The sequence below is a fragment of the Phyllobates terribilis genome, unplaced genomic scaffold (genome assembly GCF_046119375.1).
Source record: "Phyllobates terribilis strain yellow unplaced genomic scaffold, ASM4611937v1 Scaffold_1__5_contigs__length_1240528914, whole genome shotgun sequence".
NCBI classification, from domain to species: Eukaryota; Metazoa; Chordata; class Amphibia; order Anura; family Dendrobatidae; genus Phyllobates; species Phyllobates terribilis.
In genome coordinates this window covers 304857198-304928488 of record NW_027362761.1, presented here as the reverse complement: position 1 = coordinate 304928488, position 71291 = coordinate 304857198, and the positions used below count along the sequence as shown (strand labels likewise).

General features: G+C 44.7%; 4 protein-coding genes across 5 annotated transcripts; 2 read left to right on the top strand and 2 right to left on the bottom strand.

Annotated features, from left to right (window-relative positions):
- Window positions 1-17182: 17182 nt before the first annotated feature.
- SRSF9 (serine and arginine rich splicing factor 9) lies at window positions 17183-29261 on the top strand. Its single transcript, XM_073673483.1, has 4 exons — window positions 17183-17467; window positions 17841-18007; window positions 28396-28568; window positions 28650-29261. The coding sequence occupies exons 1-4, from the start codon at window positions 17271-17273 to the stop codon at window positions 28785-28787; spliced, it is 675 nt and encodes a 224-aa protein (XP_073529584.1). The 5' UTR covers window positions 17183-17270; the 3' UTR covers window positions 28788-29261.
- Window positions 29183-34785, bottom strand: GATC (glutamyl-tRNA amidotransferase subunit C). 2 transcript variants are annotated; one of them, XM_073673490.1, is made up of 5 exons: window positions 34612-34772; window positions 34486-34533; window positions 30819-30988; window positions 29526-29629; window positions 29183-29365 (listed from the first exon to the last, which is right to left on the bottom strand). In XM_073673490.1, the coding sequence occupies exons 1-5, from the start codon at window positions 34684-34686 to the stop codon at window positions 29295-29297; spliced, it is 468 nt and encodes a 155-aa protein (XP_073529591.1). In that variant the 5' UTR covers window positions 34687-34772; the 3' UTR covers window positions 29183-29294. The 2 variants fall into 2 exon arrangements, with proteins under 2 accessions (XP_073529591.1, XP_073529597.1); XM_073673496.1 differs by lacking the exon at window positions 34486-34533 and having other exon boundaries at window positions 34597-34785.
- Window positions 34717-35932, top strand: TRIAP1 (TP53 regulated inhibitor of apoptosis 1). The gene is made up of 2 exons (XM_073673499.1): window positions 34717-35042; window positions 35118-35932. The coding sequence occupies exons 1-2, from the start codon at window positions 34896-34898 to the stop codon at window positions 35205-35207; spliced, it is 237 nt and encodes a 78-aa protein (XP_073529600.1). The 5' UTR covers window positions 34717-34895; the 3' UTR covers window positions 35208-35932.
- A 27301-nt stretch (window positions 35933-63233) lies between these two features.
- Window positions 63234-67135, bottom strand: COX6A1 (cytochrome c oxidase subunit 6A1). The gene is made up of 3 exons (XM_073673516.1): window positions 66949-67135; window positions 66694-66833; window positions 63234-63478 (listed from the first exon to the last, which is right to left on the bottom strand). Exons 1-3 carry the CDS (start codon window positions 67046-67048, stop codon window positions 63380-63382), a joined length of 339 nt encoding a protein of 112 aa, XP_073529617.1. The 5' UTR covers window positions 67049-67135; the 3' UTR covers window positions 63234-63379.
- Window positions 67136-71291: the final 4156 nt, after the last annotated feature.

The window sequence follows — 71291 nt, the reverse complement described above, 5'->3', positions numbered from 1 at the left end:
TCTTCTCGCCTGACCTTCCTGTCCCAATTTCTAGGGGACCGCAGCACACCACTATTGAACCCAGAGCAGTGTCAAAAGGTTGTTGGTTGAATAGCGGATAATGCTTCCAGTCACTTAGCCACCACCACCACCGCACTGTCTTCCACACGGTGAAGTCACAGTAGCCGTGAGTCTGGACCGCATATTCCTCACTCTGATCCTCCTTCCTCCCACCATGCCGAGTACCCAGAGACAACTGATCCCACACTTGGACACTCTGAAGAGCTGTTCACTTTTCCATTTATAGATTCAGGCCTTTCGCCCAGTCCACTTGAAGCGGGGCAAGAGGAGATCGCGTGTAGCGATGCCCAAATATTTGAGCAGCCATGGTCACACGAAGGCGACGGTGGGAAAGTGTCACAAGAGGTGAACGATGATGTGACACAATTGCCAGAAAGTCAAGAGGAGGACCAGGGTGCGGAAGTGGAAGACGAGGTGGTGGATGATATAGTAACTGACCCAACCTGGCAGGAGGACGTGCAGAGCGAGGACAGCAGCACACAGGGGGAGGGAGGCAGAGCACCCCAACAGGCAGGAAGAAGCAGTGTGGTGGCCACAGACAGAAGGCAGGCAACCGTTCCCTTAACACCAACACGAAGGAAGTTGCCAGTACAACTGTTAGGTCTTCCCGAGTCTGGTTGTTTTTTAAAGACTGCCGATAACCCCAAAAAGGCCATTTGCAACACCTGTCAGGCCAGCATCAGCAGGGGTGGCAAAACAACCAGCCTGACCACCACCAGCATGATCAGGCACATGGCAGCAAAGCACCCAACTTTGTGGGCCGAACCCCAGGGTCCAGGAACAGTGTCTGCGGGTGGCACCATTGCTTCTTCCGCTGTTGTGCATGCAAGCCAATCCCCTGTCCATGGTGCATGCGAAGATGCCTTCTGCCCTGCACCTGTCGTTGCACACTCTCATGTAGCAGCATCAGGAAGCACGTCCATGTCCTTGTCCCAGTGCAGCGTTCAGTTGTCCATACCCCAGTCCTTGGAACGCAAGCGCAAATATGCAGCCAACACCCCACAGGCCACACTACTAAATTCTCACATTTCACGACTGCTTGAGCTCGAAATGTTGCCTTTTAGGCTCGTGCAGACGGAATCATTCCGCAACCTGATGGCGGTGGCCGTCCCTCGGTACTCAGTCCCCAGCCGCCACTATTTCTCCCGGTGTGCCGTCCCCGTATTACACAAGCACGTCTCCCAAAACATTAGCCGTGCTCTCAACAACGCAGTTACCGGTAAAGTCCACCTAACCATGGACACATGGACAAGTGCTTGTGGACAGGGACGGTACATCTTGCTGACGGCACACTGGGTTAACATAGTGGAAGCCGGGACTCAGTCGGACCTTGGGACGGAACACGTCCTCCCGACGCCAAGGATTGCGGGCCCTAGGTCAATCGGGGTTGCCCCCACGGTCTACAGCTCCTGCACTTCATCCTCCTCAGCCTCCTCCTCTTCAGCCTCCATCTCCAAAATGACCACATCAGTCACCAGCTGGAACACTGCAGCACTGCCTCGGCCAAGCGGCAACAGGCTGTGCTGAAGCTAATATGCTTAGGTGAAAAACCACACAATGCTGAAGAGTTGTGGACAGCTCTGACAGAGCAGGCAGATCTGTGGCTCACACCGCTGAACCTACAGCCTGGCATGGTCGTGTGTGACAATGGCCGGAACCTGGTGGCGGCTCTGAGGCGAGCTCACACACGTACCATGCCTGGCCCATGTGCTTAACCTCGTGGTTCAGTTCTCAAATCCTACCCGGAGCTGCCAGATCTGCTTGTTAAAGTACACCGCCTGTGTGCCCATTTTAGAAAGTCAGCTACAGCTTCCGCCGCCCTTGCAGTGTTTCAGCAGCGTCTGCAGCTTCCGGCCCAGAGACTGGTGTGTGATGTCCCCACGCGTTGGAACTCTATACTGCAGATGTTGGTAAGGATTTGTGAGCAGAAGAGGGCAGTTGTTGAGTACCAGCATCAACAAGGCCATCGGTATTCAGTTCAGACTCCACACATAAGACCTCAGGAGTGGACATGGATGTCAGACATATGTACCATCCTCCAAAACTTTGAGGACTTCACTAAGATGGTGAGCGGCGATGACACCATAATTAGCGTCATCATCCCGCTTCTCTGTCTTCTGAAACGCTCTCTGCTGACAATCAAAGAGGATGCATTGCAGGCGGAGCACGATGAGATGGAGCAAGGAACCATACAGGGTGATTACACACAGCCAAGCCTCATCTCATCCCAACGTGGATTGGGTGACAATGAGGAGGAGGAGGAAGGACAGGAGCTAGTTTCATGCACTATAGACGGTACTACCTGCACAGCTGTCATACCGTCTGTTCAGCGTGGATGGCCAGAGGACAGAGATGAGGAGGAGTAGGAGTAGAGCATGGTCAGTCATCCTCTTGGTGAGGACACGGAAGTCTTGCCTGTTAGTAGTCTGGCACGCATGGCCGAGTTTATGTTACGGTGCCTTTCCTATGACCCTCGCGTTCTCAAAATTTTGGGTGACAGTCATTACTGGTTGGTGACACTTCTAGACTCACGCTACAAGGAGAACTTTATATCTCTTATTCCTGAGGCGGACAGGTCTACAAAAATGGGGCTGTACTAGAAGGCCCTTGTTGCGGAACTATTAAAAAAATTCCCATCTGAAAACGTTGGCGGCAGAGGGCACACTTCGTTGGACAACCGAGGAGTACAGGCGAGAGAGACACAACTTCAATCCAGCAGAGGCAGGGGAACACTGTCAAAGCTCTGGGAGAGTTTTCTCAGACCCTCCCACCGGACAGGCCCTGAGGCACGGGGTACTCTCACAAGGAGTGCAAAGTTTGGGAAGATGCTGAGGGAGTACCTTGCCGACCATACCAACGTCCTCCGTGATGCCGATGTGCCTTATAATTATTGGGTATCCAAGCTGGATACGTGAAATGAACTGGCTCTCTATGCCTTGGAGGTCCTGGCCTGCCCTGCCCAGCCGCCAGCGTTTTATCACAGCGGGTTTTTAGTGCCGCTGGTGGAATTATAACTGATAAGTGCATCCGCCTGTCAACTGAAAATGCTGACAGGCTGACTCTTATAAAAATGAACAAGGGCTGGATCGGGCCAGACTTCTCAACACCACCGAATGATAGCAACGTAACATAAACTCAAATCCAGTGTCTTTTCTTGGGAGGTGTATTCCCATGCACCTTTACACACCCACACATGAGTATATGCTTCCTGATTTTGGCTATTTGCTCTTGTCCGCCTCCTTCTCCTCATCCTCCACCACCATATCACCAGGGTGACCATGGTCTGTGATGCAACACCCACCTAATTTTTTTAAAGGGTGTTTATGATGCCGTAAAAAAATATAATTTTTTTATACAGTATGTTCATGTATACCCCCCAGGGGTAAATGTTTGTCAGCCCATACACTTAGTGCATGGGCATTACAATAGGAGGCCCGCTCCTTTCTAATGGGAACATTTTTTATGAGGCCCTCCTCCACGTCTCTTCCAAGGGGCATTGAAGTGCCTCCAGATTTCTGGCAGCCCTTGCATTCACAAAAATAGGCCAACACTATGGGATACTCTCTCCTTTCTAATGGGAATTTGTCGTTACTGTGGCCCTACTCTGTGTGTCTTTAAATTCTTAGTGGGGTTTTTCCTAAAATTGGTCAGCCGTTGGACTCACTGCATACCCTATAACTGTATAGCAGTCTCTCTCCTTTCTAATGGGAACATGTTGTACCTTGTTACTGTGGCCCTGCTCTGTGTGTCTTTAAATTCTTAGTGGGGGTTTTCCTAAAATTGGTCAGCCGTTGGACTCACTGCATACCCTATAACTGTATAGCAGACTCTCTCATTTCTAATGGGAAGATGTCGTACTTGTTACTCTGGCCCTGCTCCATGTGTCTTTAAATTCTTAGTGGGTTTTTTCCTAAAATTGGTCAGCCTTTGGACTCACTGCATACCCTATAACTGTATAGCAGACCCTCTCCTTTCTAATGGGAACATATAGTACCTTGTTACTGTGGCCCTGCTCTTAGTGTCTTTAAATTCTTAGTGGGGTTTTTCCCAAATTTTGGCAGCCCTTGCAGTCACAGCATGGGCATTACCACTATAGGAGACCCGCTTCTTTATAATGGGAACATTTTTTTTACTGAGACCCTCCTCTACGTCTCTTCAAAGGGGTTTTGAGTTGCGTCCAAATTTTTGGCAGCCATTGCAGTCACTGGATACACAATAACAGTATAGGAGACCCACTTGTTAATAATGGGAACAACAAAGCATAGCCGGCTGATGGCTCTTTAACAATAGCTAAGGCCGACTGCTGACTTTTTAAGAATAGTAAGGGCCGTCTGATGTCCCTATAAAAATAGGCTTTATGACTTTCAGAGTCCCTCCATCATAAATAAAACAGGATGGGTCTGATGATGAATCACACACTACATTGCCAGATAAGGTTGTAAAATGTTAAAATGACATTTCCCGGTGAATGCATTTGTCTTAAAAAAAAACGTAAAAAAAACAAAACAATAGGATCTTTCTTTAGTATAAAAAACAGCGTCACCAATTTAACAACAATGTAATCACATTGTTCAGCTCATGCACCTCCTCCTCCATCTCCGAAATGACCACATCAATCACAAGCTGACAGCACTGCAGCACTGCCTTGGCCAAGCGGCAACAGGCTGTGCTGAAGATAACATGCTTAATTCTTAATTGACAAACCGCCCAGCGCTGCAGAGTTGTTGAAAGCTGTAACACAGCAGCCTGATCTGTGGCTCTCACCGCTGAACATACAGCCAGGCATGGTCGTGTGTGACAATGGGCGGAACCTGGTGACGGAGAAATGACAGCCGGGGTAGATACGGTTTCACTCTATGCCAGTCCTTTCACAGAGCTAAAGAATATGGCTGTGGTGAAATACAACTCCCACTGAGAAGCTGTTTCAGATTGAAAAACAATGTGCCCACCAGAGGATTTAATTCTGAGGGCTAACCTTTCTCCCCTGCTCAAGAGCCCCATAGCAGCTGCAAAGTCTAATATCTAACAGGCTGGAGAAACTTGCACCTACTGCCACTCTATCTTCAGCTCCTTTGTGAGAAAATGTATTTGGGCAGCCACTCAGTCTACCAAATAAAACTCCTGAGAAGGAAATTGGGAATGGCTTCGCTACTGGTACTGGGGGCAGTGCTAATACCATGGCGTCGTACCATAGTTTGCTGGAAATATTCCAGGCTGGTAGGAGGCAAGCAAATTCCCACAGAAAAGTACCAGCAGTAAAGTTCAGGGGCCCGCGCTTGTAGAAGACAGAGACAACACCGGGAGAAATAGTGACGGCTGGGGACCGAGTATGGATACGAGGCATGAGGCATGTGGTTGTGAAAAGCTTCCGCCTCCACGAGCCTAAAAGGCCACATTTCAAGTGAAAGCAGCTTTACAGGACTTCCTGTGAGAAATGACACGCAGGGTAGATAGGGTTTCCCTCTATGCCAGTCCTTTCACCGAGCTAAATACAACTGTCAGCAAAAAAAGTTGTGGACTGGCTCCGTACCGTCCCTGGCCACATTCACCTGTCCACGTGTTTGTGGTTAGGTGGTCCTTCCCAGTAAGTGCACTGGGGAGGGCACGGGTAATGTTGTGGGACCCATGCTTGTGGAAGGCGGAGGCGACATCGGGAAATATAGTGGCGGCTGGGGACCGAGTATGGACACCCGGCTGCCGCCGGAATAAGGTTGTGAAAAGCTTCCGCCTCCACAAGCTTAAAAGGCCATATTTCAAGTGCAAAAAGCTGCCCAGAAATCTGGCAGTTTAGTGGTGCGGCCTGTGGGTGGGTGGGTTTTTGGCTGCATACTTGCACTTGCATTTTAAGTAACAGAAAACTAAGCAGATGGTGGCCTCTATCATCATCATGGCCTCACCTCGGCACTATGAACTCTCCTGAAGGAGATGCCAGGGCGCGCCGGAGGAGTCTCTGGTTCTCTGATGGGCCCGTCCAACCCTGCCGAAAAGCAGCCCTGGCTAAGAAAAGTGTGGGGGAAGGTTCCCGGACACTCTATGGCTGTTTTTTTAATGTGGATCGGCCATGCTTATGCATGTTATTTCTCAAACCGCATTACAGATCAGGCCATTGTCCAACTCTGTATTCAAGAAATTAAATGCGCAAAGAAAGATGTGTGTATGTGAAAGCACTACCGACAAGGGCGAGTTGATGTTGGACGGGCTGCCATTGCTTCTGCAACAAGCTCAATTACAGGACTTCCGGTGAGAAATGACATGCAGGGTAGATAGGATTTCCCTCTATGCCAGTCTTTTCACCGAGCTAACTACAACTGTCAGCAAAAAAAGTTGTGGACTGGCTCCGTACCGTCCCTGGCCACATTCACCTGTCCACGTGTTTGTGGTTAGGCGGTCCTTCCCAGTAAGTGCACTGGGGAGGGCACGGGTAATATTGTGGGACCCGTGCTTGTGGAAGGCGGAGGCAATACCAAGAAATATAGTGGCAGCTGGGGACCGAGTATGGACACCCGGCGGCCGCCGGCATGAGTTTATGAAAAGCTTCCGCCTCCACGAGCCTAAAAGGCTACATTTCAAGTGCAAGCAGCTGTCAAAAATTTGGCAGTATAGTATTGCAGCCTGTGGGTGGGTGGCTGGCTGCCTGCATACTTGTGCTTGCATTCCAAGGAATGGGGTAGGGACAACTAAACACTGCAGTGGCACAAGGACGTGGACGGTGATTGTTGCAAGTCTGCAACAACAGGTTAATGGCGGGAGGCATCTTCGCATGTGCCAAGGATCACTTATGATGGGCACACTTTTAGGCAGTGACCTGGGAGTCAGAGATGCTTCCAGGGGTCTTCCCCATGCTCTTCCCATGACTCATGACTTTTCAGCACTGTATGCATGTGTCTGATGATGTGTCACACACCACATGGCCAGATAAGGTTGTAAAATGTTAAAATGAAATTTCCTGGTGAATGCATTTGTCTTGGTTGAAAGCAATGCAAAAGTGCAAAAACGCATCAAAAACGCTACGTGTGAACATAGCCCAAGGTGTGGAGTATTTTTGTTTTTGACTATTTATTTTGCTTTATATACATTGTACATGTCATGGAAAGGATGTTCCTTAACATATTTCCCAGGAAAATCCATTTTGGTTTCGTTTTGGTATGTTTTATTGTGAGTCTGTAAAAGTGGCGCAATACCTCTGACAACGTTGTTGACAGCAGTAACCTGGGAGTCAGAAATGCCTCCAGGGGTCTTCTCCATGCTGTTCCCATGTCATTTGAGCACTGTTCCCATCAATTTGGGCAATTTTTAGGCCCTCTGCAGACCGCCGGGGGGAGCCACCTGAAAAATGCTCGAGTTTCCCATAGACTTACATTGGGCTCGTTGCTCGGGTCAAGCACCCGAGTATTCCAATTTGCTCGACCCGAGCAACGAGTACCCGAGCATATTAGTGCTCGCTCATCACTAGTACTTATATTAAAATAAGACAAAAAGTACACCATGGGTTCTATACTTAATTGTGACACTAGGTGGCGCTATTGATATTGAAGGAACAGCATGGAATATGTATGAAAGTGAAACCAGAAGGTACAAAAGTTTTAAAGGGATTTTCCCGCCAATAGACGTTAAACAGGTTTTTTTTTTTTTCATTATTATATTTTCTAAACAGACACCGAATTTGTTAAGGATAAAGAGAAATGTTACCCCTTAGACTCTTCATCTAAGGCCAGGGTCACATGAGTGTAAACACGGCCCAGTGCTATGCGATGTTTTATCACATAGCACTCGGACCAGTGTTAATCTATGGGGCAACTCAGATCTGCGATTATTTTCTCATGCCGATTCGAAATGAGAGAACAATTGCAGCATGCTGCGATTGTATCTGCGAATCGGATCACACTTACCCATTCAAGTCTATGGGTGCGTGTGAAACATCGTTCTGCACTCGCATGTCATCTGAGTGCAGTCCGATATATGCCGAGACAGGCAATGGAGAAGATGGAGAGATTAATCTCTCCTTCTTCTCACCTGTGTTACGATGCTTTCATGCGTGAGGATCAGATCACCGCAACATGACACTTGGCTTGCGCTCGCAGCAGAGCAGGAGCCAAGTGTCATTAGCATATCGCATCCTATGCTCCCGCTTTGGATGCTATATGATAGTGTGACCCTGGCCTAAGGGCTCTCACCCCGCCAACTGTCTCTTGTTTTGCACTGACGATGGGCAAGAACCCCCCAAAACAGTTGTCTGCAAATGAAGGTCTTTTTCCTTTTTGGAGAAGATTCTGATTTGGATTTCTATCCTAAGTTATATTGCAGAGCTCTTTAAAGGAACAATAATGATTGCTACCTCTGTGAAGAGGCTATTTGTGTACCTATTACCCAGGAGACTTGCAGGCCAAAACGGAGGATGGCATATTATAAAATGCTACTGATTGCTCAGCACAGAAAGGGTTAAGTAGGGGAACTGTGGTTTTCAGTAAGTGTGCCATCGGTTTATACTTTTACATATATACATACACTATAGAACGGCATATGAGGTTATAATTTGTGCATTATAAGCACAAATACTATGCTTTCATATCTGCTGCGTGGGCACAGATTGTGTGTGGACATAGCTGTAATATGGGCACATTTGCTGTGTGGGAGTTTTGGCAACCTGAAATGGCCATATGGTTGTATGTGTCTGCAAATTAGCTACCAGGTGCATGCTATAGACATATACTTCAGGGTATATAGTATATTCTGTCTTACTGTGCATGTGGAATGAATACCTTCTACTGTAAGGCAGCAATGTTTGCAGCACTAAAGCCAACAGTTTAAAGGGGTTGTCTGGGACTTTAATCTTGATGGCCTATCCTTAGGATTGGTGTTCAATGCCTGATCGTTAGGGGTGCGACACCCGGCAACCCCACTGATCAGTTGTTCCCGGTGTTTGTGGCCGGAACTGCTCAGTCACGAAGCTGCACAGCTCCATCGACAGAATAATGGCTGCGGCTGGGTACTGCACATCTACCCCCTATTGATTTGAATAGGGGGCAGATGGGCAGTTCCCGGCCGCAGCCACTATACAGTTGATGGAGCAGTGCTGTGCAGCTCCGTAACTGAGCAGTTCCAGCTACCAACACCGGGAACAGCTGATCGGTGGGGGTGCCGTGTGTCGCACCCCTAACGATCAGACATTGATGACCTATCCTAAGGATAGGCCTTCAAGATTAAAGTTCCAGACAACCCCTTTAAGGAAAAATCTAATTTAAAGTTTTGCAGAAACATGAAAGCTATGTTCATATGCAGCAATTTTTTTTCTGCTGCCAAAACCTGCTTTCTTGGCAATAAAAACTCTTGAGTTCAAAACACAGGTTTTGCAGTGTTTTTTTGGCACTGATTACATGTATGATTCGTCTACAGTACATGTTTAATAAAGTTAGATTTATTAACAAAACCTTTTTTTGTTTTTGCTGCATTTTTGCACTTCCTCATTGCATTCTATGGGTAAAAAAGGCAGCGAAAACACTGAAAGAATCGACCGTGCTGCGGATTTAAAAAATGCTGCAGTTCTTTAATTCAGTCAGGAAAAAAAACAAAAGTTTCCATGAGATTTCCAAATCTCTTAGACCTTCCATGGCAGTGTGCTGTACATGTGCCTGATGTGCAGAGGTTAGAAGGCAGACCTTCCAAGGCAATGTGCTGTACATGTGCCTGATGTGCAGAGGTTAGGAGGCAGACCTTCCATGGCAATGTGCTGTACATGTGCCTGATGTGCAGAGGTTAGGAGGCAGACCTTCCATGGCAATGTGCTGTACATGTGCCTGATGTGCAGAGGTTAGGAGGCAGACCTTCCATGGCAATGTGCTGTACATGTGCCTGATGTGCAGAGGTTAGAAGGCAGACCTTCCAAGGCAATGTGCTGTACATGTGCCTGATGTGCAGAGGTTAGGAGGCAGACCTTCCATGGCAATGTGCTGTACATGTGCCTGATGTGCAGAGGTTAGGAGGCGGACCTTCCATGGCAATGTGCTGTACCTGTGCCTGATGTGCAGAGGTTAGGAGGCAGACCTTCCATGGCAATGTGCTGTACCTGTGCCTGATGTGCAGAGGTTAGGAGGCAGACCTTCCATGGCAATGTGCTGTACGTGTGCCTGATGTGCAGAGGTTAGAAGGCAGACCTTCCATGGCAATGTGCTGTACGTGTGCCTGATGTGCAGAGGTTAGGAGGCAGACCTTCCATGGCAGTGTGCTGTACATGTGCCTGATGTGCAGAGGTTAGGAGGCAGACCTTCCATGGCAATGTGCTGTACGTGTGCCTGATGTGCAGAGGTTAGGAGGCAGACCTTCCATGGGAATGTGCTGTACATGTGCCTGATGTGCAGAGGTTAGGAGGCAGACCTTCCATGGGAATGTGCTGTACATGTGCCTGATGTGCAGAGGTTAGGAGGCAGACCTTCCATGGCAATGTGCTGTACGTGTGCCTGATGTGCAGAGGTTAGAAGGCAGACCTTCCAAGGCAATGTGCTGTACGTGTGCCTGATGTGCAGAGGCTAGAAGGCAGACCTTCCATGGCAATGTGCTGTACATGTGCCTGATGTGCAGAGGTTAGGAGGCAGACCTTCCATGGCAATGTGCTGTACTTGTGCCTGATGTGCAGAGGTTAGGAGGCAGACCTTCCATGGCAATGTGCTGTACCTGTGCCTGATGTGCAGAGGTTAGGAGGCAGACCTTCCATGGCAATGTGCTGTACATGTGCCTGATGTGCAGAGGTTAGGAGGCAGACCTTCCATGGCAATGTGCTGTACATGTGCCTGATGTGCAGAGGTTAGGAGGCAGACCTTCCATGGCAATGTGCTGTACCTGTGCCTGATGTGCAGAGGTTAGGAGGCAGACCTTCCATGGCAATGTGCTGTACATGTGCCTGATGTGCAGAGGTTAGGAGGCAGACCTTCCATGGCAATGTGCTGTACATGTGCCTGATGTGCAGAGGTTAGGAGGCAGACCTTCCATGGCAATGTGCTGTACATGTGCCTGATGTGCAGAGGTTAGGAGGCAGACCTTCCATGGCAATGTGCTGTACATGTGCCTGATGTGCAGAGGTTAGGAGGCAGACCTTCCATGGCAATGTGCTGTACATGTGCCTGATGTGCAGAGGTTAGGAGGCAGACCTTCCATGCCTACTGGCTCTAGTGAAACTAGTAAACCTTACTGTACAGAGGTCAGTGCTGTTATGGGGTACTAAGGCTGCAACTATGGGGAACTGGCTTGGAATTATAGAGGTGTGGTCTCTGGATTTAAAGGGACCATGTCACCATGAAAATGCAGGCACCATGTAAGGCTAAGAGCACACGTTGAATATTTGGTGATTTTTTTTACCTCAGTATTTGTAAGCCAAAATCAGGAGTGAAACAGTCAGAGGAAAAGTATAATAGAAACACATCACCACTTCTGTATTTATCACCCACTCCTGGTTTTGGCTTACAAATACTGAGGTAAAATACTGACCAAATACTGAACGTGTGCACATGGCCTTAGAGTGCATAGAGAGGTAGCCATCAATCACTGATAGGGACCGAAAATCAGGGAAAGAGCAGAGGATTAAATGATTAAAACATGAGTTACACTGAATATTTTCGCACGTAAATATATATCAACATGTTCAGTATTTGGTCAGTATTTGTAAGCCAAACCAGGAGTGGAACAATCAGAGGAAAAGTATAATAGAAACACGTCACCACTTCTGTATTTATCACCCATTCCTGGTTTTGGCTTACAAATACTGATGTGAAAAACTGACCAAATACTGAATGTGTGACCGTGGCCTTATAGAGCAGGGAGAACGGATCAGATTGGTATATAGTTACATGAGAAAATATTCACGATAACCTGTGGTTTAATCATTTAATTCTCTGCTCTTTCTGGGAGTTTCGGTCCAGTTTGCGGCCCTATCAGTGACTGATGGCCAAAACCAGGAGTGGGTGATAAATACAGAAGTGGTGACGTGTTTCTATTATACTTTTCCTCTGATTGTTCCTCTCCTAGTTTGGCTTACAAATACTGATGTAAAATAATGACCAAATACTGAATGTGTGAACATGGTCTTATACAAAGAAAGCTGTGAGAATGAGCAGAGGGTTCAGTGATTAAACACAGATTATACTGTATCTTTTCTGACAATCTACTCCATGCTCTCTGCTCTATAACATGGTGCCTGCAGATTGGGCTGCATTTTCATGGCAACAGTTTCTCTTTATGAGCTAGTCAGCCAATGGCAAAGCACTTTCAGGCTGGGTGAGTGAGTTTTTGTTTGCATCAGCAGCCGTATTGTGTAATTTTACCCATAGTGAGAGCCATTCAGAAACTGCAGGTGGCTCTCACCTTACTGGGGTGCCAGGTCCCATCATTCACAGAAGGGAGCCAGCTCTTTGTTTCGGATCAGTTGCCACCGATCCATCACTAGTGGTCAGGGTGTTTAGGGCTAGTAACCAGTCACTTTTTTTAAGTTGATGTGTTAGAAGCAGAAAAATAGGCAAGCATGATCTGCGAGATGTTGACAATGGTCATAATATAATGGCTAGGGCCTCAGCATCATCAAATCAGGCCTTGTGGGGTGTTCTTGGTAAGAAGCGATTAGCACCTGCCAAATATGGTCATGGCCATACAAGGCTGCACACACATTGGGATCAAGGACTCGTCATCTTACCCCAACCCACAGAAGAGTTATGTTAGAGCTGCCTATGATATACACGTGTCAAAACATAGTGCATGGCAGCTTGCTGCACACGGGACGTATAGGCACACACCAGTCAGGCTGCCCACCAGCAAAAGCACCTAAAATGGGTGCATGAGAAAAGGAAGAAGGTAGCTTGGTCTGTTGAATCACGATTTCTTTTACATTAGGTGGATGGCTGAGTATGTCTGCATCACTTATTGGATGCACCATAAGAAGATAAGTTGGTGCAGGCAGTGTGCTGCTCTGGGCAATGATCGGTGGGGAAACCTTTGGTCCTGGCATTCAAGTGAATATTAGGATAGGGGGCTACACAGCAACTTTGGCTGTGACACAAGTCACGCAACAAAAGATTGCTATGTGTTGCAGTGCAATACAAATGGATGGAGTACGGCGACAAGAAAGTCGCCAAAAATCGGACCCGGTTGGATTTTTTGCATCCTGTTTGTCGAAGTACTCACAGGGTCACAATGCAACCCCATTCACTTGTATTGCACTATGCCATAGCGATGAAAAGTAGCAAACATTGAACCTGCAAAGTGTCACGACCAAAGTTGCCTTGTAGCCCTAGCCTTACTTTGAGACATACCACCTATCTAAAGATTGTTGCATACCAAGTACTCCCCTTCATAGCATGGGTATTTCCTATTGTCAGTGGCCTCCTTAAAGGGGTTTTCCCACAAACAAAATGTTCATATTAATCAATGGCTGTGTCTGACTGTGTACAGAACATGGTCTGATCATACCACATCTCCTGGGCAGGGGAGGAAACAAATGAGTATACAGACAGGGCAGCAGAGGATCATAGAGGACTAATTTTGTGAGGTAAAACATTGTATAAAAACAGGCGGTGAAATGTTTTACCTCACAAAAAGAATCAGCTGTGATCCCCTTCTGTAATGTCTGTATTGTATTTTCCTTCCTCCCCTACCTAGGAGCTGTGGTATGAGCAGACCATGTTCTGTACACGGTCAGACAAAGCCGTTGATTAAAATGAACTTTTGTCCTTGGGAAAACCCCTTTAAGCATAATACATGCTGCAGTCACAATATAATGGTTCTAGTATAGAAGTGATGGCAAAACAAGTTGGATCCATGGAGGTCCAACCTCACGACTTACAGATGGGGCCAGATACCACAGGACACCTTCAGAGATCCCGTGGAGTCTCTGCATCATCAGAACTGTTCTTCATTGTAATGTTATGTCCTATTGGTGTCTATGTGTATGAGAAAATAGACTCCTGCAAAAAGATTAACAGGACCCTGATCCAGCTGCAACACTGGAAGCCATGGCCATCGTAACAGAGCCCTGTGAACCACCTACTACAACCCCTTGGCAAAAATTATGGGCTCACCGGGGTCGGAGGATGTTCATTCAGTTGTTTAATGTTGTTGAAAAAAAGCAGATCACAGACATGGCACAAAACTAAAGTCATTTCAAATGGCAACTTTAGGGCTATAAGAAACACTAAAAGAAATCAAGATTAAAAATGTGGTAATCAGTAAGGGTCCGTGCCCACGATGCGTTTTTCAAGCGTTTATGCTGCGGAAGTTTTGCAGTGTAAACGCTAGGTAATCCTTCCCCCATGGTCCCCAATGGAATTCCGCACTTTCAATGCCCATGCTGCGGATTTTTCCGCAGCGTTTTTGATGCGCTCAAAAATCTGCAGCATGTCCATTATTTGTGCGTTTACGCATGCGGAATTGCCATCTACAATGCATTAGAAAACACATGGCAATTCCGCATGTGCAAAACGCGCGAAAAACGCGTGTCAAATTCCGCACGCGTTTTTCCAGGCAAGGAGATGCAGAAATGAAGCAGAAATTTTCTGCTTCATTTCTGCGTCGTGGGCACATAGCCTAAGGGTAATTTTTTTCAGACCAAGCAGAGGGAAAAAATTATGGAATCACTCAATTCTGAGGAAAAAAATATGGAATCATGAAAAACAAACACAAGAACAATCCAATACATCACTAGTATTTTGTTGCACCACCTCTGGCTTTAATAACAGCTTGCAGTCTCTGAGGCATGGGAGTGACAAACAGTACTCTTCATCAATCTGGCTCCAACTTTCTCTGATTGCTGTTGCCAGATCAGCTTTGCAGGTTGGAGCCTTGTCATGGACCATTTTCTTCAACTTCCACCAAAGATTTTCAATTGGATTGAGATCCGGACTATTTGCAGGCCATGACATTGACCTTATGTGTCTTCTTTCAAGGAATGTTTTCACAGTTTTTGCTCTATGGCAGGATGCATTATCATCTTGAAAAATGATGTCATCATCCCCAAACATCCTTTCAATTGATGGGATAAGAAAACTGTCCAAAATATCAATGTAAACTTGGGCATCTATTGAAGATGTAATGACAGCGCCAGTGCCTTTACCTGACATGTAGCCCCATATCATCAATGACTGTGGAAATTTGCATGTTCTCTTCATGCATCTTTATAAATCTCATTGGAACGGCACCAAACAAAAGTTCCAGCATCATCACCTTGCCCAATGCAGATTCGCGATTCATCACTGAATATGACTTTCATCCAGTCATCCACAGTCTACGATTGCTTTTCCTTAGCCCATTGTAACCTTGTTTTTTTCTGTTTAGGTGTTAATGATGGCTTATGTTTAGCTTTTCTGTATGTAAATCCCATTTCCTTTAAGCGGTTTCTTACAGTTCGGTCATAGACATTGACTCCAGTTTCCTCCCATTCGTTCCTCATTTGTTTTGTTGTGCATTTCCTGTTTTGGAGACATATTGCTTTAAGTTTCCGGTCTTGACGCTTTGATGTCTTCCTTGGTCTACCAGTATGTTTGCCTTTAACAACCTTCCCATGTTGTTTGTATTTGGTCCAGATTTTAGACACAGCTGACTGTGTACAACCAACATCGTTTGCAACATTGCCTGATGATTTACCTTCTTTTAAGAGTTTGATAATCCTCTCCTTTGTTTCAATTGACATCTCTCGTGTTGGAGCCATGATTCATGTCAGTCCATTTGGTACAACAGCTCTCCAAGGTGTGATCACTCCTTTTTAGATGCAGACTAACGAGCAGATCTAATTTGATGCAGGTGTTAGTTTTGGAAATGAAAATTTACAGGGTGATTCCATATTTTTTTCCTCAGAATTGAGTGATTCCATAATTTTTTCCCTCTGCTTGGTCTGAAAAAAAATTACCCTTACTGAGTACCACATTTTTAATCTTGATTTCTTTTAGTGTTTCTTAAAGCCCTAAAGTTGCCATTTGAAATGACTTTAGTTTTGTGCCATGTCTGTGATGTTTTTTTTCAGCAACATTAAACCACTGAATGAACATCCTCCGAGCCCGGTGATTCCATAATTTTTGCCAGGGGTTGTACCTGCAACATCACTGGCACTTCTGGTTAGTGGGCTGCTACAATGTCATACATGTGTTGTGCTGCAATGTAATGATGCAGTGCTGGGATCTAGCAGCCACGTATTACTGACTTTTAGCTCAATTCTAACACACATCATGGAAAAATGTTGTTTTTGTCACTTTTGAAAGAAAAATTCTTGAAGTAGGTTAGCAACTTTTTAGCATTCTATGTCAAATATTAAATTTTAAATAGAACCTTAGTTTCATTTGGCCTCATTTACAAAAACTGGTAAGAGAAAAATGACCCATAGCAACCAGAGCTCAGCATTTATTTTCCTGCTTGTGAAGAATGAAATCTGCATTGTGATTAGAGGGGATAAGGGTCTGAGGGTTGATGATGGCACATATAAGACAGCATGGATGAGAAGACGATGTGGATGAGAAGGGGTGTATGAGACATGTATGAGTATAGATGAGAAGACATGGATGAGAAGGCATGTATAAGACATGTATGAGACAACATGGATAAGAAGGCATGTATGAGACCGCATGGATGAGAAGGCATGTATAAGACATGGATGAGTATAGATGAGAAGACATGGATGAGAAGGCAGGACACAGACAACTCTGGGAGTAGTCCTTCCCTGGCAGAGCTGGGCTCGGCCCCCGTGCACATGGCGGGCGGCTTGTGACAGATTATAGACGCGGTCGTGGTCAGTGACGCGGTAAATACACGTGTGGGCCTCTGCTGCTGGAGCTGAAGGCCAGGTCTGTGGTCCTAAAAGGGCCGAGCTTCCGGAGCAGATGTGAGCGGCTCTTCTCCATCAGTATCAGGGCGGCACTGTTCGCCCTCCAAGGCCGCCTAGCCTGTACATGGCACTAATATAGAGGGCACACAGGCAGATGTCACATGATTTACATTACATGGAGTAGACTCCAGCCATCACTCCGCCATTTTGCTCCATGGCTGTAAGCTTTAGTAAAGCTCGGGTAAAGGAGGCCTAAGGTACTGCATCGGGCACACTACAGCTTCCGTCGCGACCATTTCTGCACTGCGCGCTCCCGCTATGACGTTCCCTTTAAGGCGCGACCTCGCGGACACTTCCGCTTCTAGATACTTCCGGTGCTCTCCCGCCGTGCTCCGCGCGGCCGGTCACAGGAAGCGACAGGATGTCTAGCTGGGAGCGGGAGAGCGCACGGGGCTCTGGGGATGGGCGCATCTATGTGGGAAACTTACCTGCCGATGTGCGGGAGAAGGAGCTGGAGGAGCTCTTTCACCGGTACGGGCGGATCCGCACCGTCGAGCTGAAGAATCGCGGGGGGAGCGGTGCCGCACCGTTCGCGTTCATCAGCTTCCAGGATCCGCGGTGAGTGGCGCCCCCATACTTTGCGGCGTGTCTCCGTCTTGCAGGCGTTTACCGCGTGTCTCGGGAGGGGGCGGAGGCTTCCGGGTCCTAGGCCCGACTGCGGCTTTGTTAGGCCACGTGCTTCCATGTTCAGTATTCGGTCAGTATTTTACCTCAGTATTTGTAATCCAAAACCAGGAGTGGGTGATAAATACAGAAGTGGTGACGTGTTTCTATTATACTTTTCCTCTGATTGTTCCACTCCTGGTTTTGGCTTATAAATACTGATGTAAAATACTGAATGTGTGAACGAGGCCTTCGGGGCCAGCGCCGTGTGTGCCGCTCGTGGATGGTGCGTGGAAAACCTGGCCTCATTGTTCTGTTCTTCTCTCAGGGATGCGGAGGACGCAGTGTTTGGACGCAACGGATATGAATTCGGGTCATGTCGGTTACGTGTGGAGTTTCCCAGGTCAAACCGGGGATCAGGGGGAGGATATGGAGGACCCCGCGGGAGGAACGGGCCCCCGTCCCGACGATCTGAATACAGAGTCCTCGTCTCAGGTAAGGCGCTGGAAATCTCCCTATCACGTGGTGTCTTCTGCTGCCCCTCACCAGCCCAAGAGGGAGAGGGAGGCGCCAATATGTCTGACCAGTGCTCATGTGCTGGTCTGGTGGGAGCCATGGTGTGGTCACTGGGCCAGATGAGGCGACCACCCACTATGAAGACCCCCGAGCTAATGGCAATAAGATTGTACAAGTGTATGATTGTGTCATGAGAAGAGGGGTCTATTTACAATATATATGATGTGTTTAGAATGGGGTGCATTTATGTATATGTATGGATGTATATTGAGGCAGGGTCCCCTCTTCCCCCTTCCTTTCTTCAAACGTTTTTTTTTTTTTTTTTTAATTTTTCAGCATTTCATGAATAGTTTTCTAGGCCACCAATCTGATTAGCACATAAGCCCCTCAATCCAGCAGCATTTGGCATTAAATTCTGGCTCTGCCCACTTGTGCGCAGCGTGCTGTAAAGTCTTGACCTTGCTTTTCCGCAGGCTCCCTACATTGCGTTGCTATTTGAAGTATTTTTTATTTTTTTATTGCAATTGGAAAAACATTGAATGGGCGGCATGGTGGCTCAGTGGTTAGCACTGCAGCCTTGCAGCGCTGGGGTCCTGGGTTCAAATCCCACCAAGGACAACATCTGCAAAGAGTTTGTATATTCTCCCCGTGTTTACGTGGGTTTCCTCCAGGTTCTCCGGTTTCCTCCCACACTCCAAAGACCTACTGATAGGGAATCTAGATTGAGAGCCCCGATGGGGACAGCGACGATAATGTATGTAAAGCGCTGCGGAATATGTTAGCGCTATATAAAAATAAAGATTATTATTATTATAATGGATATGATGGCGTAACATAATACAACCTCTAATCCACGGAAATTGTCTGTAGCTCCAGTGCTTCATTCTGATTAGTTTGCCTTATCGCAGTGCTAATCTACTGGTCTATCCACGTGCAGTCACTGGCCCGAATTTATTGGCTGCAGTGGTCTTGTGTAGACAAAGACTTAGTAATTGCAGCATGTGTAAAATTAGACCCACCAGGGCCTTCGGAGCTGTGGCAGATTTATAAGATGAGTACAGGTTTAATTTCTTAGTAAGCTTGTGGATAGCATATAACGTTGACAGATCCATACTCCCCCCCCATAGTCAAAATAACGCAAAAAAATTAATAGTTTGGCCACTAGGAGCACTGAAACAGCACACTGTCATAGGTCTGGTGTGTTTATTGAGGAGTGCTCCGCAGTGAGGTGATTGTAAGGCTATAGTGCGCTATTTCAGGGTCCTATTGGCCAAAAACTGTTTTGCGTCGTCTTTGCTACAAAAGACACAACCCTTTTTCCTGTAATATGATGCCCTTAAAAAGAGCGGTGTATTAAAGAAACACCTAACCTGAAAATGGATGTTCAAATTAGACAAATATAGTTGTCTGCAGTCAGTCTAGTAGAAATCCTGCAGAAAACAAATAGAGTATCTGCTGATTGTGTCCATTACTTGCTGGTGGCCCACTGAAGATCTACCCTCCTAGCTAATGGCTGTAGACATGGCACAGCAGGGAGACTTCTGCTGCAGACACACAGGGAGGAGGGGGACATGGCTGATCTTTGGGTACACTGAGAGGATTTCACTATAATTAAATATGAAGTAGATGTTAAATGAAAAGAAAAGTGAGATTAAAGGAGGGGATTGAACATTTTTATTTTTTCTGCTTTGTGTTTAGTCTTATTAAAGATAACCTTTCGGCTAAAATAATAATAAAAAAAAAAAACTTGCAGAGATAATGATAATCTGCAGGTAAATAGCATTTTAAAGGGAGTCTGCCACTAGGTTTTTACCACTTCATCCTAAAGCAGCATGATGTAGAGACAGACCATGATTTCAGTTGTATCACTTACTGGGCTGCTTGCAATCATTGTATAAAATCTGTTTTCTTTACTGTAGATCTGCCAGTTCTCTGTACACTGAGCTCTTTAAAACCCCGTCCTCACCACTGACATCTTTGCGTACACACTGCATAGGCAGAAAGTTGCCAATCAGTGGTAGGGATGGGTGTATACAGAGCTCATGAATATGGAGGACTACATGGCAACAGATTATGACTATAGAACTGGTAAACTTACTGCCAAGTGATTTTATCAAAACACTAAGCAGCCCAGAAAGTGACACATCACTGGAATCAGAGACTTTCTCTACATTATGCTGCTCTCAGATTAGGTGGCAAAAATCGGATGATAGATTTCCTTTACCTGTTCAGCTGTCTAACTAGAAGAGTTGCAACTTAATTTTCTCCCTGTAAACGTATTTTGCTTACTATAAAACGCACTTTTCCTCCCCAAAATTTGGGAAGAAATGGGGGTGCGTCTTATAGTTCGAATGTAGCTTACCGTGGGTCGGGGGGCAGCGCTGGTGTGGGGTCGCTTGTGCAGGAGGCCTGTGGTGGTAGGAGTGGGGCAATGCTGCGGGCCCTGGGCTGGGAGTCAGGGCTATCCCGGCAGTGGGCTTCATGAAAATTTCAGCGGTACAGGCAGGAGCGGAGTCCCTGCTCTACACATTGCTCTCCCAGTGGTGGGCTTCAGTAAAGAGGAGGCATGCGCAGATTGAGATCTCGACTCAATGACTAGCCAAGACCTCAACCTGTGCAAGTGCCGCATCCCACGGCCATTTTCCTGTAGTCAACCCCCTCCTACCAGGCCCATTCCTGCTACTGCTGGCTTTCTGCAGTGTCAACCCTGCCTCCTGTGACCTTGCTTCACCGTCGCCCTCTAAGTAAGCCAAATTTGGACTATAAGACAGACCTCCATTTGACACAGTAAAAAAAAATGTCCTAAAATTTTGGGTGCATCTTACGGTCTGCAAAATAGGGTATATTATCTGTGCAGCCGCTGCTCACTACACTGCACCTTGACAGACATCCTGTTCTGCAGCTTATGTGCAGAGCTGGCTGCCAGCAGCGGCAGTGATGATAACCTCGCTGACTTACCGCGCTGCCTGCTCTGCACTGGGTGAGTGAAAATGAGTGACTGCAGGGAGAATTTAAACTTAATTTTCTCCCTGTAGTTGCTCTACCAGTAAGCCAGCCGAACAGGTTTAAAACACTATTTGGGCTAAATGTACACTGCATCTATGCACCTAGCATACAGTATATGTTGTGAGCTTTTCCTGATGAATAAAGTAACATTGCCATAGGCAATTATTCACCAAACGGAGTCCAAAAGTGTGTTCTTTTGGCCTCCACCTGGCCTTTATACAACTTCATACCATTTAATTGTGTAGGAAATTACAGCAGACTGTGCTTTTTTATAGTTATATAGGTTGAAGAGACACAAATCCATCAAGTTCAACCTTTCTCCACTAGTTCTACATTCTGTATCGCTAGATCTATAACCCACAGTGCCATTTGTTGCGAGAAAAGCATCCAGCCCTTATAGGTTTCTTTGCAGTAGCCCTTCCTATAACATGTAGTATACGTTTCTTTACAATGGGTTCCCATGGTGGACGGATGCTTTGGGACCCATCCCAAGAGAACCCCCCCCCCATTCAGGCGCATACCTCCTGAACGTATTGCCTGGCATTGAGCACTAACACTGTCTGGATGTAGGCTAATCTGCAGATTACCACTTTGTCTACAGGTAAATAGCTTTATTTTTATAGTATACAGGTTTAGTTTAAAGCAAATCTGCCCTCAAATTTGCTATTTTTTAAATTGAGTTGTTGATTAAACTGTACAATTGACAAGCATTGCTTAAAGGGGTATTCCCATCTCCAATATCCTATCCCCATAAGTAGTACGTGTAATAATAGCAAATACCTTCAATTAGAAATGTAGTTCTTCTGATTCGTTATGTCGCTTACCCCATGTAGAGCACTGCAGGACCTTAGGTAGCCATGGTTACAACCATTCATATAGTGACAGACAGCTCTGAGTGGTCGCAACCATGGATACCTAAGCTGCTGCAATGTCTGCACGAGGTAAGCGACATAACGAATCAGAACTATACTACGTTTCTAATTGGAGACATTTGCTAATATTACACCTACTACATATTAGGATAGGAACTTTTCATGTATGGGAGTTTTCTGTGTTTGGCTGACTTTGTTATATACTCCCATGAACTTACTAGAGCTTTTTAGGCTACTATATTAGGATAGGATCTTGAAGATGGGAATACCTTTTTAAGTCAATTAAGCAAGCGAATATAAGAAACTTGGCGTATTTTTTCCGCTGAGGTGAATTACAATTTTTCTCCACATTTTAGCCACTTGTTACCCTCCCCCCCCTACCTCCTGAGTTCACCATACAAACTGAAAAACAGCATAAATCTGACTTATTCAAGACCAGGTAAACTACCAGCACAATCAGTTGTTGGGGTACACCTCCTATGTAGAGGGAAGGAGGAGTAAGGGACCTACAGAAACACGGAGAGTTCATATTGGGCTTCCTAACAAGTCTCTACCTCACACCAGAGCTCAGTGCTGCTGTATAATGTTCTCTGCGCTGCTGCTTCTTCCGGTCTGTGCTACCTAAGGAATTAAGGGTAGGAATTAATCTGTTCTGTGCTGTGTATGGGAGATGACATAGCAACTAGTCTCCTCCAACCAGCTTGCAATTTGGAGGTTTTACAGCGTTTTCTTTTTTTTTTCTTTGTTCTTTTTTAGGAACCAAGTAAATAACAAACAGGCAGGTAGTTGCTTACAAAGGCAACTACCTGCCTGTTGTACCTCTGCCAGCTCAAAGCGATCACCAACCACTCCTGCCACAGATTCAGCTGCGTTTCTTCAAGATTGCTCTCGACGGGGTGTGATTGCCCATATCTTACTGATTGACAGCCGGCTTCCTGCAGTTAGGCAGCTTCGCCACATCAGAGCGGAAGAAAAGCCGCTTCTGTCGACGTGACATCAGCAGAAGCCAAAAAGTTGTCCACTACTTTTTTATTGATGACCTGTCCTTAGGATAGGTTATCAATGTCTGATCAGTCAGGGTCCAACACCTGGCACTCTCGCCGATCAGCTGTTATCGGTGTCTGCGGCCGGAAGTGCTCGCTTGCGGAGCTGGCCGTCTTCTGATAGTGGCCGCCGCAGGGTACTACACATCCGCCTTCTATTGATTTAAATAGGAGGTGGATGTGTAGTACCCTTCTACGTAGGTCCTCAAACAGGAGTGGACAACCTCTTTAAGAGATGGGGCAGAGGGAACAACTGGTGGGGGGGAAAAAAGTATAATGGCCAGAAATGGTGTTATACTCCTCATGTACACACACTATGCAACTCCATTTGATAAACCGCATGAAATAGTTTCCTCTTTAAAAAAAACAAACAAACAAAAAAAAAAAGTTTCTTTGTGACACTGCCCTCTCGTATGTGTTTTTTTTTTTTTTTTTTTCTAAATCATGCAGTCTTCACTCTGGTTGTTAAAAAATAAAAGTTACTCTTTATTTCATAAATCAATTGTACACATGAAAATAAGCAAATATGCAATATGTAGATGGGATTTATTACAGTGGTGATTGTAGCTGCATTGGACAAGCCTGCTTGACTGAAAGCCAGCAACTCTCGGGTGAAATAGGTAATTTTCTCCAGGGTGCCACATTTTTAGTCCTGCGGCTAGGCAACTTCTTAACTCTGTTAACCTGCAGATTAACACTATATCTGCAGGTTAATGGCGTTATCAGATCTGACAGGTTCCCTTTAAATGGAGTCATTGAGCTGCTGAGAACGATGACTGCCAAGGCACACAGAACGGTTGTCTTAAAGAGGTTGTCCACTACTTTATAATTGATGACCTATCCTATCCTGAGCAGCTCTGCAAATGAACTGTTTCAGCCGGCGACATCGGGATCGGCTGGGGTGTTGGCTTCTGACCGGTCAGACATTGATGACCTATCCTTAGGATAAGTCATCAGTGATATAGTGGACAACCTCTTTGATGATCCTTCTGTATGAATGGAAGGGCCGTCAGACTTTCGAAACGGGCTAAGAGAACGACCACCGCTCAGATTGCATGTAGCTGGTGGACAGTAAACCTAAGTTTACAATGGTGACCACTTGTATCTTCAGAGAAAATGCAATGATTAAGTTTTGACAGTAACCCCCCCCCAAATGATTCCTAGGTGATTGGCTAGGTTTAGTTAACTTTATTGTAATGTTTATGGCCAGCTTTACATTAATCCTTTCATTGTCTAAGAATTTGCTGAAAGGTTAATGGGGCGAGTATGGTATATTGCCAAGTGTCTTGGTATGAGCATGACACAATTTATATGTGAAAAGAGCCATTTATTTATTTTTATTGATCCTGTTTATTAAAGGGATTGTCCAGGCCTGGTGGCATTTTTAACAAGCATTGCAGCTTGCCGAGTCCTAATAAAGTGTAGTGCACACACGATTCGGTTTCGCTGATTCCAGCGGTTATCACGTGGCTGCATCTCTGCGATGTGCACACTTGCGGTAAAGTGCCGACTAGATTCTCACCCACATCGCAATGCTTGCTGAAAATTCCACCAGGGCTCAATTACCCTTTAATTTACCAAAACAAGTATATGAATTGCTAAAGTTTGGAGGCAGCACAAAGACTGTAATACAGGTCCATATTATACAGGCGTATTTCATACTTTGCTGAGAGTACGAAGCCAGCATGCAATACTGCATCTTCCCTTCTGCTCCAGGCAAAAGTATTGTTGCAGCTTCCCCTGGTAAAACCTGTTGGGTGATTGAGGCCTGACAAGCAAACTTGCCAAACAAAGGGTGTTGTGGACATTTTTTTGTAAATGCATGCAATTGGGTTGCATTACAAAAAAAATGTGCGCAGTTTGCCTTGAATAGCCTCTGTATTTGGCTACGGTCCTATTATCAGTATTCAGTCAGTACTTTTCCTCAGTATTTGCAAGCCAAAACCAGGAGTGGGTGATAAATACAGAATTGGTGACTTGTTTCTATTATACCTTTTCTCTGATTGTTCCTCGCCTGGTTTTGGCTCCCACTCCTGAGAAAAAAGTACTGACTGAATACTGACCAAATACTGATAGTGGGACCGTGGCCTTACACTGACTATTGCTGGCTGCTGAATGAGGTAACTGGGATGGCCACATTATTTATTTCACTCGCTTATATAGCGCCATTAATTTCACAGCGCTTTGCAGACCTCACAATCTAGATTCCCTATCGGTATGTTTTTGGCGTGTAGGAGGAAACCGGAGCAAGCTCATGCAAACATGGGGAGTGCATACAAACTCCTTGGTGGAATTTGAACCCAGGACCCCAGTGCTGCAAAGCTACAGTTCTGACCACTGAGCCACCGTGCTTTATTTTAAGGTGTTGGGGACATGATTCTGTGGCACTTACAGGTATGACAGCCTCTCCTCCCATTCTTGTTAGTGATGCCTTTATCACAGACTGCACAGCTGTCCTGTCCACACAATGGCTGCTGGTGGAGGAGCAGGGACCAGACCTGTCCATCAGACTTGGCCAATTGAAAACCTCTCGAGAAAACGGCTTTTCTTTTGGAGGAGAGTGATGGACAGGTCTGGTCACATGTTCTTACACCGGTAGCCATATTATAGACAGTCTGTGAGGAAAGCTGCACTAACGAGCAGTAGGAGAACCTGTCATACCTGCATAATAGTAAGAGCCACAAAATCATGTCCCCAACACATCTGATAAAATATAATAATGTACCAACCCCATTAACTCATTCTTCAGCCAGCAATACAGTGTAAATGTGCAGTCAGACAGCCATATAAATTGTGCTGAGATCGGAATGCTGTGCACAGACTGGCCAGTGGCTCTCCTTACTCGAGCATGACAGCTTAATGCGTTTCTATGCAACTGTTAAGCTAGGGTCGGGGAAGCCGCCAGCCAGTCTGTGCCCTGCTTTCTGATCTCGGTCCAATTTATACAGCACCTGACTGCACCCCTATACAGGGGCTATAGAGGGCAAGCTGCACCATTTTCAATGAAACCCAATTTGAGACTTAAGTATGGGGAAAAAAATGGTCCAAAAAGTTGGACTACCCCTTTAATTATAAAACATATGTACATGAGCATTTATTTTCACTTAATGGGTAACTATATACTTTCAAGTAGCTTTTCAGCATAAGCTGTCCTGTGTGTACACAAGGAATAACTTTGTGGCGTCTTTTTGTGACTGCAGCTTCTGAGCGGTGGGAAGTCAGAAATTGCATCACAATCTCTCAATGCAAGTCTGAAAGCCAGAGCGAGGTTCTTATAGAATTGCATTGCAGAGTGACCTCAGATCGCTCCATGAAATACTGGAGCGATCCGGCAGGCCACAAACTGCCAGGTAAAATAAAGAACGTGTGCGGAAGTGGTGCTTTAAAGCGACATCATAAAGGGAAGCAATCATCAGAAATGGACCCATAGTTTAAATTAGGGGTTTGTGGGATTTAAATTTTCCCCATATCACAATCTGTGTGAAAAAAAAAAAAATAAACATTAGAAATCTTGCAATTTTCACACTGGCCACTGGGGCTTTTTTATACTGATACTTCCTGTTTCAGGAGACAACACATGTACATTGGCACAATGGACAGATCCAGACCCTAGCTTTTGTATTAAAGCATCTAATGAGCCCGTGCAAAGGTCACTGAAAGCAGGGTCAGCTGTGCCATGGCCTATTGTGATTGGTGGATCCTGTGTTATCAGCTGTGTAGGCGTTACTTTGCATTGTAATCCTGCCTCTGCTTATAAGGAGCCTGCTGAAAACTTTCTGAAAGAACAAAGTATGAATCTAAAAAACACCAGCAGCCAGTGTGAAAATTGCAAAACAAGCTTTTTTTTTTTTTTTTTTTTTTTTAATAAAGATCGCAATATGAAAAAAATATATTTTTTTTATTACATGCAACCCAAAAACCTAATTTAATCACTAGGTCATTTTCTAATTATGGCTTCCCTTTAAGATGCCAGGTTGAAGATCTCTAGATTAAGGTAGCTGTACTGATTGACACCGCTACCTAAAATAGCAGGCACATTTGTCCTGCCATCTTGCATAAGTCACCCGGTATTTGCATGTAAATTCCTTGCAGACTCCTGCTATAAAGCTTTGTTGCCAAGTGTTCACTTCTGATTAGAGGCTTTGTTGGTAGGAGGGTTTCCCCAGGGTTCTTCTTTCTTTAGCTCACTGCGCATGGTGGTAATGTGTCAAAGCAAGCAGATGTACTGTTTGTGGTGTTTCTGTTTTAGGAGTAAATCTACTGCATCTTAGCCCCTAGAGTTTCCCAGAACTCTAGGCATTATAATAGAGGAGAGAGCCATGTAAACATTTGAATGAAAAGTTAATTTTAGAATAAATTCAGCAATGAGATCACATAGGTGAGAACAGAGCACGACAAGATGCCCATTGAATCCCCGATAAGACTTTAAATGTGTTATAACAACCTGAATATCAGGTTTTTGTTTTTGAAAAAAATTGACATTCTGAATGCTCCTTTCTAAAGAGGTCCTACAAAGTTTGGAAGTCAAATGATAACTACCCAATCGCTGGGACCACCAATGAGCTGCTGAGCCTCTTCTGAATGAAGCAATACTATTCCAGAGTCATCCATAACATAGCCGCACAGCTTTATTAGATCTTAAACCTAATAAGGTTGGTGTACTTTCTGTGAAAATCCGTTTCAGAATCGCTCTACAATCTTTTAAGTAAACTTTTGTTTCAAAATCTCCATGCATCTGGTCTGTCTCTCCAGATGCTCAATACAATCTGCTGTCAGGCTGGGTAGATACTTAATACACTTGGAATCATGAGATCTCTTTGTATCTGGACATTCCAATATTCACAGCAAGTTCGGACGCAAGCCCTGACGGGACCCATGAACATGAGCGCAATGTGAAAGCACCCTTAGGGCTCTCCTACTTCCTGTCTGTGACTGACAGGTCACTGAAACATGAGTGACAAAACTGAGGTGTGATTGTGTTGGCAAGTCCCATGTGATGTGTAATAGGTTTAAAGGGAGTCTGAGTACAGAGTGACTGTTGAAAGTACAGGCGCTCAGTGCTTCACAGCGAGGCCAATCATTTATATACACCTTCCCACCTGCCTGTTTTCCCTCTATCTCTGCCCTTCTCACCAGAGCTCTCAATCAAATAAGGGGGTGGTGGAGGAGAGAAGGGAGAACAAGCATGTGGGAATGTATATAAATGATTGGCCCCGCCGTGAAGCAATGGGACTTAGTTTAAACAGTCATTCTGTGCTGACAAAGTCCCTTTAAGTGCAAATTACTTAATTATTGTAGCATACAAGTGAATGTGAGTGCATCTGGTTGCCATGTAGATAGTCATCTTTTTCTCCCTCCTCTTATTTGGCATCTACCTATATTCCCATTGTAGCAACCCTCTGTTCCTTTCTACACCTATAAAAGCAATCTAATTCTATTGTTTCAGGGCTTCCCCCATCGGGGAGTTGGCAGGATCTGAAGGATCACATGAGAGAAGCTGGAGATGTCTGTTATGCTGATGTACACAAGGATGGAATGGGCATTGTGGAGTTTATTCGCAAGGAAGACATGGAATATGCTTTGAGGAAGCTGGATGATACAAAGTTTCGTTCTCATGAAGTAAGACTGCTTAGATGTAATTGCTTATATTGTAAATCATTGTACAGAAAGAGTAAGTTAATGATTGATATTCCTTTCTAGGGTGAAACATCTTACATCCGTGTCTGTGCTGAAAGAAATGCCAGCTATTCCCGATCCAGATCCCGCTCTAGAGGCCGTGATTCTCCCTATCAAAGTCGTCGTTCCCCCCGTTATGCCTCCCCCTTCCGACAGTACTGAGCTGCCACGCAGGGACACTTTCTATGCGTTTAATTCTGAAGACCATCTGCTCTTACATTCCACAAATGATGGATTTCATCAACTGTCTTTTATACCATTATTTTCTGCCCGTATTACGTTTTGTTTTTATTTTTTTAGGAGACCTGTGCTCTGTACATCAGATGTTTGTGGTTTCTTTCAATTTCTGTCATCTTTTAAGAAGGCAACAGACAGTATTGTGCCTGATCTGATGTTTGAGTAAGTGTGCAGTGAGTGATAGGTATACGGGATATAACAAGGTGGAATGCTGTGGCACGGAGACAAACATAAGGGAATGTCAATGTTTGTCTTCTATATAGATCTACTCCCACAAATTTGTTAGAACAATATTATTTGAAATAACTTTTAATCCCCGATCAAGTTTGTATGTGTTTCCTTTTATTATGAAAGTGTTTCAGTTGAATAAAATAAACATCTGTAGCTGTCCTAATAAAACAGTGAGATTTCTTAGTGCGGCATTCTTTGTTTTCACACGAGTCCCTGATCATCACTGCTGGAAGAGAGGTATACGTGGTCCTGGGGTGGCAAAGGAATGTTTCCTGTTGGTACATAAGAATATAATCAGCTTCCTCTACACAATTATACGATGTGTGTGTGTATATATATATATATATATATATATATAGATATAGATATAGATATAGATGTATTATATATAGATGTATTATATATAGATATAGATGTATTATATATGCATACCGGGAGGTGCTACAAAATAATCTTCAACAACAGTCTTCGCATTTTCTAGTAGTAGTTCTGTACAGTTCCCAGCTGTGACTGCATCATTTCTCATATAAAGTGTCCTAGAATAGAAGCAGGATTTTTAGTTAACTCTTCTGGTAGGTTGGAGGACACACTACTTAGGCTGCGTGCCCACAAAGCATTTTTCAAGCGTTTATGCTGCGGAATTTACACAGTGTAAACGCTTGGGAAACGCTTGGTAATCCATCCCCCATGGTCCCCAATGACAAGCTGCAATGTCAATGCCCATGCTGCGCTCAAAAATCCGCAGCATGTCCATTAATTTTGCGGACACGCAGCGTAATCGCTGCCATTGACTTGCATTGGACCGCGTGACATCCGCATCACTGCATCTGCACAAGCGGATATCACACGGTTCAATGTGCAGATGGTACCCAGGTCTGGAGAAGGAGACTCTCATCCAGACCTGGGTACCATAGAAACTCTAAAAAAAATAAAGATTATACTTGCCTTCCGATGTCCTCCCGGTATTTTCTCCGCTCCGTCTGGTCTGCTCTATAGGTCGTGGTGTTGTGAAGGACCTTCCATGACGTCATTGAGTTTTGTGACCTATCACATGACTCAGTGACTTCACCGCAGGTCCTTCACACCAGAGTGAGCAGTGCAAGAGACCAGACGCAGCAGAGAAAACACCGGGAGGACATTGGAAGGTAAGCATAATCTTTATTTTTTAACCATTCTTATTCATTTTTTTTTTTTTTTAAACTAACTTGGTCACACTACTATAATAAATCCATGCCGGTTTCATGGATTTATATAGGGCGACCAAGCTGTCAAGCACTTTTCCAAGTGATGCTAAAATCGCTTGGAAAAGTGTTTGTCAAGCATTTCTGCATGCGGGTTATCAAACGCTTCTACCTGGCGGGAAAAACACATGTAGAAACCGCATGCGTTTTTCCTGCCAGGGAGAAGCGGAAAAAATATGCAGCATTTCAGCATCGTGGGCACATAGTATAAGGCTATCAGGGCTGTGGAGTCTGTAAGCCAAACCTCCAACTCCACAGCACAGCGTCACTACTGAGCATGTACATAAAGTGCAGCACAGCTTCATCTCCACTAAAAGCCGAGATCCTTGGATAAGGAGCAGAACAGACATTTATAGGACATTTCATAACTTCCCCAAATTATGAAAACATTTACAGCACATCCTGCATTGTACTAATGGGCCCAATTTATATATTTTAGGAGTTGGTCCATTTCATATAGACTCCATAGCCCTGTATATTATACCTGTCCTCTAACACTGATGACAGTGGTTCAACACCTTCTGTGTTCACATTGTGCAGCTGATTGGCAAAATGAATTGCTCTCTCCAGGCGCTCTACTCCCTCTTGGTTGCGAAAGTCAACTAATGCCAGTCGTTCTAGGTGATCAATTACATCTGCAGATACATGACAGTCCTAAAAAGAACATATGCATTTTTAATACTCTATAGGTCTAACAAAAAAGGTTTCCTGAAATCACTTGCATTAGCATGGTGGATAGATCTAATACAGAATAAGAGTAATAAATTATATGGATTAAAAAGGGCAAGTTGGCTTGGTCTATTCATGCTTGTATGCTGCCATAAGTGAGTAAAAATGGTGGAAGCTCATTAAATAGATTAGATCCATTTAAAGGCAATCTGCATTGTTCAGAAACATAATTTACCTGTGGCTATAGGGGGTAAAACCTGGCTGCCTTACAGGACCATCCACTACCAGGGATAAAAATTTGTCCCCTCCCTGCACCTGCTCCCATCCACTCGTACAAGCAGATACAGTGAACACTACTGTAATCACACCCTGACGCTTTGCTGCGCTGCATAGTGGGTGCAGAGCATGCTGGGATGATTACAGCTGTGTTCACTGTATAGTGAGTGGTGACTAACTGGTAGCAAGCAACTGCAGGGTGAATAAAACTTAATTCTCTCCCTGGAGCCGCTGCTCCACTAAGGCAAACTCATGCCTGTCTAATGCTTTTTACTATTTACAAGTAAATAACATTCCCAGAAATAAGTTTCCCTTTAAAATGCCCTCTGGAATAACTATACCATCTAATCTTAAACCCCTTCCCACTGCAGCCAATTTTGATTTTTGCTATATCCTCTCCCTTAAAAAAAAAAAAAAAAAAAAAAAAGCAATAACTTTTTTTTTTTTGACCACATCAACATAGCAATACAAGGGCTTGTATTTTGCAGCAAAAGTTGCCATTTTGAATGAAACAACTTAGGTTATCAAATTCTATACAGGGAAAAATAGCAATGTAATCTGAAAAAAAAGCAATGATGCAATTGCAGATTTATTTATTTTTTTTGTAGTCCTTGTCGTAAAAATAACTTGACACCACGATTTTCCGTTCCATATGAGTGTTGCTACAAAGCTTCATATACTTATTTATTGAAGAAAAGCTCTAAAATTGTTGTCTTTTTCTGAAACTATTTTACTCTTCTGGCATTTGAGCTGTTGGAGGACTCCCCCACCGGAACAAGCTGCCATTTTCATCACACCAAAATTGCTCAATGGTATCTGTAGGAATTATCTAATTTTATATCCAATAGCCAGAGGCAAAAAACTTATTTTAACCAATTCAGCATAAAACAACTTTTAATTATTCAATTAAAATTAGTAAATAGTGCAAATTATATGTTAAGGTGCATATTAAAATTACTGTTTAAATGTATCCTAAGAAGTCAAATTGCTGAACTAGTTGAGTCATTATTTATAGCTACATAAGTGTACAGCTTAAATAGCCTCAAGTTGTATAACTAGAGTAGAGCAAAAGGATTGCCGTCCATTATCTAACCATCAGGGATTGTTCTACAACTTGAGGCTATTTGAGCTGTATACATATGTAGATCTATCCATATGTATAATACAATTGAATGACTCAACTAGCATAGCAATCTGATCGCTTGGTATACATTTAAACATGGGATCAATAAGGATAATAAATTTAATGTATACCTTAACATGATTTGCACTAGGTACTATTTTAATTTAAAAGGGTTTTCCCACGAACAAAAGTACATTTTAATCAATGGCTCTTGGGATAAAAATAAGCTCCATAACCAGATGTTTTAAAAAAAAATTCTTACAATTAGCACCATATAGTAATTCTGGCAAACATCTTGTGGTAATGTGCCCCATCCAGGTGCCCATATTGCAGATAGGTCCCCTATTGTGCCGTTCTTCACATACACATAAAAGAGAGAAAAAAAAAAGATTCTTCTCACCAGTCATCAGTTCCCTCAGCGTCCTTTCTGCACATGCAGCCCGCAGGCACCACAGACCCCTTGACGATCCCGGCCTGGTCCAGGTGACGCCGACAGCAGCGCTTTATTTCAGTTGAATGTGCGTCCTTGGACACATTCAATTGAAATGTATTGTATTACAAAGACCGGCTCTCTGCACAACAATACCAATGTCAGCTGCCAGCCAATCAGAGGCTAGCAGCTGACATCTGCGCATGGCAGCGATGTCATACGCTGCTGCGCCGGGACACTGATGTCAGCCCGGGGGCCGCATGTTTGAGACCCCTGGTATAGAGCAGCAAAGGCAGGAAGAAATAGGGAGGGTGCAGAAATCAAACTTTCCCTCAAATGAAAACCTAAATGAATTCCCTACCGAACAGCTGGTTCATCGGGAGGTATGTACATGGTGTTCCAATCTGGAAGACGTATTAGGGTAATGCCCCAAGGATATCAGCACGTCTGATGAGATCATGGTGATATGGTAACTATGTTGGGCTGCTTGCACCTTATTCACTTTATTTTTTGGCTTTTGTGTAGAGTTTTGGGATTAGGATTGATCTACCCTCTCCCTTCCCTCCCTATTTATTGGATTTCTGCATTGGTCTTCAGTACTATAGCACTTTATTATTCTATGTTAAGCGGGGGAACCAATATTGCGTTTGTTTTCAGGTGCCAACATCCGCTGTTAGAGAATTCATTTAGGGTTTCATTTGAGGGAAAGTTTGATTTCTGCTCCCTCCCTATTACGTCCTGCCTTTTTGCCCTATACCGTACCAATGGATCTATTATACAGATTTCATTCTGGCCATTGTGCCAGGTATCAAATTTCCTTCTCTCATCCCTCCCTCCCTTTGAATTTGTTTTTGGGGTATTGTTATCACTTTTTAGCTTAGAATTAAATATCAATAAAGACTATTCTTATTGGGGGGTTATTTTGCTATGCGAGATATTTCTTGAAGTCCTCCAGATACATTTTTTTCTAGTTGGCCTATTTGAATGTGCCAATGAGAAGAAATAAATCTTCTCGGCTGACTGAGCACAAAGGATTTTATTCTTCAGCACCAGTCCTCTGTGTTCAGTCAGTCAGCCAAGGAGATTTATTTCTCCTGTTACACTAGTGAGCTACCGGAAAAGCGCAGTATGTGCTTACGATACAGCTCCTCTGTCAGTTGAGACACAGGTCTTGGGAGCAGTGTTTCTTTTGACTGCAGCCCGTCCTGACAAGTGACTAGGAAACACTGCCATTTAAATTATGTGACGGGACCACTTTATTACTTTTTTGGGAGAAACCCTTTTAGGAATTTTCCACTTTTGGGCAACACTGTATTAATGGCCCAGATTGCTAGATAAAAAGAGACAAACAATCCTTGCCTCCCAGCCCAGTGCCACTGCTCTGCTCCCAGCTGCTCTCCTGACATAAACAACAAATCACAATTTGTTCCCCAGCAGAATCAGACAAAGATGATAAAATACTGATTGGCTGCAGCAGTCCAGGAAGTAATTCTGGATTATTTTTCATGTTATTGAGCACACTGAGGTGACTACTGGACGATCACTTTAAATAACAAGCTAGGCTCTGCTACATGTATGGCTGTGCATTATTCGTCCGTCCTCGTGTCCATGCCCAGGTTATGATGGAGGGTGGTCTGATAAGGATGCTATTACCTGCTTGCTTGTGTCTGCTTCAATGCTCCAAGTCGGACTGTGTGGTACCTGAAAGAGAACCTCCACATGGTGACCAGGCCTGCTGCTCCCTGCTAGTGATACACTGCTTACCTGACGTGCTTTTACCTTACTCTGCAGTGACAGGAGCCGCTTGAACTCTGCCATCCGCCAGCAGCGCCCACCTGCCATTTGCAGCCACATGTTTTTTTGTGACGTCAGAGCAAACGCGCCGACATTACACTAAAGTGACCTTGATGAGCGCGGCGGCCATGTTTACTAAGGGCGGCTGTATAGTAGCGGCTTCTGCGGCGCCCTGAAATGAGATGGCGTCTGCAGCGTCCTGACCTAGATGAGTGCGCTGTCTGTAATAGTTGAAGTGCTGCTTGTTAGCTGCGGTTTCACCAGACATTATGAACAGTGTTGGCGAGGAATGCACCGAAATGAAGCGCGATTACGACCAGTGCTTCAACCGGTGGTTCTCGGAGAAGTTTCTTAAAGAGGAAGGCAGCGGGGACCCGTGTAACGAGCTGTTCCAGCGGTACCGGCATTGCGTGCAGGTGAGGGCAGCGGTGCTCGGCGGTAGTGGCTGCCCGCTGCTCGGTTGTCTGGAACGTTCCTCTTGTGTTTTGCAGAAAGCCATTAAGGACAAGGAGATCCCGGTAGACGGAGTGGAGTTCATGGGACCGAGCAAAGACAAACCGGAGTCTAACGCCGGGTCGTGACGGCCAGCAGGGCCCTAGTGATGGGGCTCCGACCTCTGCTTCTGCCTGGCTCTATGTGAGGACTGGCGTGTGCCCCAGTACGTGATGTAATGGGGGATGTGGAGAGGGCCCTATATATAGTCCCTGAAGGGGCCAGAAGGGTCCCGCTCTCCTCATACTGCGGTGCTGGAGCTGTGTCCTACCTGTATAGAAGAGTAAATGACATTTTAGCTTAGCGGTGGCTTTTTTTTAATATGTAAATTGTGCACTTTTTCTTTCCTCTAGAATTGTGCCATCCCGCTACCCTGCTGGGAGCCTGCCAGAGAGATGAGCTCCACACTAGCTTGTCCAGCGTCCATGGCGGCCGGAGCAGGGTGCTGCCAACTTCTTCCACACAGTGCGGCTCTGGCGTTTACAAGACCCCTGCAACGCGTAGTCACATCCTGACATTGCAGGGGCCTTATAAAACCCCAGAGGCGCCCGGTATTCGAGTGCCAACCTAGGAGTCTTCACAGGTCCCTGGTCCGGCTGCCAGCGTACCAAAGTGGACGCTGGACCAGCGCCTGTAAATGTTTGCTCATCTCTATCATTTCTCATGTCACTAGGGTTTGGGTAACATCGCTGTACAAGGCAACGCTGTGTGAAGTCACCCCAATGATAAAGGGGCATGATAAAGACCCCCCTTGTGTATTAAATAAAAGTAGGCTGCCCAGCTCATGTGTATGGAGAGTTGGGGGCTCTGATTGTCGCCTGACAAATTAAGTGAGGAGATGTAAGGATCAGGCGGTGGGAATTCAATAATCCGATCCCTTCTGCGGAGAGATATTCCACAACTAGGTGATTCTGGCGGTACCTTGCTCCGCTTTTCTGCATAATGAGCGGGTCAGGACACACAGCTGGCGGCCGAATGGTCAGTCAGCTGACAGTTATTTGTATGGCCGACTGAATGCTCATTTGTCAATTGTTTTTTTTTTTTTTTTTCATCCATAGGAATATCCAAAAATCAACACAATGCGAAGTGATCTGTCAGAAATGTGAATTTGTATGTTTTATAATTATACTGGCTTAAATAAAATCAGAAATTGTAAACAAAAGAAATTAACCAAATTTTTTTAAACCGTAACTTTATATATTTTTTGTCCATTGAGCTGTACAAAGGCCGTTTTTGTTTGTTTTTTGTGTGCTGAGCTGTAGTTCTTATTGATACTATTTTTAGGTACATTAACATTTAGGCTATGTGCCCACGATGCAGAAATGAAGCAGAAAATTTCTGCATCTCCCTGGCAGAAAAAACGCATGCTGATTGTGCATGCGTTTTTCCTGCAGAATACATGCGGATCCACATGCGTTTCCGCATGCAGATTGACAAGCGCTTTCCAGGCGATAGCATCACTTGGAAAGTGCTTGACAACTAGGTCACACTGTATAAATCCATGCAAACAGCATGGATTTATACAGTGTGAACCGTAAAAATAAAATAAAGCTATACTCACCCCCGATGCCCGGCGTGGCTGCAGCGCTCGTTCCTGTCTGGTTCCCGGCTGCCGGCATATCGCGAGACAGAGCGGTGAAGGGCCTGCAGTCACATGACTGTGATGTCACCGAAGGTCCTTCAGCGCTGCCGGCATGCAGAGAGAAGACGCCGGACAGGTGAGTATAAACTTTATTTATTATTTTATTCTTTTTTTTTTACAGGTACAATGGTACCCAGGTCTGGATGAGAGTCTTCTCTCCTCCAGAACTGGGTACCATCCGCACATAGAGACGCATAGAATCCGCTTGTCAAATGTACAGACGCGCATTCTATGCGTCTCAATGCTAGTCAATGGCGGCCATTCCGGTGCGCTTCCGCAAAATTAAATGACATGCTGCGGATTTTTGAGCGCAGCATAAACGCTGCGGAAAAATCCGCAGCATGTGCATAGAACATGCGGAATCCCCTTGGGGACCATGGGGTGCGGATTACCTAGCGTTTCACAAGCGTTTACACTGCGGAAATTCCGCAGCATAAACGCTTGCAAAACGCTACGTGGGCACGCAGCCTTAGAGCTCTCTGCATTGCATTTATTTTATTTTTTTTTTTTTGGAGGGGGGATGGGGTTGCCTGTTGAAAAGTGATTCTGGTGTTTCCATTTATTTTTTTATATTATTTGCCTTTTGGATAAAATTATTTTATCTTTTGATTGGACTTCTACAGATGCTGTTAGATCAAGCATGCATATTTATTTTTGAATGGGGAGAAAATGTATGATGCAATATTTGTTGGGGCCATTTTTTTTTTTAAGTCCCTTTGGGCAGTGATCCAAGCTAGCTCTGGTAGCTGCTGTTAGAGGTGGTTCTGGCTTGTATATATCAGTCGACAGCTGCCCTGTGTGTGGAGTGGTCATCTCCTGAGCCTTCTGAATATACTTGCTCCATCCCAATGACTTACGAGTTACGGTGAAAGGTTTCCTTTGTGAAATAACTCCTTTTGATTGAACAATTGTTTCCCATGCTCGAATACACATCAGGGGTCATTGCAGAGTTTATTCTATGTACAGCAGACACAAGAAATATAATAGTTCTATTTACTAGCTCTGTTATCTGGTAATATAAATATGTTGGGGATCATATGTGCCGCAGGTACAATTGAAGCAACTCTCCTAGTCATCTGAAACCAACAATCATTCCTAAGCCAACCTCCCCCAAAAGATTTCAGGAAAGAAATATCGGAAAAGGCTGAATGTACAGTGCAGACCAAAAGTTTGGACACACCTTCTCATTTAAAGATTATTCTGTATTTTCATGACTATGAAAATTGTACATTCACACTGAAGGCATCAAAACTATGAATTAACACATGTGGAATTATATAGTTAACAAAAAAGTGTGAAACAACTGAAAATGTCTTATATTCTAGGTTCTTCAAAGTAGCCACCTTTTGCTTTGATGGCTGCTTTGCACACTCTTGGCATTCTCTTGATGAGCTTCAAGAGGTAGTCATCGGAAATGGTCTTCCAACAATCTTGAAGGAGTTCCCAGGGATGCTTAGCACTTGTTGGCCCTTTTGGCTTCACTCTGCGGTCCAGCTCACCCCAAACCATCTCGATTGGGTTCAGGTCTGGTGACTGTGGAGGCCAGGTCATCTGGCGTAGCACCCCATCACTCTCCCTCTTGGTCAAATAGCCCTTACACAGCCTGGAGGTGTGTTTGGGATCATTGTCCTGTTGAAAAATAAATGATGGTCCAACTAAACGCAAACCGGATGGAATAGCATGCCGCTGCAAGATGCTGTGGTAGCCATGCTGGTTCTGTATGCCTTCAATTTTGAATAAATCCCCAACAGTGTCACCAGCAAAGCACCATCACACTTCCTCCTCCATGCTTCACTGTGGGAACCAGGCATGTAGAGTCCATCCGTTCACCTTGTCTGCGTTGCACAAAGACACGGTGGTTGGAACCAAAGATCTCAAATTTTGACTCATCAGACCAAAGCACAGATTTCCACTGGTCTAATGTCCATTCCTTGTGTTCTTTAGCCCAAACAAGTCTCTTCTGCTTGTTGCCTGTCCTTAGCAATGGTTTCCTAGCAGCTATTTTACCATGAAGGCCTGCTGCACAAATTCTCCTCTTAACAGTTGTTGTAGAGATGTGTCTGCTGCTAGAACTCTGTGTGGCATTGACCTGGTCTCTAATCTGAGCTGCTGCTAACCTGCGATTTATGAGGCTGGTGACTCGGATAAACTTATCCTCAGAAGCAGAGGTGACTCTTGGTCTTCCTTTCGTGGGGCGGTACTCATGTGAGCCAGTTTCTTTGTAGCGCTTCATGGTTTTTGAAACAGCACTTGGGGACACTTTCAAAGTTTTCCCAATTTTTCGGAGTGACTGACCTTCATTTCCTAAAGTAATGATGGCCACTCGTTTTTCTTTACTTAGCTGCTTTTTTCTTGCCATAATACAAATTCTAACAGTCTATTCAGTAGGACTATCAGCTGTGTATCCACCAGACTTCTGCACAACACAACTGATGGTCCCAACCCCATTTATAAGGCAGGAAATCCTACTTATTAAACCTGACAGGGCACACCTGTGAAGTGACTACCTCTTAAAGCTCATCAAGAGTGTTCAAAGCAGTCATCAACGCAAAAGGTGGCTACTTTGAAGAACCTAGAATATAAGACATATTTTCAGTTGTTTCACACTTTTTTGTTAAGTATATAATTCCACATGTGTTAATTCATAGTTTTGATGCCTTCAGTGTGAATGTACAATTTTCATAGTCATGAAAATACAGAAAAATCTTTAAATGAGCAGGTGTGTTCAAACTTTTGGACTGTAGTTGCCCATTCCTTTGTTCTGCAGGCAGATAATCCACTGCCAGATGGCTCTCCGCATAGAGAACACCTGAATACTCAAGCTGACAGTTTTCTAAGGCACCGATGTCAAACTCAAGGCCCGCAAGCCAAATCCCGTCTACCACGACATTTTATGTGGCCTGCAGAGGAGTGCGCTGGAGCTCAAAATTCAAGGGGCAGCGCTCTTAGGTATACTACTCAGTGATGGCGCTCTTAGCTCTATTATTCAGTGACAGCTCTCTGAGACCTACTGCCCAGGCACAGCTCTGAGACCTACTACTCAGGGATGACTCTCTTGGCCCTGTTACCCAGAAACAGCGATTTTATAGTCCTACTACCAAAGTACAGGCGCTCAGAGGCCAATCTGTTAAGTCATTTTGTGCTGACAGAATCCCTTTAATGTTATAGCAGCATGGAAGGGGTGATTAAAGGGACTCCGCCAGCACACAAAGACTGTTCAAACCAAGTACAGGCGTTTGGTACAGGCGTTTCAGGACCAATCATTTATATATACCTTCCCAACTGCTTGTTTTCCTTCTCTTCCTTTCTCTGCCTCTTTGAAGCCAGAGCTGTCAATCAAAGGAGAGGATGGGGGTGGGGATAGATGGATAACTAGTAGGTTAGAAGGTGTATTTAAAAGTTTGGCCCCGCAAAGCCCTATACAGTATTGTGGCTCAAACTGCACATGCGCCGCCTGTGTCGGCCTACTTTCCTGAAGCCCACTGTCGGGAGAGCAATGTGCAGAACAGGAACTCCACTTCTGCCTGCACCACCGGGACACCCAAGGGCCCGCTCCATCGTCTCGCTCTTGCCGCCACCGGAATCCTGCAGAGACGACCCTGCCTCCTGTGACCCCACTCCACCACTGTGGAGGTAATTTTTTTACATTCTATTTAAATTGTGTCCTTGAGGTACATAATGGGCCCATTAGTGTTGTATTAGATCTGTAATCCATTTATATGGCCATATATTTGCTGCTGTATAATGCCTATATACAGGAAGAATACCTGTAATATGATTTGTGATGCTGCATGTCAAAACAACACTGCCTCAAGCAGGAGTGCAACTAGAGTAGAGTAGGAGCAGGGGTTATAGTTGCACCTGGGGGAAAACCAGATTTAGGCCCAAAAGGTCCCTTTGGCCCATATGAGTATATCCATACTATTAAAGACCCCATTATTGTTGGGGGCCCCGATTTAAATTTTTGCAATAAAGCACATGGGCAAAAAGTTACACTACCAGCCTCAAGAGAGATAGAGATAGATATATAGAGATATCTATCTATCTGAGGCACGCAGATATACAGAACTGTCCCAGAGCAGACAATAAGTGCTGTATTACTGATCTAGAATAGTCTTGTGCATAAGTTTAAGGTTTGTGGATTTTCACTATGTGCATATATAGACATCCTTAGGCTAAAGCTGTAACACAGTCATCTAACAATTCAGAAAATGTTACTTTCAGGACGATTTTCTGCATATGCCTCGATAATGAGATGATCACGTTTCATTCTTTTTTTCAAGCTCCACTATAGCTGAATGTTGCCACATCAGTCTGATCCTGAAGGATTATAATAACATAACTTGTAGCTAGGATTACTTTGCAGACACAAGGGCCCTTTCCTTCACATATATATTGCATTTTAATCTGCGTAATAAGATCTCAATGAATCCTTGTTTGGCTGTGTTCACATGTTGCTACCGTGCAGCAGTTTTGTCGCTATTGCAACAAAAAAAAAAATGCAATGGTTTTGCCATTCCATTTGAAAATTGTGTTTTTTTGTTTTAAAAATGTAAAAAGCACCATGGGCATAACAGTGAATGCAGCCACCTTGCCAACACTAACGTTTGTTGAATCAACCACATATGAAGATACTGAAAACATAGTCAAGCGCTGTGTATTGGAATATTTTTAGCTTGCCCCCTAGTGGCCATAACTTATATAACACATGTTTACAGGTGCTCTCCTTGTGTAGTTTGGTACATTACACCCATGTACGCTTTAAGGCGCACTCGCATCAAAATTTTTATTCTCTTACTATATTGCAATCATTATATTATATAGCACTGTGTACTTACAATCGCTCATTTTCTCCCGCTACCCAGGTAGTTAAGCCCCCGTCTCACATAGCGAGATCGCTGCTGTGTCACGGTTTTGGTGACGCAACAGCGACCTCACCAGCGATGTCGCTATGTGTGACACTTTGCAGCGATCAGGCCCCTGCTGTGAGGTCGCTGATCGCTGCAGAATGTCCTGGACCTTTTTTTGGTTGTTGCCCTCCCGCTGGTCCGCACACATCGCTGTGTGTGACCAGCGGGAGCAGCGATCAGGCTGGTAACTATGGTAAACATCGGGTTACTAGGGGCACACGCGCACTTAGTAACCCGCTGTTTATCATGGTTACGAGCCTGCTAAAGTGAGCGGTAACCTCCCGCTCACCGTAGCAGAGTGGTAACCATGATAAACAGCGGGTTACTAGGTGCGCGTGTGCCCCTAGTAACCCGATGTTTATCATGGTTACCAGCCTGCTCCTGCTTCAGCAGGCTGGTAACCAGGAGCAGGACATCGTGGAAAGATTCTTTCCACGATGTCGCTGCTCCCCTGATCGTTGGTGAGCCTGCCTGTTTGACAGCTCACCAGCGACCACATAGCGACGCAGCAACGATCCCTGACAGGTCGTATCGTTGTCGGGATCGTTGCAGCGTCGCTAAGTGTGATGGGGCCTTTAGACTTAATGGAAAACAGAAGAATCATGACATCATGTGATTAAAAACTGAGCAGGCGAGTCCTAAGCTCTATGTAGAAACAGAGACCATTTTCCCTGTATGAGTCATAAGTCACTGCAAAAGTCCCTGGCAGGGGAAGGAGCAGCTGGGTCAGGAGTTGAAGAGGGAAATAAATGATAAGGGAAGAGACCACTCTTTTCTGTGCTCTATGTAGAAATAGGAAGAATTATCTGGGTAGCAAGGTAAAATGAGCAATTGTAAATACACAGTGCTGAATAATATGATAATGTATTTCAATCAAGAGGGTAACAATTTTGATTGGAGGAGTGCTTCTTTAATACATTAAACTGTTTCTTTGAATGTGATGTAAAGTTAAATTTCTATGTAAGGTTAGGCTACATTCACACGATGAGTTTTTGAGTATTTGACGCTGTATATTTATTAAAAAATGCAAGTAACCTATTTTACTGAATGGGTGCAGAAAATCTGCAACATCAAAAACATAACAAAAGCTCATCGTGAGAAGGTAGACTGGGGTTTCCATCCTGCAAAGAGCAGCGTGTTGAAATATCTGGACTGATGTTAAAATGATCAGTGACAGACGTCCAGCCCATGAACAGAGTCCATTGTGAGTTTCATCACTACAGTTACTTTAGTTTGTCTTTTCCTATAATGGAACAGACAACATATAGCACAAATGTTTTATTTATTACTATAGCGCCGCTTCTCTTAGTACTATTTATAGGAAACATTTAGGTATTACATGTGAGAGTAAAAACACGTCAAGATCACAGCTTGTGCATTCCTAAAATAATAGATATAGCAAAATTTGAGTAAAACATACTGCACCCTAAACATGGAGACAATTAAGCCTTTTCCTCTTCATTTAGAAAAGCCATCACTTTTTTTACTCTTATTTTTGGAACTCCCATAGAAATGAATGGAAAGAAGAATGCATGAATGAGCTCTGCTAAATTCAGGGCCTCATCCTTCAGTGGATAGGGCATGTTTTGTTTGTATTATAGAGACAAAAACCACATTTAGATGGTAACTAATAGCAACAAATTTAGGGGGCTTATACACAACACTAGAGATTAGTGATAAATGCTTTAAAGGGAACCTGTTAGCTAATTTATGCTGCCCAAATCCCAGGGGGCATGAATCAGATCCTGGCTGCCCTATTGCAGTCAGGTATATTTTTTTTCTGACGTTCCAGTGTTTTAGAGAGAATAAGCTTTAAGGCTATGTGCCCACGTAGCAGATTTGATGCAGAGCGTTTTTGCCTCTCTGGCAGAAAAAAACGCATGCAGATTTACACACGTTTTTTCTGCCAGAGAGAAGCGTTTTTTACATGCGTTTTCGCATGCGTTTTTTCAAGCAGTTTTCCAAGCGATTTTGAGCATCACTTGGAAAGTGCTTGACAAGTTGGTCACACAATATAAATCCATGCAAACAGCATGGATTTATAATGTGTGACCAAGTAATAGTTAAAAAAAAAAAAAAAAAAAGATTATACTCACCTTCTGGTGTCCTCCCGGTGTTATCTCCTCTGCGTCCGGTCTCTTGCAATGCTCGCAGTGGTGTGAAGAACCTGCGGTGACATCATTGAGTCATGTGATGGGTCACATGACTCAGTGACGTTATGGCAGGTCCTTCACAACAGCGCGAGCATTGCAAGAGACCGGAAGTTGTGGACAAAACACCGGGAGGACATCGGAAGGTGAGTATAAACTTTACTTTTTATTTTAAATTCTTTTTTTTACAGATTCTGTGGTACCCAGGTCTGGAGGAGAGTCCCCTCTCCTCCAGACTTGGGTACCATCCGCACATTAGAACGCGCCAATTACGCAAGTACAGATGCAGTCTTGCGGAAGTGGCGCGTTCTAATGCAAGTCAATGGCGGCGATTTCGCTGCGTGTCCGCAAAATTAATGGACATGCTGCGTATTTTTGAGCGCAGCATAAACGCTTTGGAAAAATACGCACCATGGGCATTGAAAGTGCGGAATTGCATTGGAGACCATGGGGGAAGGTTTAACAAGCGTTTCCGCTGCTGAAATTCTGCAGCGTAAACGCTTGAAAAACACATCGTGGGCACACAGCCTAAAGATCCAGTCAGGAATAATAGCTGGAAAGGAGATGACTTTGCCCCTGACTATATCTTCCCTGCCAGTGATTGATAGGTCTCTTATGTACACACTACTAGGAAAGCCCCTTTTGAAATCCCCCAGCATGCAGAATAAAATGAGACAAAAGCATACTGACTGCTCGAACCGCTGCTGCTACTCTACTCTACTTAAAGACAGTGGCGTAACTAGAGTAGAGTATGATGGGCTCCAGTGCAAGATTTGGACCGCCCCTCCCCATTCTGCATAAAACATAAATTAACTATGGTTTATCACATCTTTGGGCAGCTAAGCTCAATTTCCCTAGCCAAATCAGACAAAAGGTGTACACACCCCTATAGGGATACCATATTACAATTACCATATTACCCTGGGGGTAAATAAACCCTAATTTAGGGATGCGTTAAAACATGACTTTTATTTCATGCTTTTTAAAAGAGTATGTGGTAAATGAATTAAACGCATACTAGTGTGACCGTGTTTCCTCTATCTTATTTATGATCAATTCGATCTATCTTATTCATTAAGCAAACATATATAGCCCCAACCCCCTGCGGAAGCCCTTGTGGTGAAACTTGTTGGGGTGGCTATGTGATAGATCGGTCTTAGCAGCACTACGTCTACCAGTGTAAGTGTTAGCAACAGTAATTCAGTCAAGTTTATCTATAATTCATGAACTGCAGTCACTTTTTCACACCACTATATACAGTTGAAACCAGATGTTTACATACACTAACCCTTGTGGGCAGGGTCCTCGCTCCTCCTGTACCAGTCGCCGTCACGTTTTGTTCAAGGTTATTGTAATTGTTTTCACTATGTATACCCCTTTTTCACATGTAAAGCGCCATGGAATAAATGGTGTTATAATAAATAATACACTGTATAAAGATACACATATGCATGTTTTTCTCAATATCTGACATGAAATCAGAATAAACCTTTCCCGTTTTAGGTCAATTAGAATTACCAGATTTTGTAATATTTGCCAAATGCCAGAATAATGAGAGAGAGAGAATGTTTAAGGCATTTTTATTACTTACTGCAAAGTCAAAAGTTTACATACATTTCATTAGTATTTGGTACCATTGCCCTTAAACTCAATGACTTGGGTCAAACGTTTGGGATATCCTTCCACAAGCTTCTCACAATAGTTGGTCAGAGTTTGGGCCCATTCCTCCTGACAAAACTGATGTAACTGATCCAGGTTTGTAGGTCGTCTTGCTCGCACCTGCCTTTTCAGCTTTGCTCATAAATTTTCAATAGAACTGATGGCCACCCAAAAACATTGACTTTGTTATCCTTCAGCCACCTTGTTACCATTTTGGCAGTTTGCTTCGGGAGATTGTCCATTTGGAAGACCCATTTCCGCCCAAGCTTTAACTTCCTGGCTGATGTCTTGAGATGTTGCTTCAGTATTGCCACATAATCTTCTTTTCTCATGATGCCATCTATTTTGTGAAGTGCACCAGTCCCTCCTGCAGCAAAACAACCCCACAACATAATGCTGCCATCCCTGTGTTTCACAGTTGGGATGGTGTTCTTAGGCTTCCAAGCTTCTCCCTTTTTCCTCCAAATGTAACGATGGTCATTATGCCCAAAAAGTAAAATTTTAGTTTCATCAGACCACAGGACATGTCTCCAAAAATGAAGGTCTTTGTTCCTGTGCGCATTTGCAAACATTAATCTCGCTTTTTTATGTTTCTTTTGGAGTAATGGCTTCTTCGTGGCAGAGTGGCCTTTCAGCCCATGTTGATACAGTACTCGTTTCACTGTGGTTATTGACACATTCTTACCAGCTTCCGCCATCATCTTCACAAGGTCTTTTGCTTTTGTCCTTGGGTTGATATGCACATGTCAGAGCAAAGCACGTTCATCTCTGGGACACATAACCCGTCTCCTTCCTGAGCGGTATGATTGCTGGACATTCCCATCTTATTTGTACTTGCATATAATTGTTTGTACAGATGAACGAGGCACCTTCAGATATCTTGAAATTGTACCCAAGGATGAGCCAGACTTGTGCAAGTCCACAATTCTCTTCCTGATATATTGGCTGATTTCTTTAGACTTTCCCATGATGCTACACAAAGAAGCAGTGTGTTTCAGGTGTGCATTTAAATACATCCACAGGTGTCTCTAATTAACTCAGATGTTGCCAAAAAAACTATCAGAAGCTTCCAAACACATTACATCATCATATGGACAGTCTAGAATTGTTTAAAGGAATAGTAATCTTATGTTCTCTCAAACCACATATAGTCTTGTGCAGTACCATCCCCTCCCCGGAACTATTTTGCCCGTTCTCAGGGGAAGGATACAGGGAATATATAGCTAAGTTCCGAACTATGGCGTCCCCGCTCACCTAGGCAACCATGTGGGTTTATGCTCTCCAAACTCAGGCTATTGCCCTCACTACGTCTCGGTCTCCCGGACTCCGGCTGCACGTTGTCTCCTCCTCGGGTGATGTCACTGACTCCCCCCCCCCCCCCCAAGTCAGAAGTGTTTTTTTTATGACTTGTGTATGATAGTAATATATTCTTAGACACTCCTGCTGCTTAAAGTGTTTGGCATGGGTCATTTGACACCACTAACTTACCTCACTATTTAAGTGAACTTAATATAACTATACCCTTTGGTGTAACTTGCACATCTCATATACAGTATATTCAGCTCTGGCTAGGGATGGCACACGTGCGGGGTCACACGTGCAATAGTTTAAAGTGCAGTTATACAATGGCATGAAGCTGATACTCTTCTCTCCTCTCCTTCACACAGGTATTTAATTCATCCATTTGTTTTTGTGCTAAGTGTGAACAGAGTCATTATCTAGCAAGATTTTTTACATGGTATTTAATTCATTGCTCCTGTTTGTTTTTTTGTTTCTGTTTTAAAGTGTTCAAAGCTATCTATTTCACTATTCTATGGCCCTCTGTTGTACGTTGGTTTGTTTATCCTGCGTAGTAATGCCTACTATGGCCTTGTGCTAATTGGCTAATTACTCAGTGTGGCCAACTGGTGCTTGATTCTAGCATACATTTCATTTCATACATATTCAGCTCTGGCTAGGGATAGCACACGTGCAGTTATACAATGGCAGTTAGACAGGGCAGGAGACAGGTAAGGTGCATAAGACATTCATACAAACATGTTTCTTGGTCAGTTGTATTGCATCATGTATTGGTCATATCACTCTGCTTATTTGTTTTAACTGCTGTTTTCTCACAACTCGCCCGCCCTTTAACTCATTCTGTGCACTCTCTCCATATCCACCCCTCCCTTCTCCTCTCTCCCATGTATAACTCTGAGGCTCTACTGACATTTTCCACCCATTCCAAACCATCCACTAACTCCATACAGCACTCAAAATGTTCATACATATCATTGCACCACCTGCTCTTTTTTCTCCTTTTACTAGACGCAGGCGACATCTCCCCCAACCCTGGGCCTTCCTCCACTACCATACATTACTCTACTCCAGCTGCATATACAACCCCTGGCAAAAATTATGGAATCACCGGGCTCGGAGGATATTCATTCAGTTGTTTAATGTTGTTGAAAAAAAGCTGATCACAGACATGGCGCAAAACTAAAGTCATTTCAAATGGCAACTTTAGGGCTTTAAGAAATACTAAAAGAAATCAAGATTAAAAATGTGGTACTCAGTAAGGGTAATTTTTTTCAGACCAAGCGGAGGGAAAAAATTATGGAATCGCTCAATTCTGAGGAAAAAATTATGGAATCATGAAAAACAAACACAAAAGAACAATCCAATACATCACTAGTATTTTGTTGCACCACCTCTGGCTTTAATAACAGCTTGCAGTCTCTAAGGCATGGACTTAATGAGTGACAAACAGTACTCTTCGTCAATCTGGCTCCAACTTTCTCTGATTGCTGTTGCAGGTTGGAGCCTTGTCATGGACCATTTTCTTCAACTTCCACCAAAGATTTCCAATTTTATTGAGATCCGGACTATTTGCAGGCCATGACATTGACCTTATGTGTCTTCTTTCAAGGAATGTTTTCACAGTTTTTGCTCTATGGCAGGATGCACTATCATCTTGAAAAATGAGGTCATCCTCCCCAAACATCCTTTCAATTGATGGGATAAGAAAACTGTCCAAAATATCAATGTAAACTTAGGCATTTATTGAAGATGTAATGACAGCCATCTCCCCAGTGCCTTTACCTGACCTGCAACCCCATATCATCAATGACTGTGGAAATTTGCATGTTTTCTTCATGCAGTCATCTTTATAAATCTCATTGGAACGGCACCAAACAAAAGTTCCAGCATCATCACCTTGCCCAATGCAGATTTGCGATTCATCACTGAATATGACTTTCATCCAGTCATCCACAGTCTACGATTGCTTTTCCTTAGCCCATTGTAACCTTGTTTTTTTCTGTTTAGGTGTTAATGATGGCTTATGTTTAGCTTTTCTGTATGTAAATCCCATTTCCTTTAAGCGGTTTCTTACAGTTCGGTCACAGACATTGACTCCAGTTTCCTCCCATTCGTTCCTCATTTGTTTTGTTGTGCATTTCCTGTTTTGGAGACCTATTGCTTTAAGTTTCCGGTCTTGACGCTTTGAGGTCTTCCTTGGTCTACCAGTATGTTTGCCTTTAACAACCTTCCCATGTTGTTTGTATTTGGTCCAGATTTTAGACACAGCTAACTGTGAACAACCAACATCTTTTGCAACATTGCGTGATGATTTACCTTCTTTTAAGAGTTTGATAATCCTATCCTTTGTTTCAATTGACATCTCTTGTGTTTGAGCCATGATTCATGTCAGTCCACTTGGTGCAACAGCTCTCTAAGGTGTGATCACTCCTTTTTAGATGCAGACTAACGAGCAGATCTAATTTGATGCAGGTGTTAGTTTTGGAAATGAAAATTTACAGGGTGATTCCATAATTTTTTCCTCAGAATTGAGTGATTCCATAATTTTTTTCCCTCTGCTTGGTCTGAAAAAAATGACCCTTACTGAGTACCACATTTTTTATCTTGATTTCTTTTAGTGTTTCTTAAAGCCCTAAAGTTGCCATTTGAAATGACTTTAGTTTTGTGTCATGTCTGTGATCTGCTTTTTTTCAACAACATTAAACAACTGAATGAACATCCTCCGAAACCGGTGATTGCATAATTTTTGCCAGGGGTTGTAGAAACCCTGATAATCTTATTAACATTCAGTGCATGCCCTCTCCTATCGCTTTCCATTGTGCTCTCTGGAACTGTCTGTTTGTAACAAACTAACTTACAGTCACAATTTTTTCCTCTCTTATCCCCTTAAGCTTCTGGCTATTACAGAAACCTGGATCCAGCAGTCAGACACCGCTGCTGCTGCTCTCTCGTTTGGTGGGCTGAAATTTTCACATACCGCCAGACCTGAGAACAGACAGGTAGAGGTGTTCGTTTACTCCTTTCATCACAATGTTCTTTCCAGGTCACCCCCCCCCCCCCTCCCCCGGTTCCCTCACTTATGTTTCCTTCCTCTTGAAGTACACACTGTCAGATTCTTTAAACCCTTCTCCATGCAAGTGGCGGTTGTGTGTCACCCTTCAGGCTCCTACCGCCAGGTCCTGGATGACTTTGCCACCTGGCTTCCTCAGTTTCTATCCTGTGACATCCCCACCCTCATCATGGGAGACTTTAACATCCCCATCGATGATCCCCTCTCCCAATCTGCCTCTCATCTACTTTCTCTAACCTCCTCATTCAGCCTCTCACAGTTTACTAATTCTCCTACGCATGAAGACGGAAATACTCTGGACCTGATTTTCTTCCGTCTCTGCTCGCTGCATGACTTTACTAACTCCCCACTCCCGCTCTCGGTCCACAACCTTCTTTCCTTCTCTGTCAAGAATTGTCTCCTCACCCGAGACACCCCCACTTATCATACTTCTAGGAATACATGTACCATTAATACCCAGCAGCTTATGGACAATCTCCACACATCTTTAGCCCCATCTCCTTCCTCTCATGTCCACACTTAGCATTGTTACACTACAATAATACACTGAAGAGTGCCCTAGATGAATCGGCACCTTCTACAAGCAGAAAGACCCTACACAGACAACGGCAGCCCTGGCACACAATGCAAACACATTTTCTTCAGCGTTGCTCAAGGTGTGCAGAGAGTCAGTGGAGAAAATCTCTTTTAGCAGAGGATTTCATCCACTGTAAGCTTATGCTCAAAACCTATAACTCAGCCCTTCATCTGGCCAAACAATCCTACTTCACCACCCTCATTACTTCACTATCCAACAATCCAAAACGACTTTTTGAAACCTTAAACTCCCTCCTGAGCCCTAAAACACAGGCCCCCATCACCAACCTCAGCGGTGAGGATCTGGCCACTTATTTCCTAGAAAAAAATCATCCGCATCCATCAGGAAATCTTAGCCCAATCTCCCCAGTGCCTGGATGCCCTTCCCTGCCGCACTTCAAGCTCACTAGCCATTTTTGAGCCTGTTACAGAAGAAGTTACCCAGCTCCTCACTTCTTCTGGGCCTACAACAGTGACCCAATTCCCTCACATCTCCTGCAGTCTCTCTCACCAGTGGTCACCACTCACCTGACTAAAATATTTAACCCCTCTCTTTCTTCAGGTATCTTTCCCTCCTCATTTAAACATGGCATCATAACACCTTTACTTAAAAAGCCATCCCTGGACCAGAACTGCACTGCTAACTACAGACCTCTCTAATCTTCCTTTCATCTCTAAACTCCTGGAATGCTTGGTCTAATCCGCTATCTCTCAGATAACACTCTTCTCAACCCTCTACAATCTGGTTTCCGCTCTTTACACTCCACTGAAACTACCCTCACTAAAGTCTCTAATGATCTACTAACAGCTAAATCCAAAGGTCACTGCTCCCTACTGATTCTCCTGGATCTCTCTGCCGCATTTGACACTGTGGATCACCAGCACCTCCTCACTCTGCTCCGCTTTGTAGGCCTCAAGGAAACCGTTCTCTCCTGGTTCTCCTCCTATCTCTCTGACTGCTCCTTCACTGTATCTTTTGCCGGCTCATCTTAGAATCATAGAATGGTAGAGTTGGAAGGGACCTCCTGGGTCATCTGGTCCAACCGCCTGCTCAAAGCAGGATTCACTAAATCATCTCAGACAGATGTCTGTCCAGCCTCTGTTTGAAGACGTCCATTGAAGGGGAACTCACCACCTCTCTTGGCAGCCTGTTCCACTCATTGATCACCCTAACTGTCAAAAAGTTTTTTCTAATATCTAATCTGTGTCTCCTCCCATTCAGTTTCATCCCATTGCTTCTAGTCTTTCCTTGTGAAAATGAGAATAAAGATGATCCTTCTACAATGTGACAGCCCTTGACATATTTGTAGACAGCTATTAAGTCTCCTCTCAGTCTTCTTTTTTGCAAGCTAAACATTCCCAAATCCTGCAACCGTTCCTCATAGGACATGGTTTGCAGACCAGTCACCATTCTGGTCGCTCTTCTCTGAACTTGTTCCAGTTTGTCTGTCTTTTTTAAAATGTGGTGCCCAAAACTGTATTCCAGATGAGGTCTGACCAAAGAGGAGTAAAGACCGATAATGACTTCACGTGATCTAGACTGTATGCTTCTGTTAATACATCACAGAATTGTATTTGCCTTTTTTGCTGCTGCATCACACTGTTGACTCATGTTCAGTCTATGATCTATTAGTATACCTAAGTCTTTTTCACATGTACTGTTGCTTAGCTCTATTCCTCCCATTCTGTATATGCTTTTTTCATTTTTATTGCCCAGATGTAGTACTTTGCATTTTTCCCTGTTAAAAACCATTCTGTTGGTTGCTGCCCACTGCTCCAGTTTATTTAGGTCTTTTTGAATCCTCTCTCTCTCTTTTCTAGTATTAGCTATCCCTCCTAGCTTTGTGTCATCAGCAAATTTAATCAGTTTACCCTCAATTCCTTCATCTAAATCATTGATGAAGATGTTGAACAATACAGGTCCCAGGACAGAGCCCTGTGGTACCCCACTTGAGACATTCATCCAGCTGGATGTGAAGCCATTTACAACCACCCTTTGAGTCCGATCACTAAGCCAGTTATGAATCCACCTAACAGTTGCCTGGTCCATTGCATACTTGGTCATTTTTTCAATAAGGATGGTGTGAGATACTTTGTCAAATGCTTTGCTGAAGTCAAGATATACTATATCTACAGCATTTCCCTGATCCACCCAGTCAGTGATTCTGTCATAGAAGGAAATTAAGTTAGTCTGACATGACTTGTTAGTTACAAACCCATGCTGACTCTGGTTAATCACTTCATTCTTATCCATGTACTTACATACATGTTGTTTAATAATTTGTTCAAAGATCTTTCCTGGTATAGAAGTCAGACTCACCGGCCTATAGTTCCCTGGGTCCACCTTCTTCCCCTTTTTGAAGATAGGAACAACATTTGCTCTTCTCCAGTCTTCTGGGACTTCTCCTGTTCTCCAAGAATTTTCAAAGATTATGGAGAGTGGTTCTAAAATTTCTTCTACGATCTCCTTCAGTACTCTGGGGTGTAATTCATCTGGACCTGGAGACTTGAACTCATTTATGTTAGCTAAATATTCCCTCACAATCTTTCTGTTTACAGATAACTTGGATTCTTCCTCTCCTCGTCCCCGTACTATCGGAGTTCCGCAGGGCTCAGTCCTGGGCCCCCTCCTCTTCTCTCTATACACTGCCCCTATTGGACAAACAATCAGCAGATTTGGGTTCCAGTATCATCTCTATGCTGACGACACCCAATTATACACTTCTTCCCCTGACATCACCCCTACCCTATTACAAAATACCAGGGATTGTCTGCTGTCTCTAACATCATGTCCTCCCTCTATCTTAAACTGAATCTCTCCAAAACTGAACTTCTTGTGTTTCTCCCCTATACTAACCTAACTCTACCTAACATTGAAATTACCTTGGAGGGTTCAACCATAACTCCCAAGCAGCATGCTCGCTGTCTTGGGGTCATATTCGACACTAAACTTTCCTTTATTCCCTATATCCGATCACTCACTCGCTCTTGTCACCTGCATCTTAAAAACATCTCCAGAATCCGACTTTTTCTCACTTTTTGAAACTGCTAAAACTCTTACTGTCGCTCTTATTCACTCTCATCTGGACCACTGCAACTCTCTTCTGTCTGATCGGTCTCCCTCTTGCCAAACTTTCTCCTCTCCAATCCGTCCTGAATATGGCAGCCAGGGTCGTATTTCTTTTCAGCCGCTTCACCGATGCCTCCACTTTGTGCCAGTCATTACACTGGTTATCCATTAGCTACAGGGTCCAATATAAACTCATCACTCTCACCCACAAAGCTCTCCACAGTTCTGCACCGCCTTATATCTCCTCTCTCATCTCTATCGCCCTACATGTGCCCTCCGTTCTACAAATGACCTAAGCCTAACATCCCCCATAATCTGAACCTCGCATCTCCATCTCCAAGACTTCGCTCGTGCTGCGCCAGTTCTCTGGAATGCACTACCCCAGACGATCCGACTGATCCCTAGCCCCCACCTCTTCAAGTGTGCTTTAAAAACCCATCTCTTTAAACAAGCCTACCATCTCAACTACTCAGTAAACTTACTTTCCCTTGTTCCCTCCTTCAAAGTATTATTCAGAATCTGCTCCCTACTATTCATCTGTCTCCACACCCTCCATGCACACGATAACTCTACTCGATACTTGATTATTGCATTTAAACATACGGGCTAATGACCGAATCATGCAGCTTTCTATGAAAATCTCTATTTATTATAATTGCCAGACCTGAAATAACAACAAGTACTTTTCACCTATTGTGTCCTCCCATTTCCTTGTAGATTGTAAGTTTCCGAGCAGGGACCTCACTCCTAATGTAACTGTTTAAACTGTCTTGCCTTGTATTGAATTTGTCTGTACATGTTCCCGCTTAATTGTAAAGTGCTGCGGAATATTTTGGTGCTATATAAATAAAAATTATTATTAATTATTATTTCTGCCATCCTAACATATTTGCAAAAGGTTTGTCTTACAACTGTTGTTCCTCTTGACACCACTAGGTGGAGACATGAGTGCATGCTCTCATAGCAAGATATTATTCTCTACTACCATGAAGACATAAGATAGAATTGTATTGCATAATTGTTATTGGACTTAATCTCAAATGTTACATAATTCAAGTATATGTGCAATATATATATATATAGTTACATGTATGTATAATATATATATTCAAGCTACTACTGCTTTTTTGCACAAATAATTTTGAATATGTATTGAACATTGTTCTACCTGGGCTATTATGCAATATATAATATATATTCGGCTAAAGAGACAAAACAAAATACAAAACTCGCAGCACAGTCTGTATCTCGGCCAAGGTCTGGCCACACACACACAGTTAGCCACGCACAGGTTCAGCACACCCCGTGTTAGCTCCTTCCTGGAGCAAAATTTCCCCAGGCACTAAACACACCTGAGTGTCAGGCTTGGCTGTTTAAAGCCCAGACACTACCCCGATTGGAGGGATGGTGGATAATGTCCCTCCCTGCACTTCGTTATCCACTGAAAACATTCCCTTGTAAATGTGGTTCTATTAACTCTCTAGGTACCGAATGTGCAGGAGAACTCGCATGTTTTCACATCACTGAGGCTAAGATGCCTCCCTTCTGACACACTACCCGTGACTTTGTCACATACTCCCCACCCCCTCTGCCCAAAGCCAGGGGTTTTGGCACCTTCCCTCACTAGACAGGGAAGTCTGGACAGGGCATCGGCATTCGCATGCAGTTTCCCAGGCCTGTGCTCTACCAAAAAACTGAAGTCCTGGAGGGCCAAGAACCACTTGGTCACCCGGGTGTTTTCCCATCCATTCCCTCATAGATCTCAGGGGGACATGGTCTGAGACAAGTCTGAATTTGCAGCCTAATAGGTAGTACCTAAGGGTATCAACCGCCCACTTGACAGCCAGGCACTCCTTTTTTCGCAGGCCAAGAGTTTTCTGCTCAGGTACAGAATGGGGTGTTCCTCCCCATTTACCTCCTGCGATAAGACGGCTCCTATGCAGACGTCTGAGGCGTCCGTCTGGAGCACAAACTCTTTCCGGAAGTCAGGTGCTATCAAGACCGGCTGGTTACAAAGGGCGTGTTTCAGCTCCTGGAACGCTATCTCTGCCTCAGAAGACCACTTAGCCATCGTCGCCTTCGTATCGCTAAGTAAGTCTGTTAGGGGTGCCGCTATTGTGGCAAAATTCGAGATAAACCGCCGATAATACCTCAAGATACCCAGAAAGGCCTATACCTGTTCCTTGAAGGCCCATAGCGGGCAATTCTGGATTGCCTTCACCTTGCTCATTTGCAGTTTTATTTCGCCCCCTTCCAACCACGTAGCCCAAGTATTTCGCCCTTCCTTTCCTATGGCGCATTTTCTTGGGTTTATGGTAAACTCAGCGTTTCTCAATGCATTCAGTACTGCCTGGACCTTCTGCAGGTGGATTCCCCAATCTGGGCTGAAAATCACGAAGTCGTCCAAGTAAGCAGCAGAATATTTTTTATGTGAGCCCAGAATCCGGTCCATGGCCCTCTAGAAGGTAGCTGACGCTCCCTGTAGCCCGAATGGCATCTTAGTGTATTGAAAAACCCGTCGGATGTAGAGAAGGCAGTTTTCTCATTGGCCCCTGGGGCCAGGCAAATCTGGCAGTACCCTTTTGTTAGGTCCAGGGTAGTGATGTACCTGGCAGGCCCCAGCCTCTCAATAAGCTCATCGAACCGGGGCATAGAGTAAGCGTCAAACTTGGACATGTCGTTTAGTTTCCTGAAATTGTTACAGAACCGCCATTCTCCGTCCGGCTTAGGCACAAGAACAATCTGGCTGGACCAGCCGCTCTTAGATTCCTCGATTTAAGGCCGAGGCTCAACATTCTCCTCACCTCCTTCGAGATCATCGCATGGCGGGCTTCGGGAATTCAATACAGCCCTTGGTTCACCCGTACGTGCGGTTCCGTCAGGATCTCATGCTTCATAACTTGCGTACATCCGGGCAATTCTGAGAACAGGTCTCAGTTTTTCTGCAAGAGTTCTCGGCACTGTTGTTTCTGGGCCGGTGACAGTGTCTCTGCCACTGTAACATCCTCGACCCTGGCTTCAGGATTTGCCCCTAGGGATGAAGCATCCACTGGTTCCCTGTCTCGCCACGGCTTCACTAAGTTGATGTGGTAGATCTGGTACGGCTTCCTTCTACCCGGCTGGAGGACCTTGTAGTTGACTTCACTCAGCTTCTCAACTACTTCATACGCCTTGCCACTTAGCCAGGACCTTACTCTCGACTGTGGGTACCAACACCCGATCTCCAGGGCTGAACTGTCTCAGCCTTGCGGCCCCACTGTAGACCCTCGCCTGGGCTTCTTGTGCCTGTAGAAGGCTCTCCTTCACGATTGGCATTACCCTTTTGATCCGGTCCTGCATTTGGGCCACATGGTCGATGACACTCCGGTGGGGTGTAACCTCTGCCTCCCAGGTCTCCCTTGCTATGTTTAGAAGTCCCCGACGGTGTCATCCGTATAGCAGTTTAAACTGCGAGAACCCTGTAGAGCTCTGAGGAACTTACCTAATGGAGAACAGCAGGTACGGCAGCAGGCCATCCCAGATTCGCCAATCTTTCTCCACAACTTTCCTTAACATCGACTTTAAGGTCTTGTTGAACCGTTCTACCAGTCTGTCCTTCTGCGGGTGGTATACAGCCATTCGGAGTTGTGTAATTTGGAGGGCCTTACACAATTCTCTCATCACCTTCGATATAAACGGAGTTCCCTGGTCCGTCAGGATCTCCCTTGGCAGACCTGTCCGGGAGAAAATATGTACCAGCTCTCTGGCTATACTTCTAGTGGAGGAATTTCTTAATGGTACCGCTTCCGGATATCGCGTAGCATAGTCCAATATAACTAGAATGTATTGGTGGCCCCCGGCGGACTTCACCAGGGGCCCAACAAGGTCCATGGCGATCCAGTCAAATGGGACCTCTATGAGAGGTAACGGGACTAGGGGGCTCCGGAAATGGGACACGGGAGCCGTTAGCTGACAGGTGGGACATGACCAGCAGTAGTTCACAATCTCCTGGTGCCATCCAGGCCAGTAGAACCTTTTGTAGGACCCGCTCCCGAGTCTTATCTACCCCTAACTGCCCACCCAAGATGTGAGAATGAGCCAGGCCCAAAAAATACGCATATAGGGTCCAGGCCGTAGCAACTGCTTTACTAATTGCCCTTTTGGATTAGTTAGCCTATAAAGAAGCTCCCCATTAAGTGCAAAATATGGGAACCTGGTGTCAGCCCCCGACTCCGGAGCAACCCCATTGATTAGAGACACATTGTCAAATGCAAATTTCAAGGTGAGATCCTGCATCTGTGCAGTTCTAAAGTTCCCCCCAGGCACCCCCAAGTCTGGGACGACGTCTTCCGGGGTCACCACCTCGTCTTTGTCCCCCACAAGGACACACAGGGGGAAGTCATCTGCCTCTGACTACGACGGTGATGCATCATGGGGTGCCCGGCTCCCGGGTGAGACACTTATGAGAGTCACCAAGCTCCCTGATTCCAGGATTCCTGCCACCAGTACCCCATTAACAGTCACCATACATGACTGTGGCCCCTCACCAGGCTGATAGTCCACACTGCAAACGGGGTAGGCATAGTAGGAACAGCGACGTCCCAGGCTACAGTCCCGTCTATTCAGAGGTCAGAGGGCAGCTACAAGGCCTGGGCCGTGACACCGCCAACAAATCTCTCCCGAGGGGACCATGGGCACCACCTCTTCCGTCCCTTTGGACCTTGGATGCACCACCCCCTTTTGGGCCTCCGCCCCCAACTGGCAGCCCCAGTATGGAGTGGGTTGTTTTCCCACGGAACTCTCGACCCCCTGGTACTTCTCAACCAGTTCATCAGCGTTCCGGGGATCGCCCTGGGCAACCCAAGTCTGTACAGGCCTCGGTAAGGAGCGCACAAACTGATCCATCACTACTCGCTCTATGATCTGCATCGGGATAGAAGATTCTGGTTGCAGTCCTTTTTGCACCAGGTGCAACAGGTCAAACATTTGGGAGCGCGGTGGTTTCTCGTGGTGATACGCCCAGCGGTGGACATGCTGTGCACTGACAGTCATTGTTACCAAGCGTGCCAAAATTTCAGTTTTTAATTTTGCATATTCTTTGGCGTCTTGCAAGGCTAAGTCATAATATGCCTTCTGGGGTTCCCGAGTCAGGTATGGCGCCAACACCTCTGCCCATTGCTCTGGCGGTAGCACTCTCCCTCTCGCAGACCCTCTGGAATACCATCAGAAAACCTACGTCATCACTTCGGACAGAAAAGTCATCCACTGACCTTATCGTTCGAGCTGGTGCAGAGCCACGGATCGCCTCTGCGAGCAAATCGATCTACTGCTGTTGTTGTCGGCACTTGTCCTGGTGGGCCTGCTGCTGGAGCTGCGGCATAAGCAGTTTGGTGGTCTCCTGTTGCGCCATCTGCTGTTGCATCTGCTGGTGCTGCGTTCGTTGCTGTTGGTGCTGCACCTGGAACAAATGCTTAAGTAGGTACTCTATCTTGTCCGGCGTCAGTTGCTGGCTCACAGCCGACTTCACCCAGGACATGCAGGTCTTCCTGTGACAGTCACACGTGTTCGCTTGGAGTGTTGCCTGCAATTCTAACACCACTTGTGGTATAGCGCCAAACTCGGCTGTATGCGGAGGTAAAACATGGGATACGGTCTCTTTAAATTTTCGGGTTAGTTTATTTAGCAGACATAAACTACCCTGGAGTCCATAAAGAGAACACATCCCATTCGGCTAAAGAGACAAAACAAAATACAAAAACTTGCAGCACAGTCAGTATCTCAGCTAAGGTCTGGCCACTCCCAATTAGCCACACACAGGTTCAGCACAGCCCATGCTAGCTCCACTCTGGAGCAAGTTTACCCAGGTACTGAACACACCAGCACTGGCTATTTAAAGCCCAGACACTCCCTCGACGGATGGTGGATAATGTCCCTCCCTGCACTTCGTTATCCACTGAAAACATTCCCTTGTAAATGTGGTTCTATTAACTCTCTAGGTACCGAATGTGCAGGAGAACTCGCATGTTTTCACAGTACTGAGGCTAAGAGTCTCAGCGTCACATACCTCCCTTCTGACACACTACCAGTGACTTTGTCACACTTGTTACCTGTAGTGACATCATTTTCCATCCCTTTTTTAACTGATTTCATAATGTATGTGTTGTTGAATATTTGTTAAATAAATTTGCTTGCCATATATATTTTTTATGGGAGTTCTTTTTCGGCTCTAGCTTTATCCCTCACTCCCATAGACTTTTTTGAGTTAATGGTTGGGATAGTGTTCTTGGGGTTGTACTCATCCTTCTTCCTCCAAACACGGCGAGTGGAGTTAATACCAAAAAGTTCTATTTTGGTCTTTTCTGACATAACCTTCTCCCATGCCTCCTCTGGATCATCCAGATGGTCAATGGCAAACTTCAAATGGGTCTAGACATGTGCTGGCATGAGCAGGGGGCTATTGCGTGCCCTGAGGATTTTAATCCATGACAGCGTAATGTGTTACGAACGGTAATGTTTGAGACTGCGGGCCCAGCTCTCTTCAGGTCATTGACCAGGTCCTACCATGTAGTTCTGGGCTGATTCCTGACCCTTCTCAGAATCATCCTTACCCAAAAGGCAAGATCTTGCATGGAGCCCCAGACCGAGGAAGATTGAGTCATCTTGTGTTTCTTCTGTTTTCTAATAATTGTGTGAACTGTTGTTACCTTCTAGCCAAGCTGCTTACCTATTGTGCTGTAGCCCATCCTAGCCTTGTGCAGGTCTACAATTTTGTCCCTGGTGTCCTTAGACAGCTCTTTGGTCTTGGCCTGCTGGAGAGTGAGAATGTGGGGATAGGTGTCTTTTATATAGGGAACGAGTTCATATAGGTGCAATTAATACAGGTAATTAGTGCAGAGTAGGAGGGCTTCTTAAAGAAATACTAACAAGTCTATGAGAGCCAGAATTCTTGGTGGTTGGTATGTGATCTGCAATTTAAAAATCTTACAATGTGATTTTCTGTTTTTTATTTTTAGATTCTGTCTCACAGTTGAAGTCTACCTACGTTAAAAAAATAAAATAACAGACCTCTCCATTCTTTGTAGGTGGGAAAACTTGGAAGATAGGTAGTGCATCAAATACTTGTTTTCCCCCACTGTATGTCCCTCATCCTAGTATATATATATATTGCACATTCTGCTATATCCCCTATCTTGGTATATGTCCCCCGTTCTGCCACTGCTCTTTAATGTGTAGAAAAAAAAAAAATAAACCATTTTACTCAGCAGGGGCATACATAAAATTCACGAGGCTTCATAGCAAAAGTATAATGCATCCCCTATCATCGTCCATATAATATACTGCACGTCGCAGCAATAGTCACCCATCTTAGCATAATCCACAGCAGACACAGTCATCCCTAAAGCTGTGTGCCCACGATGCATTTTTAATGCGTTTCTGCAGCTGCGGAAACGCATTAAAAACGCATGGTAGAAAGGCAGCAATGTTCCCCAATGATAATCCGCATGTGCTGTGCACATGCTGCGGAAATTTCCACTGCGGATTATCATTGCGGAAAAAAACGCAGCACCACCAATTATTTTGCGGAAGCGCTGCGTTTTCGCCGCTATTGACTTGCATTAGAACGCGCCAATTCCGCAAGACTGCATCTGTACTTGCGTAATTGGCGCGTTCTAATGTGCGGATGGTACCCGGGTGGAGAGGAGAGTCTCATCCACACACAGGTACTATTAAAAAAGAATAAAATAAATGTATACTTACCCTCTGGCGGCCCGCGCTGCGCTCCTCCTTGCTTCCCAGCACTTCGCAATGGAAGGACCTGCGCTGACGTCAGAGTCATGTGAAGGGTCACGCGACACTGACGTCGGCAGGTCCTTCAGTGTACCGCTGCCGGCAGCCGGCACCGAGCGAAGCAAGCCAGCGCAGGCCATCGGAGGGTAAGTATATATTTATTTTTTTATTTTTTACCATTCTCTCAGGTCACACTATATAAATCCATGCTGTTTGCATGGATTTATATAGTGTGACCGAGTTGTCAAGCACTTTCCAAGTGATGCTAAAATCGCTTGGAAAGCGCTTGACAACCTGCATGTATTTTGCAGGAAAAACGCATATACAATCCGCATGCCTTTTTTTCTGCCAGGGAGATGCAGAAATGCTGCAGAAATTTTCTGCTTCATTTCTGCATCGTGGGCACAGCCTAAGGCTATGTGCCCACGTTGCGGAAATGAAGCAGAAAATTTCTGCAAGTAAAAACGTATGCGGAATTCCGCACGCGTTTATCGCGTGATTCCCACATGCGGAATTGCCTTGCGTTTTTTAATGCATTGCAAAAGGCAATTCAGCTTGCGGAAACGCAAAATTAATGGACATGCTGCGGATTTTTGAACGCAGCGGCAAAATCCGCAGTGTGGGCATAGAACTTGAAGAATCCCCTTGGGGACCATGGGGTGCGGATTACAAAGCGTTTTACAAGCGTTTCAGCTGCGGAAATTCCGCATCAAAAACGCGTGTAATCCGCAAAGTGGGCACGCAGCCTAAATCAATGTTTTGATCGCCTCTTGCAGCGGCCAAAAATCAATAATCCTGGTGTTAACTAAGCACGCTATATTATTTCCACGCAGTATTGCTATTTATTTATTCACTTTGTTTTTCTTAGGTTTTGTCTGTTTAGTGGGCAGTGTGAACATGCACCTACAAATTGCATGCACAGTAACTTATGGCAGTTCACCTCTTTAGGCTTTAGATTTTTTTTTTCGTTAGGCCACTTACTGATAGATCTGACTTTTACGAATGCAGCGATACCAAATGTTTATTTTTTATTGGGCAAAAAGGGTGATTAGTTTCTTTAGTTTAACATTTTAAAAAACTTTTTTCCCCACACTTTACTGTATTCAATTGTCTCCTTAGGGGACTTGAAGCTGCGATTGTCTGACCGCTTGTGCTATACAAAATCTCAATCTACTCTGAACGCCAGTCACAGGGTTCAGAGGATTGTAATGATACATCAACAGACCCCCAGCTGTCATGACAATCAGAGCTCCACGATCAGGACACAAGCACGCTAATGGGAGCGTGGAGAGCTGCCGCCCCTGTCGGCGCATGTTAAATGCTGCTGTCAGAGATTGACAGTGGGATTGAACCAGGGCTGTGGAGTCGGTAAACCAAACCTCCAACTCCTCAATTTCCCTGACTCCGACTCCCCAACACTGCCTCACTACTGAGCGTGTACAGAAAGTGCAGCACAGATTCATCTCCACTAAAAGAGACCCTTAGAGCAGGAACAGAACAGACATTTATAGGACATTTCATAACTTTCCCAAATTCTTATGAAAACATTTACAGCACATCCTGCATTGAGCTACTGTACCAAATTTATTATATTATTTTATACCAACTCCATAGCCTTGGATTTAACAGGTTAACAGCCATGGGCAGAGCTCCATTTCACAAGCGGCTGTTAAAGGCACATGATGGCTGAGCCGGCAGTAAAGGGAGGGACATGACATATGATACAAGTTTGTTGTGAAATGGTTAAATGCCATTTATCAGTGATTGACAGCAGCATTTAATAGGTTAACACCAGAGACTGGTGGGCACGCTGATCACTGGGGTTAGAGGCAATGATCGCTATATAACATACCTGGCATCTGCCCTCTGTGGAACAGGCTCTACTTCCAAATCCACACAATACTGAAAGGAGGCAGCAGATTTAGATATAAGAAAGCACAGGTTCCTTTGTCAATCAAGATCAGTCAATGCATGTAGGTCCAACAGAAACTTTAATTAGACAACTGCCGCAGCAGTAGAAGGATAGTGGGCATGTACAGCATTAAATAGAATAGCATGATCCCTGCTCATTATGTGGCCCATACACCGCACTGGTCCGGATAACAAGGTGTCCAAGGTCTAATGCTCCGAGTGCTCAGACTCTTCATAGCCGGTGGGAAGAGCATTTGCATGGGAATTGTGGAAAAGGCTCTTCACTCCATCTCCCCAAGGGAATTTCTGTAAAAACAACAAATACTCCAGTATGCAAAATAAAGAGCTTTATTACACTTTCTATTACTATAATTGTATGTTAATGTGTGTATATACACATACAATACTCCATACACCCCCATATAATGCCAGCTGAAAATTGCAAATTCAAAAACCTATTTTTAAGGGAAATTCTCAGACCTGACCAAGTTATGAGTGATTGCTTTTTGAGTGACTAGTTATACTTTCGAATGACACAATCAATTTTATCACACAGTGTACTGGAAAATCAATTCCAAGCAAAATGAAACTTGCAAGAAAAAAAAAAAAACCTCAAACAATTGTTTTTTTGTGATTTACTTTTTAGGAGTTCATTCTGCAATAAAAATGACTTAGAAATAATCGTACTGACCTAGACAATACCAAAATCACAAAGTGGCAGAAAAAAAATTGTGAAGTTTAAGGCTGTGTGCCCACAAAGCGGATTTAATGCGTTTCCACGGTGGTATTTACGCTGCGGAAACACATTAAAATCGCTTGCTAAGAGGTCTGGGATGTTCCCCAATGATAATCCGCATGTGCTATGCACATGCTGCAGAAATTTCCGCTGTGGATTATCACTGCGGAAAAATCCGCAGCACAACCATTTATTGTGCTATTTCGCAGCGAAATCGCCGCCATTGACTTGCATTGATCGGTATAACATCCGCATGTATACATGCAGATGTTATGCGGTTCAATGCGCGGATGGTACCTGTGTCTGGAGAAGAGGAGACTCTCATCCGACCTTGGTACCTGCAAGTTAAAAAAGAATTATAAAGTATAAAATAAAAATATTCAAACTCACACCTCTGGCGGCCCCCGGCGGCATCCTCTCTCCTAGGCGGCCCATGGTGTTCTGCCAGGACCTGTGGTGACATCATTTAGTCAGCTGATGGTCACGTGAACACCACGGGCCTCCGAGAAGAGAGGACGCCGCCGGGAGCAGACCGGGAGTCACCGGAGAGGTGTGTATGAATTCCCCACCCCCACACTATAGGTGCAGTATTTTAAGCAGAAATCTCAGTCACACAATATAAATCCATGCCAGTTGCATGGATTTATAAAGTGTGACCAACTTGTCAAGCCCTTTTCCAAGTGATGCTAAAATAAGCACTTGAAAAAACGCATGTGGAAATGCATGTAAAAACGCTTAAACCTGGCAGAAAAAAAAAAAAAAAAAGACATGTAAAATCTGCATGCGTTTTTTCTGCCAGGGAGAGGAAAAAATGCTCCGGAAATTTCTGCTTAAAATCTGCATCGTGGGCACATAGTCTAAGAGAAATCTTTTATATCCATCTCTCTCTCTATCTCAATGAAAACATCAGGTCACCACGCAAAACACAAGCTTTCACGAAGCTCCATCGTCGATGAAGCTTCATGAAAGCTTGTGTTTTGCGTGGTGACCTGATGTTTTCATTGATACCATTTTGGGGTAGATGAGACGCTTTGATCGCTTCTTATTGCATTTTTTATGGAGTTGTGGCAACTAGAAAACCAGCAATTCCAGCATTTTGATTTTTTTCTCTTTATAGCTTTCACAGATCAGGTTAAAGGGAACCGGTCAACAGTTTTTTAGCGCCTGTTACCAGTTTTTCTGAGTGTCTGAAGTGCATTACACAAATGTGTCCATAATCCCCCAACTCCCCCTGTATGCCACCAAAAATACCTATTTTACCTTCTCTATATGTAAATGCTTTTGGTCCGGTCCAATGGGCATCATTTCCTCGGCATCTGTGCCACACTTTGTAATGTGGGAGGAAACCAGGTTCTCCAGTTTCCACCCACATTCCAAAGACATACTAACAGATTGTGAGCCCCATTGGGGACAGTAATGATGATGTCTGTAAAGTGCTGTGGAATATGATGGTGCTATATAAGCAAAGCATAAGAACTATAAATAAGTAGGGCCGTTCTTGTTAATCCTGCTAGAAATGGGGGGGGGGGGGGATTCACTCTGACCATATACAATCAGTGCTCACTCTTTAAAAATATCCCTTTGACAAAGAAAAAGTTAATACCCAGTTGTCAATTTTAAACGTATTCATGAGCAATAACAGTACAATGCCCCTCCAATGTGTTAAGGGTGACTTATGCTGACTAGGGTTGTCTTGCTATATGTGTTATGTTTTTTTAATTTATAGGCTGGCAGATTGACAACGTAAAAAAACTGAGCTGTCACTCGCCGTCCTCAGGTCTAACCATGTCTCTTCTCTACCACCGCTCTGGTCTCTTTGATTATGTTGTCACCGCTGCAGCCAATCACTTGGTTCAGGGGCTTGTGCTGTCTATATATGCAGAGCCTCTGAGTCCAATGATTGGCTGCACTGTAGAAGAGTCATCACCACTGCGGCAGATCAGTGACTGGGGCAGAGGCAGTTCTGAACTGGGAAATGTGAGTAACAGCTGCATTCATTATTTTACGCCCATCTCTGGGTAACAGCGGCTTTTACAGGACCCAAACTAATCTGTAGGAGCCATTTCTAAACAGGTTTTACTTTTTAGCGGTCCAATCGACTAAATAGAAAAAAGAATGGTCCCAACTACGCTCATATAGCAGGTTGGGAATCGGACATTCACTAGAGATTTTACGCTGTGGTTTCTGAGCTGCAAGTCACTGAAGGTCATTGTAGACAACCTTAACCAATAAAACGCTGGTTAATGGCTTAATGAACTCAACTCAGCTATACAGCTGGGCGCAGAAGTGATTTTACAAGAAGCGCTGAAGACAATAAAAACACACTGAATCCACAAATCAGATTTTACTATAAAAGGTGTCATCTGTCAAACACTAAATGCCACAGACAGGAATAGAAAAGGGAGTGTCAGACAATACACATACAGTGCCCCGATCACCTCCACGGTGAAGACCCTGCAGGTCGGTGACCAGAATACATGTAATCATACATCCGCCCCGATCACCTCCAAGGGGGAAGACCCTGCAGGTCGGTGACCAGCGTACATGTGATCATACATCCGCCCCGATCACCTCCAAGGGGGAAGACCCTGCAGGTCGGTGACCAGCGTACATGTGATCATACATCCGCCCCGATCACCTCCATGGGGAGGCCGCTGCAGGTCAGTGACCAGCGTACATGTGATCATACATCCGCCCCGATCACCTCCATGGGGAGGCCGCTGCAGGTCAGTGGCCAGTCCTCAGGTGCCATCACTGACCCCCCTCCCCCAGGATGAGCCCCTACCTTGCTCCGGATCCGCAGGTGCTCATAGGCTACGAACTCCGGCCGGGGCTCATGGTGCTGCGCCTTCAGGTACGCGTTCAGCATGCACACAGCCACACCAGGCAGCGCCACCACAAAGGTCAGGATCTTCCATGTACGAGCTGTGGGGAGAGAAGTACAGATGAGCCGCTGCCCGGGGTGACCTTCACTGACAGCGGCCTGCTGAAGGTGACCCACAGTACCGGCCACCCCTGCCGCACTGGTGCCGCCCTATACCTGCATCGCCATGCTCTGCATGAGCTGCCGCAGAAAACAAGCGACCACGGCTAGCCACCGAACGACCAAGGATGCCAGAGAGCCTGCCCAACGCCGCCATGATATCCCTCACTGAGAGCGGATGCGGACGTGCGAAACCTGCTATCCGAGGACCGGAAGGGGAGGGAACGGGCGTGCTGCGCTTGCGTTCAAATTCTTGCCTGCAGGCAAGCTCAAATTTCATCTATGAGTGCGCATGCGTGGAGGGAAGCTCACGTGCAGGAGCTGGGATAACGAGGACGATGCGGAGGAAGTGTCTGCTCTGGTGTCAGCACTCCCAATGTCACGTCTCTGTCATGAGGGAATCGTATTATTGCTTTCATTATTATCTTGAGGTCAAAATCAAACAAGCTCATAGAAAATAGGAGACATTGTAGCTATAAGTGCAAATCATTATAGCACCACTCCAGAAGGTTTATTTTATTGCAGCGCTGGAGTGGTGTCACTAATGTAAGTTCCCTGCCCCCGGCCATCTACTCACCGGCCGCCATCTTCATCTGTTATCGGCGCCGCTCCAGTTGTCTTCTGCAGGTTGTGACCTGCCGGATGGCTCCAGTGTTTGCTGGACAATACGGAGGTCACTACTGAGTGTAAGTCTATGAGAGCCAGACGGGGCCAGAAAGAGTCTCCTAAACCTACACTGAGAGCTTGTGACTGTTACCTCTGACTTCCGGCCAGTTAGAAGCTGCAGTCACAAGATGGCGGCGCAGGACCGAAGCAGCGCCAAGCAGAGCAGAAGACGGCGGCTGCTGAGTATTATACTAGGGGCAGGGAATTAAGATTAGTAGCACCACTCCAGCGCTAAAATAAAAAAAAAAAACGATTTAAAGTGTCATTCCCTAATTCACAAGTTACCCCCTGGCCATACTTGTTAACCGCGGGGACCCCCCATGGGATAGGCTGGGGAATAACTTGTGATTTTGGGAATGAGCCTTTCAATTATTTGAACAAATTAATAAAAAACAAGTCACACGTTGGAAAGGAGTCGTAAGGGACAAGGTGACCTCTGATCTAGACTAAGTCAATGCATTCATATAGTGCAATGCATAGAAAGGGAACAACAGTGTTAAAGGGGTTGTCCTGGATTAGAATAACATGGCTGCTTTCAGAAAGAGCGCCACCACTGGCTATGACTTGTGCATGGTATTGCAACTCAGCCCTATTGACGTGAATGGAGGTGAGCTGCAATTCCATACACAATGCATTTTTAGGGGTGGCACTGTTTCTAAAAGAAAGCAGCCATGTTTTTCTAATCCAGGACAATTATTTTAATGGGATATAGTAAGTATTCAATGGTTGTCTACTGCAGATACTCCTATGAGCCAGAACGGAGAGGCCCTCTGAACAAGCTGCTCCTCTTCTGGTGGACTTGAGCCATCCTTGCAATCTGTGAATTCACCTGAATGGCCACTGTGTAAAACTACATTCCTCCTGCATCGGCCACTACAAGGGACAAGCTTTTTTTTGCCAGTGGATACCAACAACAAGATCATGCTTGCAGTTGGAGTAAATCTGATCAGCTGACTGCCCCAATTGGCGCATTCTGCATGGTGCTGTCTCATCAGAGAAACCATGCCCCAATGGTTGAGCAGCATGCTGAGGTATACTTACTAACTATGGGTCTTTACTAGTGATGAACGAGTATGTTCTGTTAACCCTTTCGGTGAGCATGCTCGGGTGCTCGCCGAGTATTTTTAGCGTGCTCGGGTGTTATGTTTTAGTCACGCTGTGTGCATGATTTGCAACTGTTTTGACAGGTTTAAAACATGCGAGGAATGCCTAAGAAACAAGCATTCCTCACATGTATTAAAGCTGTCAAACAGTTGCAAATCATGCACACAGCGTGACTAAAACATAACACCCGATCACGCAGAAGATACTCAGGAAACACCCGAGCATGCTCTTAAATCTCGTGTAACGAGCATGCTCGCTCATCACTAGTCTTTAGAGCTAAACATGGAGTAAGGCTGACCCCACCTTGGCACAACTTTGCAAGCTTTTTCTGATCACATATCACTGTACTAGAAAAAATGGACACAGTGGTGTCACAGCATGAAGGTAACACAACATAAAAGCGATACTTAAAGGGGTTTTCCCACAAAGTATTTTTTAATCAATAGATCTTGGAATAATAATAATTTCCACAATTGGATGTGTTTTAAAACAATGTTCCTGTGCTGAGATAATCTTATAAATGTGCCCCTGCTGTGTACTGTGTAATGGCTGTGTTTGATCGTGCAGGAACATGGTCTCATCATACCACAGCTCCTGGGCAGGGGAGGAAGCAAAAGAGTATACAGACAGCACAGCACAGGATCACAAATGATTCTTTCTGTAAGGCAAAACATTTCGCTGCCTGTATTTAAGCAATATTTTACCTAAAAAAAGAATCATTTGTGATCTCAAGCTGTCCTGTCTGTATACTCTTTTCCTTCTTCCCCTGCCCAGGAGATGTGGTATGATCAGACCATGTCCCTGTACGGTCAGACACAGCCATTACCCAGTACATAGCAGGGGCACATTTATAAGATTATCTCGGCACGGGGACATTTTTTGTAAACACATCCAATTGGGAAATTATTATTATTCCAAGATCTATTGATTAAAATGTTGATTAAAATTTACTTAGTTTGTGGGAAAACCTTTAATGAGCACACTAAATTCAAAGTGATGTCACAGCACCAGACTAATGCACACAATGATGTCATAGAGGAGCAATAATATAGCACAATAGGAAGCAGTGATATCACAGTGCATATATAGCAGGGGTCCCCAACCTGTGGCTCGTGGGCCCATGATGTGAGGCTCGTAGCTGTCTGCCAGGTTGGTGCGCCACCAGGTCTAGCAAACAGCTATGAAGAGCAGGTCTCCAGATGGTGACTTTTATGAGTAGCCCAGCACAGAAGAGCAGATCTGGGTGTGCATATACTTGCCTTGTGGGGTTCAGAGATAATTTAAGTCTGGTAAACTGAAAATAGGATGATACTGCTAGTCAGAGAAAGTGCTTGAAGCTGGATGGGACAGCATGGTGGGAGTGCTTGTTGAAGGTGGGAATACCTGGATCTTGGTATACTGCCTTGTGATTTCTGTGGGAAAGCTTTGGCTGTCATTATACCGATAATGGGGGCTCTGGGTGTCACTACTGTGAGGGGTGCGGGAGCTGGATGTGGATCGCGATCCTCTTTCAGAGCTGAATGTGGCTCTCAAGGTCAGAAAGGTTGGGGAACACTGATATAAAGTATAAAAAAGTCACAGTACAAGGATAATGTATATAAAGATGCTGTAGTAGAGGCACAATTCACAAAGTAGTGGTACAGGTAACCTAGCTTGGACTGGCCCCCAAGGGTACAGGTGAATCCCTGGGTGGGCCCCCCAAAACCCTGTATGAGCAGTAGTTGGCACAATACACCTGATTCACTATGCACAGACAAAGGTAGCATCTATACATTCATTTAAATGGAATTTGTCAACAGGATTTTACAACCCAAACTATTTATATGTGCAATTATCTCTTTCACACACTAGTCCAGCGATACCTTTACATGGCCAGTCCATTCCTCTGTAACTGAAAATGAGGCTGGAAAACTTGGAAAACTATTTGTAGATCTGAAGCCTCTGTCACTCCAGCTCTATTCCCCGCCCAGGCAAAGGAGCTGTCAGTCACGCAAGAAGAGTCGTCGCAGGGTGGGCAACAGAGTTGGAGTGACGGAGGCTTCAGATCATCATCCTCATTTGCATATCAATTCAAACGCTGATTTGCCAGTAAGGGAGGATCGCACTGGCACTGTAGAGGTATGTGTTTTTGAAAGAGCTGCATGCACATATAAATAGTTTGAGGGTGAAATCCTGCTGACAAATTCCACTTAACATGCCGCTCAGTTTATTATTATATAGAAGCATAGGTATGGCTGAACAGTGGGTCCCCAGAGTCAAAGTCACTGGTGGACTCTTGGCCCTCCTGTCCGAGACTGCAAGCAACCATAGGGCTTCGTAGTAAAACCTGGGAAGGATCCCAGTTAAATTTTACTCACTCCCCCATTCCCTCATCAAAATATAACAAAATTAATGCAAAATGCATGCAGTTGTAGATTATTTTTTTCCTGTTAACTTACACCGTAGAAAGGTGATCACAAACAACATCAAGCAGGAGTCGTGTTTCCGGGCGGAGGATTCAGTGAGCCAGAACGTTAGTGAGCTGGTTAGTTCTATTTATTCTTCTCTGACCTAGGGCACTTTCACAGGTCCGTGTTCCCAGTACAAGTGGTGACAGTTTCCACACTTACTGGAGACACTGACACACACAG

What these genes read in the sequence shown, in the direction of transcription:
- SRSF9 (XM_073673483.1), top strand. Translation starts at nt 17,271, where the DNA reads ATGTCTAGCTGGGAGCGGGAGAGCGCACGGGGCTCTGGGGATGGGCGC. An exon ending in ATACAGAGTCCTCGTCTCAG is followed by an intron (nt 18,008 to 28,395) that starts GTAAGGCGCTGG and finishes CTATTGTTTCAG; the next exon opens with GGCTTCCCCCATCGGGGAGT. An exon ending in CAAAGTTTCGTTCTCATGAA is followed by an intron (nt 28,569 to 28,649) that starts GTAAGACTGCTT and finishes ATTCCTTTCTAG; the next exon opens with GGTGAAACATCTTACATCCG.
- GATC (XM_073673490.1), bottom strand. Translation starts at nt 34,686, where the DNA reads ATGTGGCTGCAAATGGCAGGTGGGCGCTGCTGGCGGATGGCAGAGTTC. An exon ending in TCATCAGTGTTAGAGGACAG is followed by an intron (nt 29,630 to 30,818) that starts GTATAATATACA and finishes CTTCTATTCTAG; the next exon opens with GACACTTTATATGAGAAATG. An exon ending in TTATTTTGTAGCACCTCCCG is followed by an intron (nt 29,366 to 29,525) that starts GTATGCATATAT and finishes ATGTACCAACAG; the next exon opens with GAAACATTCCTTTGCCACCC.
- TRIAP1 (XM_073673499.1), top strand. Translation starts at nt 34,896, where the DNA reads ATGAACAGTGTTGGCGAGGAATGCACCGAAATGAAGCGCGATTACGAC. An exon ending in GGTACCGGCATTGCGTGCAG is followed by an intron (nt 35,043 to 35,117) that starts GTGAGGGCAGCG and finishes TGTGTTTTGCAG; the next exon opens with AAAGCCATTAAGGACAAGGA.
- COX6A1 (XM_073673516.1), bottom strand. Translation starts at nt 67,048, where the DNA reads ATGGCGGCGTTGGGCAGGCTCTCTGGCATCCTTGGTCGTTCGGTGGCT. An exon ending in TGCAGAGCATGGCGATGCAG is followed by an intron (nt 66,834 to 66,948) that starts GTATAGGGCGGC and finishes CTCTCCCCACAG; the next exon opens with CTCGTACATGGAAGATCCTG. An exon ending in ACCTGCGGATCCGGAGCAAG is followed by an intron (nt 63,479 to 66,693) that starts GTAGGGGCTCAT and finishes TTGTTTTTACAG; the next exon opens with AAATTCCCTTGGGGAGATGG.